The sequence below is a fragment of the Ahaetulla prasina genome, chromosome 5 (assembly GCF_028640845.1).
Source record: "Ahaetulla prasina isolate Xishuangbanna chromosome 5, ASM2864084v1, whole genome shotgun sequence".
In the NCBI taxonomy this organism is placed as follows: domain Eukaryota; kingdom Metazoa; phylum Chordata; class Lepidosauria; order Squamata; family Colubridae; genus Ahaetulla; species Ahaetulla prasina.
In genome coordinates, this window is record NC_080543.1 from 136408758 (window position 1) to 136479761 (window position 71004).

The 71004-nt window shown below is 44.8% G+C and overlaps 2 protein-coding genes across 3 annotated transcripts in view; both read left to right on the plus strand.

Moving 5' to 3' along the window:
- Nucleotides 1–419: 419 nt before the first annotated feature.
- TNFSF11 (TNF superfamily member 11) lies at nt 420–29452 on the plus strand. Of its 2 annotated transcripts, XM_058184722.1 has the most exons (5): nt 420–668; nt 8655–8822; nt 24288–24336; nt 24421–24519; nt 28823–29452. In XM_058184722.1, the coding sequence occupies exons 1-5, from the start codon at nt 429–431 to the stop codon at nt 29242–29244; spliced, it is 978 nt and encodes a 325-aa protein (XP_058040705.1). In that variant the 5' UTR covers nt 420–428; the 3' UTR covers nt 29245–29452. The 2 variants fall into 2 exon arrangements, 1 of the variants encoding a protein (XP_058040705.1); XR_009155300.1 differs by lacking the exons at nt 420–668; nt 8655–8822; nt 28823–29452 and adding an exon at nt 10032–10147 and having other exon boundaries at nt 24421–24520.
- Nucleotides 29453–68433: 38981 nt separating this feature from the next.
- The window catches only part of FAM216B (family with sequence similarity 216 member B), a 53284-nt gene continuing 50713 nt past the window's right edge, over nt 68434–71004 (plus strand). The window contains exon 1 of the mRNA XM_058184721.1: nt 68434–68514. The gene's annotated coding sequence lies outside the window, so the exon portion shown is untranslated. The remainder of the gene's footprint in view (nt 68515–71004) is intronic.

The window sequence follows — 71004 nt, forward strand, 5'->3', positions numbered from 1 at the left end:
TTCTCTCTCTTCTCTTTCTTTCTTCCTTCCTTCCTTCCTTCCTTCCTTCCTTCCTTCCTTCCTTCCTTCCTTCCTTCCTTCCTTCCTTCCTTCCTTCTCTCTCTCTCTCTTTTCCCTTCTCTTCCCTTCCCTATCTTTCTTCTTCTCTCCCCTAGGTTCGCCTGGATCTTTCCCAGTCATTTCATCAGCTACCTCGGGGTGCGCGTGTTTGTCTCCCTGCGGTACCAACTGCGGCCGGAGGCGCCCCTTCCCTCGCCTCGGGCGCCGGGGAAAGGCGGAGTCGTCCGGGGGTGGTGGTGGGAGGTTGGATGGGTGGGGGAAGCCAAGCCCCCGGGCGGCGGGGCCGGGCCGAGTTGATAAAGGGCCGGCCCGGGGCGCGACGTCCGCTCAGCCTGGGCAGCGCCGGAGGTCCCCGGGAGCGCTCGGAGATGCGGCGCGCCAGCCGAGACTATTCCAAGTACCTGCGGGGCGCCGAGGAGCTGGGGACCAGCGGCGCCGTTGCGCACGAGGGCGGCTCTGCCCCCTCGCCCTCGTTGCAGCCGGCCGGGCTCGCCTCCGGCCCGTCCGCCTCCCCGTCCGCCTCCCGAGCCCTCCTGGCCGCCCTGGTCCTGCTGGGGCTCGGCCAGGTCATCTGCAGCCTGGCGCTCTTCCTCTACTTCAAAGCGCAGGTGAGGCGGGGATGATGGAGACGGGCGCGGACGGAGCCTTCAAAGGCTGGGATTTGGGAGGGAGGGAGGGATCCCGGCGCCGGTGCTTGGAGGGGGTCGCCGTCCCTTTTTCCCTTGCCCCAAGTGGATCTCTCCGGGAGGATCTCCTCGCCTTCCCCCAGATCTGTTCAAACCGGGGGCCGGGGGCAGCCGAGCTCGTCCACCGGCTTGCCGGACTTCGCCTCTTCTTTTCCAAAGTGCTGGAAAGTTTCGCCTCTTTCGCGAAGTTCTTTGCAGATGTTGCGTCCGTTGTGTGCGGAATTCTTTTTCCCCTTCCTTGCGGATTTTCGCGTCTCTTTTGCCAAGCGGTGTCCTCGCAGATTTCACACCGATTAGAATAGAATTAACAGAGTTGGAAGGGATCCTTGGAGGTCCTCTAGTCCAACCCCCACCCCCGCCCGGGCTCCGGCAGGAAACCCTATCTCATTTCAGACAAATGAGTGCTAAAATCTTGTTGAAAACTTCCGGTGTTGGAGAATTCACAACTTCAGGAGGCAAGTTGTTCCACTGGTTAATTTGTTCTAACTGTCGGGAAATGTCTTCTTAGTTCGAGGTTGCTTTTCTCCTTGATTAAGTTTCGCCAAGTTCTCTTTTTTTCCTGGAAGATTTCGCAGAGTTCTCCTCTTCGCTTTGCAAATTTTGCGTCCGCTGGGGCCAGATTGGTGTTCCCCGGTTGGCCCAGATGCAGTGGTGGGATTCAAATAATTTAACAACCGGTTCTCTGCCCTAATGATTTCTTCCAACAACCAGTTCACCAAACTGCTCAGAAAGTTAACAACCGGTTCTCCCGAAGTGGTGCGAACTGGCTGAATCCCACCACTGCCCAGATGGGTATTGTTTCCTGAACCCTTCAAGATTCCCCACTTGGTTCTAACTTCCTTAGGGATGCAAAGCTCCGGGAATGATCGGAAGAGGTGGGGGATGCAAGGATGGTGGGGGGATGGGTGTCCGAGACCAGCCAGGGACCAATGAACCAGGTGAAGGAGAGTTACTACTAGTTGGCAGAGTTGGTGTGGCATGCAGCCTTCACTTTGTCTGCTTTCTTTCGGATGCCAACAGGGGCAGCCACCACCACCCCTGCCCCCCCCCCCGCAGAAAGTGTCACAGCCAGCTAAGTTTAGTAAACGGGGCGTCCTCCCCCCCCCTCACCACTTCCCTCCAGTTAGGAAGACACTGGAAAGAAAGAAAAAAGTGGAAGTTTAGATTGGGTGAAGTTAAGGGGCCTGGCTGAAATGAAGTGGACGCTCCTGTTTAAGTTGCTGAGGTGTGCGGTGGGACAACTGGACGATGGGACCGGGGATTTTTTGTGTGTGCGACCTTGTGGGTAGCTGAGTGTTGATAGTGACAGGGTGAATTCAGTCGGGAGGTGTGAGTATTTTCTATTCGGTTTGAAATCAAAGTGAAAGTGAGCATATTTTCACCCTTGCTCCTCTCTCTTCCTCTCCTTCCCTCCTTCCCTTCCTCTCCCTCCCTGTCCCTCTCTCCCCCTCCTTTCCTCTCCTTCTCTCTCCTTCTCCCTCTCCCTCTTCTCCTTCTCCTCTCCCTCCCTCTCTCCTCCTCTCCTCCCTCTCTCCCTCCCTCCCTCTCTCCTCTCTCTCTCTCTCCTCTCCCTCTCTCCTCTCTCTCTCTCCCCTCCTTTCCTCTCCCTCCCTCTCTCCTCCCTCTCTCCTCCTTCCTTCTCCTCTCCTCCCTCTCCCTCTTTCCCTTCTTTCCTCTCCTTCTTCCTCTCTCCCTCTCTCCTCTCTCCCCTCCTTTCCTCTCCCTCCCTCTCTCCCCTCCTTTCCTCTCCTTCTCCTCTCCCTCTCTCTCTCTCTCTCTCTCTCTCTCTCTCTGTAGGGCAGATCAGTTTTATATCTCGATTAGGAGGGTTTAGCCTTGTTTTGCTTGCCCAGTGCAACCGGGAGGAAGGGATTTTAAGGCAGACGCCACGGGGAAGAAGAGAGTCCGGAGGAGCCCTGGATAACCTAATGGGTGTTTAGGGAGACAAAAAAAGCTGGCTTTGAAACCATGCATGTCCAACTCGGGGTCTGGATGACACGCCAAGGCTGTGGGTGTTTTGAGAAGCAAAGCCGCCTCTCCCTGGGATTTTAAAGAGGAGGGAGGGAGGTCATTCTCCCCACCCCAGACAAGATCCCAGTTCTGGTCAGGGCTGCCAAGCCAACTATTGTCATCGCTAACTCCCAAAAAGCTTGTCCAGTGTGGTTGAGCTACCTGATAGTTAGTTCCTCACAGGCTGTTCCCACGTGACTGAAAGCCCATTGCTCAGGCGACCTATATTGATGGCTGCATAAAGACGTTTGTGGCCTGGCGTCTCTTCAAAGTTTTTTTTTTCCTTCCCCCTAAATTTGGCAAAAGGATACATAACGTTTTTCTTTTCCTCCGTCAAGGGATTAGAGAGATGCCTTCCTCTCTCATTTTGGGGAGAGCTCGGCTCCATCCTAGCAAACGAAGAGCCGTTTATTGTGGGCAACGCAATAGAGAAGATACGCTGGATTGGAATTGCTGCAGGGGAGAGAGAACTGTGGGGATGGACGGAGGAACCTCCATTGCGGTTTAAGATTTGGGGTTGCGAAAAAGCCTTGCCTTTTGTTTTGTTTTGTTTTGTTTTGTTTTGTTTTGTTGGAAATTACCCTGTTGCATTGCTTGAGATGGCTTTCTTGCCTTTCAAACAAAAAAAAAACCTCCGAACCTTAAAAGGAAGTTGAAAGTTAATGTTTGCTGATTTCGCCGCCCCCCCCCCTCTTCGCCTCCAACAGAGAGCTGTTCTCAGCTTAGGTTTCTCTTTTTTCAGATATTTTTTGAGAAAGAAAATGAAAAGTTTCTGGGCTGGGTGAACGTTTGTGTGTTGCTGGCATGCCTGTGTGACTGTGGCAGATGAAATGACAAGTTGGCATAGGCTCTCCTGCTTGAGCAGGGGTGTGTGGGGGTTGGACTAGATGACTTCCCAAGGTCCCTTCCAACTCTGTTACTGTTACTTCGAGAGGGTTGGACTAGAAGACCTCCAAGGTCCCTTCTGACTCTGTTAGGATTAGGATAGTCCCTCCCGGCATGATAAATAGCACCGAAGCATGTTAAATATTCTACAAAGGTGGCTGTTGTTGAGTTTAAATGACTCCGAAAATTTAAAAAAAAAAATTCCCATTTTTAGGTGCTGTCTGTATGCTTAAACACAATGCTCTTCAAAATTCTCTCGCATTTTCCCATTGGAGAACATGATTTTTAAACCGATTAACAGAGTTGGAAGGGACCTTGGAGGTCATCTAGTCCAACCCCCCCCCGCCCAAGCAGGAGACCCTTACACCATTGTAGAATCACAAACCTGGAAGGGACCTTCCTTGGAGATCTTCTAGTCCAACCCCCTGTTGAAGCAGGAGACCCTTACAAGATTATACAACCATCTTCTATTTATTTCATTTTGCATTATTTTACGCTGTGGATGGTTTTCTTTCCTTTTATGATTTATATTGATATATTGACCATCAATTGTGTTGTAAATGTTGTACCTTGATGAAGGTATCTTTTCTTTTATGTACACTGAGAGCATATGCACCAAGACAAATTCCTTGTGTGTCCAATCACACTTGGCCAATAAAAATTCTATTCTATTCTATTCTATTCTATTTTTCTTTCTATTCTTCTCTTTCTCTCTCTTTTTTTATTTTGCTAGCAGCAGCGAAAAGCCAGCATAGTTCCGTTCTGTGTATTTACGGCAGGGCTAAATGCAGAGTATTTGGTTGAGACCTGGTTGTCCCCATTTCGTTAAAAACAAGGAACTGGAAAAAATAAAAAAAGAAAGGCTCAGAATCTGACTGAGGCATTAACGTGGCCGCATCTTTTTAACTTTCCCCGGTGAAATTAAGAAGCGGAGAGACAAAGGTCGATTCTCGAAGTTGAAGTCAACTTTGGGTGATCATCAAAGTTGGGAAGACTAATTGTAGGGTACAATTGCCAAAATAAAGCATGCTTGGAGGGCACCAGCTAAGCAACTCCAGACTGAATCAAAGGAGCATTTGTCTGAATCGGAGGTTGCACATGGTTTTCATGGCCTTAGCTTCGATTCTTGCCTTAGTAAGATCCCACCTAGAATCCTGTATGCAGTTTTGGTCACCACACTATAAAAAAAGATGTTGAGACTCTAGAAAGTGTGCAGAGAAGAGGAAGAAGGATGATTAGGGGACCGGAGGCTAAAACATACAATGAATGGTTGAAAGAACTGGGCATGGCTAGTCTGGTGAAGAGAAGGACCAGGGGAGACATGAGAGCAGTCTTAATATTTGAGGGAGGGAGGGAAAGAAAGAGGAAGGAAGGAAGGAAAAAAAAGGTGAGGGACAGAGGAAGGAAGAAGGAAGGAAGGAAGGAAGGAAGGAGGGAGGGAGGGAGGAAGAAAGGAAAGAAGGAAGGGAGAGAGGAAGGAAGGAAGGAAGGGGAAGGGAGAGAGGAAGGAAGGAAGGAAGAGAGAGAGGAAGGAAGAAGGGGGAGGGACAGAGGAAGGAAGGAAGGAAGGGAGAGAGGAAGGAAGGAAGGAAGGAAGGGGGAGGGACAGAGGAAGGAAGGAAGAAAGGGAGTGAGGAAGGGAGGAAGAAGGGAGGGAGGGAGGAAGGAGAGAGGAAGGAAAGAAGGAGGGAGGGAGGAAGGAAGAAATGAGGGAAGGGAGAGAAGAAGGAAGGAAGGAAGGCAGGAAGGCAGGAAGGAGGAGGAGGAGGAGGAAGGAAGAAGGAAGAGAGAGAGAAAGAGGAGGAGGAGGAAGAGGAGGAGGAGAGGAAGGAAGGAAGGAAGGAAGGAAGGAAGGAAGGAAGGAAGGAAGGAAGGAAGGAAGGAAGGAAGGAAGGAAGTCCCCATTTTTGAGCTTACATGATAGGAGAATGAGACAGAGGATGAGAAGGAAAAATGGATCAGTGGTGAAGAGGCAGAATGACAGAACAACCAAGTTGGATGGGACCTTGGAGGTCTTCTAGTCCTACCCCCTGCTCAAGAAGGAAGCCCTATAAGATTTCAGTCAAGCAGCTCCCAGTCTCTTCTTAAAAACTCCTGTGATGGAGCACCCACATGTTCTGGTGGCAAGCTGTTCCACTGGTTAGTTGTCCTCACTGTTAGGAAATTTCTCCTTAGTTCCAGGTTGCTTCTCTCCTTGATCAGTTTCCACCCGTTGCTTCTTGTTCTACCCTCAGGTGCTTTGGAGAATAGTTTGACTCCCTCTTCTTTGGGGCAGCCCCCGAGATATTGGAACACTGCTATCCTGTCACCCCTGGTCCTTCTTTTCATGGGTTGTCATGCTATAGAACAGGGGTCTCCAACCTTGGCCGCTTGAAGACTTGTGGACTTCAACTCCCAGATTTCCTTAACCAGCAAAGCTGGCTGAGGAATTCTGGGAGTTGGAGTCCACAAGTCTTCAAGTGGCCAAGGTTGGAGACCCCTTTTCTATAGAACAGCGGTTCTCAACCTGTGGGTAGCGATCCCGTTGGGGGTCGAATGACGATTTGCCAGGGGTCGCCTAAGACCATCGGAAATATGGGAAGTATACTTGTGAGTCGAAGAATCGCGCTCCAATGGTTGACTCCACAAGCCAGCTGCAGGCTCTTCAAATCGTTAGCCGAATTCAGCTTCAGGCGTGATCAATTGAAAAAGAGAGAAATCTTTGCTTTGATGTCTCCCTCTCAAGCCAGCTGCAATCACTCCCAATCGCTAGCCTAATCTGGCTTCAGGCGCGGTAAACTTAATAGGGGAGGAGTCTCCGCTTTAATGCCTCCGCCCTCAAGGCAATCGCAAGCAGTTCAGATCGCTAGCCAATACGGCTTCAGGCGCGATAAATTCAAAAAAACAGTTTGCCACTTTTTTTCCCCTTCTGCGGTTGGGGTCGCCACATCATGGGGAATTGTATTAAAGGGGGTCGCAGCACTATAAAGGTTGAGAACCACTGCTATAGAAGAAGCCTGGGAGATGAATTTGGAACCCTTGATGGATTAAATTGTATAAATTGTCTCTCTGAAATTGCAGAAAAGCCAAAGGAAACTGGAAAGACGCTGGGAAGGTTATCCAACATTTTGAAAGAGAAAGCACTGAGTCTGGCTGGGTTGTTTTTTTTTAAGTCCAGCAAGGGGATATCTGGACTTCTTCACATGCAGTTAACAAACACACAACTTTCCAAGAAGTGAGGCAGCTGTGGTAAAACCCAAGGCCACAAGGGCCTTGGCTTTTGTCTAGAGGCTTTATCGGTGAACTTGAAACCAGCAGAAAGTTCAACATTCAAAACGGGAGAAGAGCTTCAGTTGCCAGATGGGATGGGATGGATATACGGAACGTCCTGTGGGATTTTCCATTGAAATATTGTTAGCATTCAAAGAAAACCTGGCAGATGGAAGCGCCTCCCCCCCCACCCGCCCCCACCTCCCGGGTGAAACTGTCTGATCTCAGAAAGGCAACCAAGGTCAGGCCTGGTTTATACCTGGGTGGAAAAGACAAGCAAGAAATCAGAATAGTTTAAGCTAAACTGGGAAGATAAAAAAATATCCTGGAAGAAGACAACTTACTTACTTACTTCTTTCAATCCTCCCTCCCTCCCTCCTTTCCTTCCTTCTTTCCTCCCTCCCTCCTTCCTTCTCTTCTCCTTCCTTCTCCTTCTTTTCTTTCTTCCTTCCTTCTTTCCTTCCTTCCTTCCTCCTTTCCTTCCTTCCTCTCTCCCTCTTTCCTTCCTTGTTCCCTCCCTCCTTCCCTCCCTCCCTTCCCCCTCCTTCTTTCATCCTTCCTTCTTCTCCTCCCTCCCTCCCTCTCGCCCTCCTTCCTTCTTTCTTCTCCTTCCTTCCTCCCTCCCTCCCTCTCTCCCTCCCTCCTTCCTTCTCTTCTCCTTCCTTCCTCCTCCTCCTCCTCTCCCTCACTCCTTCCTTCTTTCATCCTTCCTTCTCCTTCCTTCCTTCCTCCCTCCCTCCCTCCTTTCCTTCCTTCCTCTCTCCCTTTCCTTCCTTCTTCCCCCCTTCCCTCCCTCCCTCCCCCTCCTTCTTTCATCCTTCCTTCTTCTCCTCCCTCCCTCCTGCCCTCCTTCTTTCTTTCTTTCATCCTTCCTTCCTGCCTTCCTTCCTTTCTCTGTCCCCCACTTCTTTTTTCCTTCTTTCCTCTCTTTTTCCCTCTCTCCCCCTCCCTCCCTTCCTCCTTCCTTTCTCTCTATCTCTCTCCCTCCCTCCCTCTGTTACGAGAGCCTCATGGAGGCTATAAATACAACCAGTCAGTCAACAAAGCCACCTACCAAAAGCTTAACACCACCGCCACTCTCACCACTTCTGACCCAAATCTTACCAGAGATCGATTAGCCAAATCAAACGTACTGCTCGTACACATGGTATTTTCCTCAAATGTAAATAGTCCTAGTGTGGTCTCCCTAGAGAATTCAAAGGAAACCCATTAGATAATTTCATGTAGGATGGTGCCGTGGTTTTTGTAGTCCTAGTTATCTGGAACAATTGATCTGTTAGAAATGTGGTTCTGGTTCCGATCACTTCCAGGATCCGTCTTTCTTTAGATATTTGAAAGAGAAAAATAGGGAGCGAGCACTGTTAATAGCTAAAGATAGACCTATTGTTGAGCAGGAAAGACCAAGCTACATGAGAAGGTCCAATTATGATTGATTGCTAAACAGCCAATGGACAGGAATCTTCTCGACTAATGGTTAACACCTGGTTGGAGCTATATGAGGGCCAGTAGCTCTGAAGTGGGGCCAGATTTAGACTGCTTGTGGCTACGTAGAGATACCAAGCTTTGTTCTCTTTTAACTCCAGCCCAGGTTCTGCCATTTCTTCTTTTACATCTATTCATGATTAATAACTCTGAAAGAAAGATTTGGGGTTTGCGGTTGTTGTTGTTGTTGTTGTTTTGCTGGGTTAAGTGTTGCTCTATATCTTTGGGGTTCAACGAGTATGACTTGAAAGCACTTAGCTGTTTTTGAATCATTTGTTCCAGATGGACCCACACCGAATTTCTGAAGAAGATACCAACTGTTTAAGGTCCTTCCTGAGACTTCAGGGGAATGTGGATCTGCCAGAAGCCACCTTGGCCAACCAAGAGACAAGGCTGTTGTCTGAATCGTGTCGAAGGATGAAGCAGGCTCTTCAGAGAGCAATGCAAAAGGTTAGTCTACTCCAGGTTGGAAGTTGGTGGAACTTTCAGGATTGCCTCAGATCAGGGGTCTCAAACCTGAGTAACTTCAAGGCTTGTGGACTTCAACTCCCAGAGTTCCTCAGCCAGCTTTGCTGCCTTAGACCCTTTCCGCATCATACCGAAGCCTCACATTGGAAGTAAAATATAAAGAACGCTCGTCTTTCAAGTGTGGCCTTGTGAACTAAACTAATCTATGGAGAATGACAAACCCTATTCTTCCTTCAAAACAAGGGACTAGAAGGCCTCCAAGGTCCCCTCGAGCTCTTAGTACTGTCATTAAGAGAAGTCCTTTCATCGTTTCATTGAAAGCACAACTACAACAGATTACAGAATAACAGAGTTGGAAGGGACCTTGGAGGTCATCTAGTCCATCCCCCTTCTCAAGCAGCAGACCCTATACCAGAGGTCAGCAACCTGTGGCTCTGGAGCCGCATGTGGCTCTTTCACCCCTCTGCTGCGGCTCCCTGTCACTCAAAATATGCATCACAACCATAACTATCACTATCCTGCCGGCATACGATTTATTGAGCTTTTCAACCCCTTGGTAGGCCAACTATGGATAAATCTAAGAAAAGTTAAGTTTCAGAAGAAAACAGAACATTTAATTCAACTACATATGCTAGTTTTGTGGCCGCTCAAGAAATAGTCAAGCACGGGAAAGGTTTTGTGACTCCTGGTGTTTTCTTTTCTGTTGGAAACGGGTCCAAATGGCTCTTTGAGTGTTTAAGGTTGCTGACCCCTAGCCTATACCATTTCTGACAAATGGCAGTCCAGTTTCTTCTTGAAAGCCTCCAATTATGATTGATTGCTAAACAGCCAATGGACAGGAATCTTCTCGACTAATGGTTAACACCTGGTTGGAGCTATATGACAGCCAGTAGCTCTGAAGTGGGGCCAGATTTAGACTGCTTGTGGCTACGTAGGGATACCAAGCTTTGTTCTCTTTTAACTCCAGCCCAGGTTCTGCCATTTCTTCTTCTACATCTATTCATGATTAATAACTCTGAAAGAAAGATTTGGGGTTTGCGGTTGTTGTTTTTTTGCTGGGCTAAGTGTCGCTCTATATCTTTGGGGTTCAACAAGTATGACTTGAAAGCGCTTAGCTGTTTTTGAATCATTTGTTCCAGATGGACCCACACCGAATTTCTGAAGAAGATACCAACTGTTTAAGGTCCTTCCTGAGACTTCAGGGGAATGTGGATCTGCCAGAAGCCACCTTGGCCAACCATGAGACAAGGCTGTTGTCTGAATCGTGTCGAAGGATGAAGCAGGCTCTTCAGAGAGCAATGCAAAAGGTTAGTCTACTCCAGGTTGGAAGTTGGTGGAACTTTCAGGATTGCCTCAGATCAGGGGTCTCAAACCTGAGTAACTTCAAGGCTTGTGGACTTCAACTCCCAGAGTTCCTCAGCCAGCTTTGCTGCCTTAGACCCTTTCCGCATCATACCGAAGCCTCACATTGGAAGTAAAATATAAAGAACGCTCGTCTTTCAAGTGTGGCCTTGTGAACTAAACTAATCTATGGAGAATGACAAACCCTATTCTTCCTTCAAAACAAGGGACTAGAAGGCCTCCAAGGTCCCTTCCAGCTCTTAGTACTGTCATTAAGAGAAGTCCTTTCATCGTTTTCTTGAAAGCACAACTACAACAGATTACAGAATAACGGAAGGATCTTGTAGGTCATTTAGTCCATCCCACTCCTCAAGCAGGAGAGCCTATACCAGAGGTCAGCAACCATGCGGCTCTGGAGCCGCATGTGGCTCTTTCACCCCTCTGCTGCGGCTCCCTGTCACTCAAAATATGCATCACAACCGCCAATGTTCGACACCTGCCGGCATACGATTTATTGAGCTTTTCAACCCCTTGGTAGGCCAACTATGGATAAATCTAAGAAAAGTTAAGTTTCAGAAGAAAACAGAACATTTAATTCAACTACATATGCTAGTTTTGTGGCCGCTCAAGAAATAGTCAAGCACGGGAAAGGTTTTGTGACTCCTGGTGTTTTCTTTTCTGTTGGAAACGGGTCCAAATGGCTCTTTGAGTGTTTAAGGTTGCTGACCCCTAGCCTATACCATTTCTGACAAATGGCAGTCCAGTTTCTTCTTGAAAGCCTCCAATGATGAAGCTCCCACAACTTCTAAAGGCAACTTCTCTTCCATGGGTTGATTGTTCTCACGGTCAAAGAAAATTCTTCCTTATTACCAGGTTGAATCTCCCCTTGTTCAGTTTCCATTCATCGTTCCTTGTCTGGCCTTCTGGGGCTTTGGAGAATAAGAACAAGAACATCATACAAGTTGGGAAGATTTCAAGACAGGATTGCTTGAAAGGAGACATTCTCTGCAGGTTCTCTCAACTCTTTGAGGCCCCAAAATCAAAAGTTTGATGCCTCCTCAGCATTACAAACCACATCCATTTTAGAAACACCTGACCAGATTGGCAGAAGGAAACTTGGCATCTGTCTCTTAAACCAGAGCATCCTGTTTCGAGTGCGATTCTCACTGGGTTTCTAATGAGTTTCCTCGAGAAGAACAAGGTGGGGTTACAGGAAGTGTAGCAACTCAACTGTCTTCCTTCTAATATATATTCCCAAAGAAGATACCTCTTTAAGAAGATACACTCAATAGTAGTCACTGTGAGAGGGATTTTGGAGGTCTTCTAATCCAACCCCCTGCTCAAGCAGGTGACCCTATGCCAGGGGTCGGCAACCTGAGGCTCTGGAGCCGCATGTGGCTCTTTCACCCCTCTGCTGCGGCTCCCTGTCACTCAAAATATGCATCACAACCACCACCATCAAAATATGCATCACAACCATAACTATCACTATCCTATGCCGGCATACGATTTATTGAGCTTTTCAACCCCCGGTAGGCCAACTATGGATAAATCCAATTAAAGTTAAGTTTCAGAAGAAAACAGAACATTTAATTCAACTACATGTTAGTTTTGTGGCCGCTCAAGAAATAGTCAGGCATGGGAAGGGTTTTGTGGCTCCCAGTGTTTTCTTTTCTGTGGGAAATGGGTCCAAATGGCTCTTTGAGTGTTTAAGGTTGCTGACGCCTAGCCTATACCATTTCTGACAAATGGCAGTCCAGTTTCTTCTAGAAAGCCTCCAATGATGAAGCTCCCACAACTTCTGAAGGCAACTTCTCTTCCATGGGTTGATGGTTCTCACGGTCAAGAGAAAATTCCTCCTTATTACCAGGTTGAATCTCCCCTTGTTCAGTTTCCATTCATCGTTCCTTGTCTGGCCTTCTGGGGCTTTGGAGAATAAGAACAAGAACATCATACAAGTTGGGAAGATTTCAAGACAGGATTGCTTGAAAGGAGACATTCTCTGCAGGTTCTCTCAACTCTTTGAGGCCCCAAAATCAAAAGTTTGATACCTCCTCAGCATTACAAACCACATCCATTTTAGAAACACCTGACCAGATTGGCAGAAGGAAACTTGGCATCTGTCTCTTAAACCAGAGCATCCTGTTTCGAGTGCGATTCTCACCGGGTTTCTAATGAGTTTCCTCGAGAAGAACGAGGTGGGGTTACAGGAAGTGTAGCAACTCAACTGTCTTCCTTCTAATATATATTCCCAAAGAAGATACCTCTTTAAGAAGATACACTCAATAGTAGTCACTGTGAGAGGGATCTTGGAGTCCTAGTGGACAATCACTTAAATACGAGCCAGCTGTGTGCAGCAGCTGCCAAAAAAGCCAACATAGTTCTGGGCTGCATAAACAGAGGGATAGAATCAAGATCACGTGAATTGTTAATACCACTTTATAAGGCCACACTTGGAATACAGCATCCAGTTTTGGTTCGCCATGATGTAGAAAAGATGTGGAGACTCTAGAAAGAGTCCAGAGAAGAGCAACAAAGATGAATAGGGGACTGGAGGCTAAAACATATGAAGAACAGTTGCAGGAACTGGGTATGCCTAGTTTAATAAAAAGAAGGACCAGGAGAGACATGATAGCAGTCTTCCAATATCTCAGGGGCTGCCCCAAAGAAGAGGGAGTCAAGCTATTCTCCAAAGCACCTGAGGGCAGGACAAGAAACAATGGATGGAAACTAATCAAGGAAAGAAGGAACTTAGAACTAAGGAGAAATTTCCTGACAGTTAGAACAATTAACCAGTGGAACAACTTTCCACTAGAAGTTGTGAATGCTCCAATACTAAATTTTATTTATTGGAGGACCAATCATGACAAGTACAGGTAGTCCTTGACTTGTGACCATAATTGACGCACACACCCCTTGAATTTATGTGGCTAAGTGAGAAATTTGTTAGGTGAGCTTTGCTCCGCTTTACGACATTTCTTGCCACGATTCTAAATTCTTAAATTAGTCACATGGTTGTTAAGTGAATCTGGCTTCCCCATTGGCTTGGCAGGTCAGAAGGTCGGGGACACTGCGACCCCTCTGAATTTAGGGGCCATGGGGATGTTGTAACAGTCTTAAGTGTGAAGAACGGTCGTAAGACCCCTTTTTTCAGTGCCATCATAACTTTGAACGGTCACTAAATGAACTGTGGTAAGTCGCGGAGTAGTTATCCAACTTTATTTAGCCCTTTTTCAACATTGGCCACTCGGGTTCACCGCTGATCCTGAACAACTGGCCATGGTACTGTCGTGTCCCACCCCCCACTCCGACGCACGAGTCAAGGAAGTCCGTGGCAAACTTGGCAACCAAGCCTCTGCAGCTTGCCAAGTCTCTTCGAGATTTCTCAGGGCAGGCAGGAGTCCAAGTTGTGACTTCAGCGATAGGGTCCGATATCAGCAAACCAGATAAGACTTTGCTTGACTCAAGGTTGGAAGGCCAAAAGCAGGTCCTTTATATAGGCTGTGGGGTGTGGCTCCATGACTCAGCATTTATCCAGGCCTGCCCCACCCCTCCTTCTGCTGGCGTTGCCTCTCAGATCTCTGGAAGCGAGGGTCCTCCCACGCTGAATTGTCTTCAGCTGGATCTGCTGGCAGCTTCTGAGAAAGGGAGGGGTCAGAGGGAGTAGGGTCGAGTAATTCCAGCACCTTTGACGGCTGAGCCAAAGGAACACACACTCTATGAGTGAGGTTTATCCAGCTTGTCCTCCCACTCTTGGCATCCTCTCCAGGCATGGGGCCAGGGCCGGGGGCTGGAGGCATGACAAGCTGTTCATCTTCATTATCAGACTCGGAGTCTGATAAAAGACCCGGTTGGAGATGGGAGGGGCCCGGCTGAGGAGAGGAGGGAGGACGAGTCACAACAGGTACGCTGAATTCACAAGGAGCCATCGTCACCAAATACGGGGCAGGCAATACATCGACTCAATGGTCTAAGACCATTTGTTCTCTTAGGCATCACTCCTTCTTGAGCTCTATTTAAATCTAATTATGATCTAATCTACGGGTGCATTGGCAGCGGAGCAGACCCTTATGTAGGAATCCGTTGGCTCATTTCCCTTTTTGTTGCTGGCTAGGAAAGAAAAAATCTGGCAAGGGTGTTTTAATTGAACTGATGATTAAGGGCCTGGGGACAAAAACATATGAAGAATGGTTACAGGATTTGGGTTTAGCCATTCTAGAGAAAAGAAGGACTATTTTTTTATTTATTTATTATTCGAATTTATATACCGCCCTATCTCCCAAAGGACTCAGGGCGGTTTACAGGCATATAAAACATCAAAATCAATAAATTAAAATAATCCTTAAAAAACTTATTCTAGCGCCCGAATTATTAAAAATAGAAATATAAATATCAAATATAAATATTAAAATCAATTTAAAACCCCTCTAAATTTAAAAATCTAAGCCAGTCCTGCACAGATGAATAAATGTGTCTTGAGCTCGCGACGGAAGGTTCGAAGGTCAGGAAGTTGACGGAGTCCTGGGGGGAGTTCATTCCAGAGGGTGGGAGCCCCCACAGAGAAGGCCCTTCCCTGGGCGCCGCCAACCGACACTGCCTAGCTGACGGCACCCTGAGGAGTCCCTCTGTGAGAGCGCACGGGTCGGTGAGAGGTATCGGCGGTCCCAGATAACCCGCCCTATGCCATGGAGCGCTTTAAAGGTGGTCTAAAACCTTGAAGCGCACCCGAAGGCCACAGGTAGCCAGTGCAGCCTGCGCAGGATGGTTATGCGGGAGCCACGAGGGCTCCTCTATCACCCGCGCAGCCGCATTCTGAACTAACTGCAGCCTCCGGATGCCCTTCAAGGAAGCCCCATGTAGAGAGCGCTGCAGTAATCCAGGCGAGACGTCACAAGGGCGTGAGTGACCGTGCAAAGGGCCTCCCGGTCCAGAAAGGCGAACTGGCGCACCAGGCGAACCTGGTAGAACGCTCTCCTGGAGACGGCCGTCAAATGATCTTCTAGAGACAGCCGCTCATCCAGGAGGACGCTGTTGCGCACCCTCTCCATCGGGCCAATGACTCGCCACCGATGGTCAGCATGGATTTAGCTGACTGTACCGGGATGCCGCATCCACAGCCACTCTGTCTTGGAGGGATTGAGCTTGAGCCTGTTTCTCCCATCCAGACCAGACGGCCTCCAGGCACCGGGACAGCACTTCGATAGCTTCGCTTGGGGTGGTCCGTGTGAAAAGTACAGCTGGGTGTCATCCGCACAGCTGGTACCTCACACCGAACCCACTGATGATCTCACCCAGCGGCTTCATGTAGATGTTGAACAGAAGGCGAGAGGATCGATCCTGCGGCACCCCACAAGTGAGGGGCCTCGGGCCGACCTCTGCCCCTGTCAACACCGACGCGACCGGTCGGAGATAGGAGGAGAACCACCGTAAACGGTGCCTCCCACTCCCAATCCCTCCAACCGCGCAGCAGGATACCATGGTCGATGGTATCAAAAGCCGCTGAGAGGTCTAATAGGACCAGGGCAGAGGAACAACCCCTATCCCTGGCCCTCCAGAGATCATCCACCAACGCGACCAAAGCCGCCTCTGTTGTAACCGGCCGGAAACCGGACTGAACGGGTCTAGATAGACAGTTTCATCCAGGTGTAAGGAAACTGATATGCCACCATATCTCAACAACCTTCGCCAGCTTAAGGTTGGAGACCGGACGATAATTACCTAAAACAGCCGGGTCCAGGGAAGGCTTCTTGAGGAGGGCCTCACCACCGCCTCTTTCAAGGCGGCCGGAAAGACACCTCCACCAAAGAAGCGCCAGAATCGCCTGAGCCAGCCTCGGGTCACCTCCTGCGTGGCCAGCACCAACCAGGAGGGGCACGGGTCCAGTAAACATGTGGTGGCATTCAGCCTCCCCAACAACCTGTCCATGTCCTCGGGAGCAACAGGGTCAAACTCATCCCATAAAATGTCACCAAGACCACCACATGATAGCAATGTTGCAATATTTGAGGGGCTGCCACAAAGAAGAAGGGGTCAACTTATTCTCCAAAGCACCAGAAGGCAGGAATAAGAAACAACGGATGGAAACTAATCACTGTTCCATTGGTTGATTGTTGTCACTGTCAGAAAATTCCTCCTTATTTTTGGTTGAATCTCTCCTTGATCAGTTTCCATCCATTATTTCTTGTCTGGCCTTTGGGTGTTTTGGAAAATAGCTTGACCCCTCCTCTCTCTCATTCTCCCTCTCCTGCCCTCCCTCCTCCTCCTTCCTTCTCTTCACTAGTCTAGAATAAACTTCTTGAAAGCCTCCAGTGATGAAGCTCCCACAACTTCTGAAGGCAACTTCTGTTCCATTGGTTGATTGTTGATTTCTTGGTTGAATCTCTCCTTGATCATTTTCCATCCATTATTTCTTGTGTGGCTCTCGGGTGTTTTGGAGAATAGGCTGATCCCCTCTTCTCTGTGACAGCCCTCAAATATTGGCACACTGCTATCATGTCTTTCTGGTCCTTCCTTCCTTCTTCTCCTCCTCCTCCCTCCCACTCTTGGCATCCTCTCCAGGCATGGGGCCAGGGCCGGGGGCTGGAGGCATGACAAGCTGTTCATCTTCATTATCAGACTCGGAGTCTGATAAAAGACCCGGTTGGAGATGGGAGGGGCCCAGCTGAGGAGAGGAGGGAGGACGAGTCACAACAGGTACGCTGAATTCACAAGGAGCCATCGTCACCAAATACGGGGCAGGCAATACGTGGACTCAATGGTCTTTAAGACCATTTGCTCTCTTAGGCATCACTCCTTCTTGAGCTCTATTTAAATCTAATTATGATTTAATCTACGGGTGCATTGGCAGCGGAGCAGACCCTTATGTAGGAATCCGTTGGCTCATTTCCCTTTTTGTTGCTGGCTAGGAAGAAAAAAATCTGGCAAGTATGTTTTAATTGAACTGATGATTAAGGGCCTGGGGACAAAAACATATGAAGAATGGTTACAGGATTTGGGTTTAGCCATTCTAGAGAAAAGAAGGACTAGGGGAGACATGATAGCAATGTTGCAATATTTGAGGGGCTGCCACAAAGAAGAAGGGGTCAACTTATTCTCCAAAGCACCAGAAGGCAGGAATAAGAAACAACGGATGGAAACTAATCACTGTTCAATTGGTTGATTTGTTGATTTCTTGGTTGAATCTCTCCTTGATCAGTTTCCATCCATTATTTCTTGTCTGGCCTTTGGGTGTTTTGGAGAATAGGCTGATCCCCCTCTTCTCTGTGACAGCCCCTCAAATATTGGAAGAGTGTGATTATGTCTCCCCTGGTCTTTCTCTTCACTAGTCTAGAATAAACTTCTTGAAAGCCTCCAGTGATGAAGCTCCCACAACTTCTGAAGGCAACTTCTGTTCCATTGGTTGATTGTTGTCACTGTCAGAAAATTCCTCCTTATTTCTTGGTTGAATCTCTCCTTGATCATTTTCCATCCATTATTTCTTGTGTGGCTCTCGGGTGTTTTGGAAAATAGCTTGACCCCCTCCTTTCTGTGACAACCCCTCAAATATTGGCACACTGCTATCATGTCTTTCTGGTCCTTCCCTTCCCTTCCTTTCTTTTCTCTTCTCTTCCCTTCCTTTCCTTTCTTTTCTCTTCTCTTCTCTTCTCTTCTCTTCTCTTCTCTAAACTAAACTAAACTAAACTAAACTAAACTAAACTAAACTAAACTAAACTAAACTAAACTTACCCAATTCCAGCAACCATTCTTCATATGCTTTAGCCTCCAGTCCCCTTTGTTGCTCTTCTCTGCACTCTTTCTAGAGTCTCAACATCTTTTTGATAGTGTGGTGACCAAAAGTGGATGCAGAACTCTAGGTGTGGTCTTACTAAGGCTTTATATAATGCTATTAGTATTTATAGAGTGGTATTAAGAAGAGACTGGACAGCCACTAGTATTGGGTCTCCAGCTTGAGCATAACGTTAGACTAGAAGATTTCCAAGGCCCCTTCCAACTCTGTTGGTTTGTTGTGTTCTGTGAGATGGGCAGTTGGTCTTATTTTCAGCAGTGTTGACACCTGTTGTTGATAGACAGACAATTCCCTTAACAGGACGTAGAACAATAGCATGGAAATGAGCAGCGTTACAGTGTGATTAGGGAATTTCAGTTACTTGGAAAATAATTTGGGAGAAGCAGTCTCGGTGACAATGAGGCGAAGAAATGAAAAAAAAAAAGCAATTAAATGGAGAAGTAGAACTTGAAGGCCATTAACTGAAGATGCTCTGGAGTCTTCTGAAGAAAGTCAAAGTTCAAAGCTAGTAGCCAATTCTCAAATGGATTTGTGGAGCCACCTGGCCTTGGCCAATTACAATGAAATGTAGACCAGCAACCACACAGGTAGACTCTTAAGTTCTCCGCTCACGTCAAGGAGTCTTATTTCCACTCAAGCTTGACCAACAGTGTTTCCTTCTCAGTTCTTGGCAAATGGGAGTAAAATCCCCAGCTTATCAAATTGATTCGCGCAATGTCAACACAATGGTGTTTTTCTTTCCTGCTGGCTTGGTGACTTTTTTCATGTCTGCAAGACCTCAGAAGGCTTTTCGCAAACCACATTCATCCCAGGGAAGGCATCTATCCCTTTGGCAGGAGACACACCATGGGATACGTTGGTCGGTCGAGGGAGCCTTTTTTCCATTTGCCTTGGCAGCCGTCCCAGGAGTTGACAGCTGAGGGGGAGCTTGGTCAGGCTTAGACTTGTCTCTGCCCTTGGCAACCGAACACTTCACCTCCGGTGGAACCTCCAGAGGGCCTCTCCTCAGGAGACACTTGCGTTGACTGCTTAAGGAGGCTTGACGTTGAAGCTCTGGGGGTATTTATAGAATCTGACCATGAATGTCTAGTCTCGTGGGCTTCACTGGTGACTTAAGCGAGGTTGTGAAGGAGATATGTGACACCAAGGGCCATTTGCGATCTTTCCTTCCTTCCTTCCTTCCTTCCTTCCTTCCTTCCTTCCTTCCTTCCTTCCTTCCTTCCTTCTTTCTTTCTTTCTTTCTTTCTTTCTTTCCTTCTTTCTCTCTCTCTCTCTCTCCCTCCCTTCCTACCTGCCTCCCCCTTCCTTCCTTCCTTCCTTTCCTCCTCATCCTCCTTCTCCTCCTCCTCCTGTTCTTCTTCTTCTTCTTCTTCTTCTTCTTCTTCTTCTTCTTCTTCTTCTTCTTCTTCTTCTTCTTCTTCTTCTTCTTCTTCTTCTTCTTCTTCTTCTTCTTCTTCTTCTTCTCCTCCTTCTCCTCCTCCTCCTCCTCCTCCTCCTCCTCCTCCTCCTCCTCCTCCTCCTCTTTTCTCTCTTGTTCTTGTTCTTCTTATTGTTCTTCTCCTCCTCCTCCTCCTCTTCTCTCTCTCCATCTCCCTCTCCCTCTCTCTCCCCCCCTCTCTCTAATATCAAATACATCTTGGAATCATAGAATGAGGGAAAGAATTAAGGCCATCACACCCAACCTTGCTTAATGCCACCATTCAAATGAAATCTATCAGGTTCCCCAATAATAACACTGTGAAGTTATTCCTTGCAAACCATTTTTATTTCTTTATTTTCACTCCAAGACCAAACCAGAAACATCAAACATACCCGACAGGCATAAAGATTATGTGACTGCCCAAACCAACAAAAAGTTTGGAAGAAGGTGCCAATGGATAGTACACTAAAGCTATAGACAGACCTGTTATCATTAGCCTTGATACATCTAAAAATTTGCCCAGCTAAAAGCAAAGCAGCGATCTTGTGAAGAAAATTAAAATTTCCAGTAACTGGTGTTCTGAATGCTAATTGCCATAGCAGAGAAGGTGAAAAACCTTGTGAGAATATGAGATGTGGATTCTCCTAGAATTTAGTCCCACTGTTTACTGTCTTGCATTTTCAAGCGCTAGAGAACACATGTTCACCCTTTCCTATATGACATCTCCTTACTTCTACATTGCTTCTCTCCTTGATGAGTTTGCATCCATTGCTTCTTGTCCTGCCTTCAGGTGCTTTGGAGAATAGCTTGACTCCCACTTTTTTGTGGCGGACCCTCAGACACTGGAAGACTGCTATCATGTCCTGCTAGTCTGTCTTTTCTCTAGATCAGAGGCGTCCAAACTTGGCTCCTTGAAGAGTGGTGGACTTGAACTCCCAGAATTTCCCAGACAGCATGAGCTATAAATATGAGCAAGTTGCTGGCTGGGGAATTCTGGGAGTTGAAGTCCACCACTCTTCAAGGGGCCAAGTTTGGACATCTCTGCTCTAGACCGGAGGTCTCCAACCTTGGTCCCTTTAAGACTTGTGGACTTCAACTCCCAGAGTCCCTCAGCCAGCAAAGCTGGCTGAGGAACACTGGGAGTTGAAGTCCACAAGTCTTAAAGGGACCAAGGTTGGAGACCCCTGGTCTAGACCAACCATCTCCTGAAGATTAATTGCACTCAGAACTATGAGGAAACTGACAGATGCAAGGTTGTCCTTTCCAGTTTTATTCCTATTTCATATATATTGGAAGTTCAGTACGATAGGGATTTTGCGACCCTTTGATGGAGTTTATTCCCTGGTCGTATTTTTCGTCATTGACTGAAATGCCGGCATTTATTTTTGTAGCTCCTTTGCAATTCGTGGGGCCACTTTCCGTGGCTTGCCAGTGCAAGTGTTAAAAGATTGATGCTTTCTCTACAGTTTCCTTCCTGGCTGACAGAGCTAGAAAACAATCGATTTCCTGCAAGATAATGATTTTTGATCTTCTTCTTAGTATTCACCTCATCATTGGCTCCCAGCATTCTCTCTGGGTTAGACTTCTTTGATAATAAGGGATGAAAAACCTCACACCCACATTTATTTGGAAGATCAAGATTGAGTCTTTAATCTCACTCCCCAAATTGTCACTGCTCTCTTTATGGTTTGGGGTGCAGCAGACCTATGTCTCTGAGAAGTTCTCTTCTAGGAAATGTCCCTCATTAATTAGAGTCTAAATCCCAAGGGGTCTGTCCTGAGATCTGGACATCTTCCCTGCTTAGAATAGAATAGAATAGAATAGAATAGAATAGAATAGAATAGAATTCTTTATTGGGCAAGTGTGATTGGACACACAAGGAATTTGTCTTGGTGCATATGCTCTCAGTGTACATAAAAGAAAAGATACCTTCATCAAGGTACAACATTTACAACACAATTGGTGGTCAATATATCAATATAAATCATAAGGATTGCCAGCAACAAAGTTACAGTCATACAGTCATAAGTGGAAAGAGATGGGTGATGGGAACGATGAGAAGATTAATAGTAGTGCAGATTTAGTAAATAGTTTGACAGTGTTGAGGGAATTATTTGTTTAGCAGAGTGATGGCCTTCGGGAAAAAACTGTTCTTGTGTCTAGTTGTTCTGTTGTGCAGTGCTCTATAGCGTCGTTTTGAGGGTAGGAGTTGAAACAGTTTATGTCCTGGATGTGAGGGATCTGTATATATTTTCACGGCCCTCTTCTTGATTCGTGCAGTATACAGGTCCTCAATGGAAGGCAGGTTGGTAGCAATTATTTTTTCTGCAGTTCTAATGATCCTCTGAAGTCTGTGTCTGTCTTGTTGGGTTGCAGAACCAAACCGGACAGTTATAGAGGTGCAAATGACAGGCTCAATAATTCCTGTGTAGAACCGGATCAGCAGCTCTTTGGACAGTTTGAACTTTCTGAGTTGGTGCAGAAAGAACATTCTTTGTTGTGCTTTTTTGATGACATTTTGGATGTTAGCTGTCCATTTTAGATCTTGCGATATGGTAGAACCTAGAAATTTGAAGACCTCTGCTGTTGATACTGTGTTGTGTAGTATAGTGAGAGGTGGAATTATGGAAGGGTTTCTCCTAAAGTCTACCACCATTTCTCCGAATTTGAGTGTGTTCAGTTCCAGATTGTTCCGGTCGCACCACGAGGCTACCTCCCGTTTATAATGTTTTGAAACCAGAAGTGAAAAATGCCTGGACACATAGATGTAATTTCAATGGGAAGTTTTTGGATCTAACGTGTAGATCTCTGCTAAAGAGCCGTTGCGGCACAGTGGTTAGAATGCGGTATTGCAGGCTGATTCTGCCGACTGCCAGCAGTTTGATCCTGACCGGTTCAAGGTTGACTCAGCCTTCCATCCTTTTGAGGTCTGTAAAATGAGGACCCAGTTTGTTGGGGCCCCCTGAGATGCTGACTCTGTAAACCGCTTAGAGAGGTCAGTAAAGCACTGTGAAGCGGTATATAACTCTAAGTGCTGTTTCTAGTGCTATTGCAAAAATTTGGTGCCATGCTAGATAATTTCTCAACTCAGGGTAGGAAAAGTCATGTGGATTTCTGGCTGTGCTGCACATTGAGGGAAGTGATTCTGCCATCATTTTCCTCAAAAGCATTTTAATCATCAGAGCTGCTCATAACTGCAGAAGTTCTGAGGGAAGATAAAGAAAACATTGGGCGCTATCTAACAAAATGAAATTCAACAGTGAAAAAAGTAAGGTTCTACATTTAGGCAAAAAACCCAAAATGCACCGGTACCGTATATGTGGTACCTTGCTCAATAGTAGTACCTGTGAGAGGGATCTTGAAGTCCTAGTGGACAACCATTTAGATATGAGCCAGCAGTGTGCAGCAGCTGCCAAAAAAGCCAACACTGTTCTAGGCTACATAAAGAGAGGGATAGAATCAAGATCACGTGAAGTGTTAGTGCCACTTTATAATGCCTTGGTAAGGCCACACTTGGAATATTGCATCCAGTTTTGGTCGCCACGATGTAAAAAAGATGTTGAGACTCTAGAAAGAGTGCAGAGAAGAGCAACAAAGATGATTAGGGGACTGGAGGCTAAAACATATGAAGAACGGTTGCAGGAACTGGGTAGGTCTAGTTTAATGAAAAGAAGGACTAGGGGAGACATGATAGCAGTGTTCCAATATCTCAGGGGTTGCCACAAAGAAGAGGGAGTCAAACTATTCTCCAAAGCACCTGAGGGTAGAACAAGAAGCAATGGGTGGAAACTGATCAAGGAAAGAAGCAACTTAGAACTAAGGAGAAATTTCCTGACAGAACAATTAATAAGTGGAACAACTTGCCTGCAGAAGTTGTGAATGCTCCAACACTGGAAATTTTTAAGAAAATGTTGGATAACCATCTGACTGAGATGGTGTAGGGTTTCCTGCCTGGGCAGGGGGTTGGACTAGAAGGCCTCCAAGGTCCCTTCCAACTCTGTTGTTATATTATATTATATTATAAAACCTTAGGATTTCAAAATCAAGACAGAATGTGATTTGCTGCTAGGCATGAATTCAGCAACAATATTTTTGCCATTCAATGGTGCCACTGAAGATGCATAAGCAATTTTGCCTTTCCAGATGTTTGAGTCCTCAGTTCCCAGCAGTTCAACTAGTATTATGGCATTAAGGGAATGGTCAGGCACAAAAGATCAGGTCCACACAGATTCCAGTCTAAAGAAAATAAGACTTAGGGATGACGTGATAGCAGTACTCCAGTATTTGAGGGCTTGCCACAAAGAAGGGGGGGGGGGTTTCAAATTATTCTCCAAAGTACCGGAAGGCAGGACAAGGAACAATGGATGGAAACTCATCAAGCAGAGAAGCAATTAAGGAATTAAGGAAAAACTTCTTAACCAATTAAAACAATTAACCAATGGAACATCTTGCCTTCAGCAGTTTTGGGTGCTCTGTCACTGGAGATTTTTAAGAAGAGACTGGACAGTCACTTGTCTAAAAGAGGATAGGGTCTCCTGCTTGAGCAGAGGATGGACTAGAAGACCTCCAAGGACTCTTCCGGCTCTAGTCTGATTTCCAGCTCTAGTCTGAGGTTCAATTAAACTGATTTATTGCTACTCATGCCTATATATAGGAACCTTGGAAACTCACAGTTAGCACCTGTTTGGAGTTAGTTAGTTAAGAATCTACGGAATTCTAGGGAGTTGGACTAACTTTGCTTGTGACTATGCAGGGATTCTAGGCTATTCCCTCTTTTGACTCCACCTCTGGATTCTACCAATTCTTCTCCTACAATCATAGCACTAAATATCTGGAAAGCAACAGTCTTAGCTACAATCCCACTCTACTGTATTAAATGCCTTTTTTTTTTCCTTTCTAGGAGGTCCAGCGTCTGAGCACTGGGAAAGACCAATCAAGATTGGAGAAATGTAAGTGTCATTTTCTTGTCAGGAACCTTTAGCTTAAGGAAGATTTCACTTTCTGATTTTCACATGTTTTTTTCCACCCAACAGCCACAATGGGAGCTTCTTGGTCAGATTCACCCAAGAAAAGCAAACCTGAAAAAGCACCATTTGCTCATCTTATAATTGATAGCCACAATATTCCATCTGGTAAGTTCACTTTCAAACATTTACCATGTTCTCGTATAGTTTGAAGTGCAAAGCAAGCAGGGTGGATTTGATTTAATTCAAGTCAATTTAAATCACGATTTAAATCGTAATTTAAATCACTAATAAAAAGGCTTGATTTAAATATAAAGAACGGTTGCAGGAACTCAGTATGTCTAGTTTAATGAAAAGAAGGATTAAAGCAACTTAGAACTAAGGAGAAATTTCTGACAGTGAGAACAATTAATCAGTGGAACAGCTATTCTCCAAAGTACCGGAAGGCAGGACAAGGAACAATGGATGGAAACTCATCAAGCAGAGAAGCAACCTGGAATTAAGGAAAAACTTCTTAACCAATTAAAACAATTAACCAATGGAACATCTTGCCTTCAGCAGTTTTGGGTGCTCTATCACTAGAGATTTTTAAGAAGAGACTGGACAGTCACTTGTCTAAAAGAGGATAGGGTCTCCTGCTTGAGCAGGGGATGGACTAGAAGGCCTCCAAGGACTCTTCCGGCTCTATTCTGATTTCCAGCTCTAGTCTGAGGTTCAATTAAACTGATTTATTGCTACTCATGCCTATATACAGGAACCTTGGAAACTCACAGTTAGCACCTGTTTGGAGTTAGTTAGTTAAGAATCTACGGAATTCTAGGGAGTTGGACTAACTTTGCTTGTGACTATGCAGGGATTCTAGGCTATTCCCTCTTTTGACTCCACCTCTGGATTCTACCAATTCTTCTCCTACAATCATAGCACTAAATATCTGGAAAGCAACAGCCTTAGCTACAATCCCACTCTACTGTATTAAATGCCTTTTCCCCCCCCCTTTCTAGGAGGTCCAGCGTCTGAGCACTGGGAAAGACCAATCAAGATTGGAGAAATGTAAGTGTCATTTTCTTGTCAGGAACCTTTAGCTTAAGGAAGATTTCACTTTCTGATTTTCACATGGTTTTTTCCACCCAACAGCCACAATGGGAGCTTCTTGGTCAGATTCACCCAAGAAAAGCAAACCTGAAAAAGCACCATTTGCTCATCTTATAATTGATAGCCACAATATTCCATCTGGTAAGTTCACTTTCAAACATTTACCATGTTCTCGTATAGTTTGAAGTGCAAAGCAAGCAGGGTGGATTTGATTTAATTCAAGTCAATTTAAATCACGATTTAAATCGTAATTTAAATCACTAATAAAAAGGCTTGATTTAAATATAAAGAACGGTTGCAGGAACTCAGTATGTCTAGTTTAATGAAAAGAAGGATTAAAGCAACTTAGAACTAAGGAGAAATTTCCTGACAGTGAGAACAATTAATCAGTGGAACAGCTATTCTCCAAAGCACCTGAGGGCAGAACAAGAAGCAATGGGTGGAAACTGATCAAGGAGAGAAGCAACCTAGAACTAAGGAGAAATGTTCCTTAGAACATTCAATAAGTGGAACGACTTGCCTGCAGAAGTTGTGAATGCTCTAACACTGGAAATTTTTAAGGAAATGTTGGATAACCATTTGTCTGAAATGATGTAGAGTTTCCTGCCTGGGCAGGGGGTTAGACTAGAAGACCTCTAAGGTCCCTTCCAACTCTGTTATTGTTATTGTTATTGTTATTATTATTATTATTATTATTATTATTATTATTATTATTATTAAATAAACTCAATTTAAATCATAATTTTTGAAGAGCAGCTGTCATCTCCGTTCTGCAGCGGCTCCTCCTCTAACCCGCTGTTGACTCACCGACAGTCCCAATATTGCATAATATACAGCCTCAGGCTACATAACTAAGCTCCATTTCATGCTGAATAAACTAAATCATTAATGGATATTAAATAGAAGACTACCTTTAGATAGAATTTTACTCCAAAAGCATTTTAGTAAAATAAATTTGATTTAAAAAGGTCCAATTTAAATTAAAAAAATCCAATTTAAATAAAAATATATATATTTTTAAATCACTGATTTTTATCCACCCTGAAAGCAAGATATTTTGCTGATTAACTGCCAGTGAGGTCTGAAACGGGCAACTCCATACGTATTTTCAATTACAATTTTATTTTCATTTTTAAAGAATTTTACTTTGTGTATTCTACACACCGTACTTTAAAATATTCTTGTGTAAATATTTTAAAACAACGGAAGGAGCAAGTGACACTCTACAGAAAATCAGGCACAAATATGGAAATATGGTTGGATAAACTACAAATCTGAAGGGCCGATAAACTGAGGTAGAATAGAATAGAATAGAATAGAATTTTATTGGCCAAGTGTGATTGGATACACAAGGAATTTGTCTTGGTGCATATGCTCTCAGTGTACATAAAAGAAAAGATACGTTCATCAAGGTACAACATTTACAACACAATTGATGATCAATATATCAATATAAATCATAAGGATTGCCAGCAACAAGTTATAGTCATACAGTCATAAGTGGAAAGAGATTGGTGATGGGAACTATGAAACGATTAATAGTAGTGCAGATTCAGTAAATAGTCTGACAGTGTTGAGGGAATTATTTGTTTAGCAGAGTGATGGCCTTCGGGAAAAAACTGTTCTTGTGTCTAGTACTAGTCCAGTACATCATTGAAAAATCTACAAAAATGAAATTAGAACAACATGATAATTAACAGGACAGGAGCCCCACTGATTTGATGTAAAGTTGGATGTCATTTGCAATCCCGTGGGCAAACCACCATCTGAAAGCATGGTTTGAAATGGCTTGAAACATGGTGGTTTCTCAATGAATTATGGCTTAGCTTGTGCCAGGAGGAAACGCTGTAGCCCAGACAGCAGTCTGATCAATGAGATTGGAGCCTGAAAGAGGGGCAGGGTGGCAAAACCCTCCATAATTTTGGGGACAGTAAAACTTTCAGGTTTGCAAGATTCTGTTGATGTAACCTTAGGAGAAAGGTCAACCTGAAGGCAAGACAAGAAGCAATGGATGGGAACTAATCCAGGAGAGAAGCAATCTGGAATTAAGGAGAAACTTCCTAACAGTGAGGACAATTAACCTGTGGAATGGCTTGCCTTCAGAAGTTGTGAATGCTCCAACACTGGAGATTTTCAAGAAGAGATTGGATGGCCACTTGTCTGACATGGTCTAAGGTCTTCCTGCTTGAGCAGTGGGCTGGATTAGATGACCTCCAAGGTCCCTTCCAGCTCCATTTTATTCTAAAGAGATTGGATAACCGTTTGTCTTGGAATGGCATAGGGTCTCCTGGTTGAGCAGCGGTTGGACTGGAAGACCTCCAAGGTCCATTCCAGCGCTAATCTATTCTAAGACATTGGATAACTGTTTGTCTGGAATAGCATAGGGTCATGATGGCGAAGCTATGGCATACGTGCCACAGGTGGCACATGTAGCCTTATCAGTGGGCACATGAGCTCAGCTCCAGTGTGTATGCGCATACCGGCTACCTGATTTTCGGGCTTTCTGGGCCCACCAGAAGAAGGGAAACAGGCTGTTTCCTGCCTCCAGAGGGCCTCGGGGGGTGGGTGGATGGAGAAGGGCCGTTTTTTGCTCTCCTCAGCCTCCAGAGCCTTTCTAGGAGTCTGGGGAGGGCGAAAACGGGCCTTCCCCCCACGGAGGCCCTCTAGAGGCCCAAAACGGCCCGTTCCCCTCCCCCGCTCCTGGCACACGATGGCAAAAAGGTTAGCCATCACTGGCATAGGGACTCCAGGTTGAGCAGGAGTTGGACTAGAAGATCTCCAAGGCCCCTTCCAGCTCTAATCTATTCTAAGAGATTGGATAACCATTTCTCTTGGAATTGCATAGGGACTCCTGGTTGAGCAGGGGTTGGACTGGAAGACCTCCAAGGCCCCTTCCAGCTCTAATCCGATTGATCTATCTATCAACCAGCCACTAAGCGAGGATGTCAGGCCTGGAAACCATACTAGACTTTAGGTTTCCAGACGCTGCCACATTTTTCCCCTGAGGGGAAGAAGGGGGGCTGAGGGGTATGGTAACATTCTTCAGGCGGTCAAGGTCGGATGGTGTTCACATCTGCAGGAAGAGTGGCGAGAAGATATTCGAATGAACTGGGAGAACGTGGGACCATGTGACCATCAAAGGGGTCAGGGGGGTGGGACTCTTGGGGTTTGTATAACTGGGAAAAGAATCTGGAAGTTCAGTTTTGGAATTTCACTCATCGTGTGCCAGTTTCCTCATGCTAGTAAAGAACTCTTAAAGACAATGGCTTCTGAGTTTTCTTTATGCAGAAGAGGTTTTTCTGGAACCTTGACATTTCTAATCCCCTCCCCCAGGAGGAAGCAAATATTTTATTATTCTTCTTTAATCTTTTCTTCTTAGGCACTGGAAAAGTCAACCTTACGTGTTGGCATCATGACAAAGGCTGGGCCAACGTACTGAATATGACCTTCAGCGACGGCAGACTGATAGCCAATCACGATGGCTTTTACTATCTGTACGCCAACGTGTGCTTCAGGCACCACGAAACGTTGGGCAACCTGACTGGTCAGACGTTGCAGCTGATGGTGTATGTGATCAAGACGGACGCCAAGCGGCGAAACTCGGTCGTCCTGATGAAAGGCGGAAGTACCAAAAATTGGTCCGGCGAATCCGAGTTTCATTTTTTCTCGGTAAACGTCGGCGGGTTCTTCAAACTGAAGTCGGGAGAGATGGTGAACATCCAAATCTCCTATCCTTCCTTGCTGGACCACTCCCCGGAGGGAACTTATTTTGGCGCTTTTAAAATCAGAGATATCGATTGAATATTGATTTTTTTAGAAAAATTGGGAAAAATGTATTTATTCAGCTGGGTTGAGATGAATTGGAGAGTTGGGTTACAGCTCGTGGGGTCCAGCTGTCTACAGGTAGACCTTGACTTACGACCACCGTTGATCCCAACATTTGTATTGCTAAGCGAGACAATTGTTAAGTGAGCTTTGTCCTATTTTACAACTTCTCTCGCCAGTTTGGTTAAGGTAGAGTTTCTCAATTGTGACAACTTGAAGAGGTATGGACTTCAATTCACAGGATTCCCCAGCCAGCTGTGCTGGCTGGGGAATTCTGGGAATTGAAGTCCATACCTCTTCAAATTGTCACAATTGAGAAACATTGGGTTAAGGGAATCATGGTGCTGGTTCAGTTAGCAACATTGGATTTTGCTGGTCAGAAGGTCGCAAAAGGGGCTCACGTAATCCTCAGGACACTGCAACCGTCATAAATATGAGTCAGTTGCCGAGCACCTGAATTTGAATCATGTGAACATGGCGGCCGTAAGTGTGAAAATCGGGCCTAAGTCCCTTTTGCTGTTGCCATTTTAACTTCAAGCGGTCATTAAATCAGCTGTTATAAATCTAATTCTATAAATTCTATTTCCTGGGCAGCTTTATTGACTGCTCGTTTTCAAAAAAACGATCCTAAGGTTAGGATGGTCCAGTTAAAAACTTTCATTTAAAGTTTTTTTGGGGGGTAATTTGTCCTGTGCTCTTCAATCCTATGTCCATCTGGAATGGCATTTAAACCATGGCTTATAAAAACCCTTTGAAAAGCTAGCCAGCTTTGGTGTCATACAGGAAATCAAGAGTCGGATCCAGAAGACATGTGCAGCATGTAGCTGCTGTTGAAATCAGGAAAAAAATAAATAAAATAAGTTCCTTCTGATTTTAACTAGAAAACTAACTTCTTGAAAAGCTAAAAACGTTTGATTGGTTTGGGTGAATATTTTCAAACAAATTCGCTGGGAATTGGATTGTTCGTTTGGATCGGCTCCTTGTGTATTTTTGCACGGTACGGAGAGTCCTCGACGTATGACCACAATCAAACCCAAAATGTATATTGTTAGGTGAGACATTTGTTAAGCGAATTTTGCCCCATTTTACGACTTTTTTTGCCACGGTTGGTAAGCGGATCATTGCCGTTGTTAAGTTAGTAACATGATTGTTAAGTTGCCAAGCGTCTGAATTTTGATCACGCGACCACAGGGATGGTCATAAGTGCAAAACATATCCATAAGTCATTTTTTCCCCAGCACCGTTGTAACTTTGAATGGTCCCTAAGCGGACTGTTGTAAGTCAAGGACTACCTGTAAATTTTTTTGACCCGGTTTTGAGGGAACTCTCAGAAGTGTGCCTTACAAATTTTGTTTTATGTGGTACTCAGTAAAGCAACTTATGCACTGATACAACTTTTCCCTACATTTTGTAATTAAAACATTGAGGGGCAAAAGGATAAAAAAAAGGATAAATCAGTTTAAGGAACGATTTTTAGAATTTGTAATAGGGAACTGTCCCTTCCTGAATGATCAAATTATATTTTCCCATTTTCTGCCGGCAGAATTGCATCTTAAGTGTCTTATATTTTTGCCTTCTTCTGTTTCTCTTATTCGTCCCTTCTTCTGGGACCACGTAGAATCTTTTATTGTAGATTTTGGGCACTGAATTTGTCTCCTATAGTTGGCCATCTGGGACACAATTCTACGGACTTCAGTATAAAAGGTGCTTTTCCCTTCTTTGTGATATGTTGTCAGTGGCGAAAGAACCAGGGTGGCTTTGTTTGCTGCATGAAAGGATGGTGACTCTGAGATTTGATGGACAGGTAAAAATGTGGCTTAATGTCGTGTCCCACTCCTCCGCTGACGGCCGGGTCAGGGAAATCCGAATCAGGCGTGCCTCTGCAGCTCTGCCAAAGTCCTAGCAAAGTCCTCAGGGCAGGCAGGAGACCAGAAAGTGACTTCAGCAAGATATGTTTAGACTTTGCCTGACTCAGAGAATGCCAGAAAGCAGATCCTTTATATAGGCCATGGGGTGTGGCTCCATGACTCAGCACTTATCCAGGCCTGCCCCTCCCTTCCTTCTGCTGCCGCCGCCTATCAATTCTCTTGAAGCGAGGATCGCTCCAGGCTCCAGCTGTTGGTAATTGACCTTCCTCAGGCTCACATGCTGTGGGGGAGGGGGAGGGGGAGGGGTCTAGTTGCTCCATTTGCCTAGGCATGGGGCCAGGGCTGGGGGCTGGAGGCGCTTCTTCTTCCTCAGCCTGTCTGGGCATGGAGCCAGTGCTGGGGCTGGGAGGCATGCTAGGACATTCCTCAGCGTTCGGAAGCAGATAAGATGGGCCCGGCTGCAGGGAAAGCGGACGAGGCACAACAGCTTAGATCTCTGAGATCTGTTTCTTCGGTGGAATGTCCGTTCCATTGCTGTCTATAGGAACTCAGTTGAACAAATTTAGTCCGGAGTCAGGGAAATGCCTATGGAGAGACTCAGTCATCAAATGTTTTGCTTCTCATCCAAGCAGCAGCTCCTTCTCCTTCTCCTTCTCCTTCTCCTTCTCCTTCTCCTTCTCCTTCTCCTCCCCCTCCCCTTCCTCTTCCTCCTCCTCCTCCTTCATCTCCATCTCCATCTCCATATTCTTCTTCATATTCTTCTTCTTCTCATTTTTTCTTCTTCTTCCTCCTCCTCCTCTTCTTTTCCTCTTCCTCCTCCTTCCCCTTTCTCCTCCCCCTTTCTCCTCCTCCTTCCCCCTTTCTCCTCCTCTTCCCCTCCTCCTTTTCCTCCTCCTCTTCCTTCTTCTTCTTCCTCTTCCTCTTCTTCCTCTTCCTCCTCTTCCTTCTTCCTCTTCCTCCTCTTCCTTTTCCTCTTCCTCCTCCTTGAAAAAGCACCTTCGGGACAATCATGACCTGGATAACTGAGAATCTCCGTAGACCGTTAGCATTTTAGTTATTAGTTGAGCAATGTTTTCAGCTTTGGCATGATTTGTGAAACTGTCCATTAAGAGCTGGCCATTTATTCTGTGGAGGTCAATTGTCCACAAGGAAAAAAAAAACTACGTTAAGCTTTGGAAAGCGGCAACCATTTAATCAATTTTCAGGGTTGTCTTGTCACGTCAGCCTTTGCAAAGACCTGTTTCTCTCCCCGACCCTGGCCCTTCAAAAAGGCAAAAAGGATATTTTTATATTCTGTAAGATCAAGGTTATATTGTAGATGTAAGATTTTATGTGAAAAGCCTTGTAATTTATGTTTGTCCTAAAGTATTTGATACAAAATATTTAAAACTCTTGAGTGTGTATATGTGTATATATGTATATATGGTTGGAAATGTTTGTACAGAAATGGATTTTACTGGTGCACTTTGTAAAAGCCCATGAGGGAAGAACTGCAGCTAAAATGATCGTTTGCTACCAGCAAATGTGACCTGTTTCTTGGCGTTGTATTAATTTTAATCGCTTTTGGTCGACCTGATCAGTATTATCAAAAAAGTCCAGGATTGCACATCACAATCTGATAATCTGTGGATAGTTTTCGGTATCTTGCACATTTGACTTTTAACTCCAGGAATTTCTGCCAAGGTTTTCACAGAAAAAGAATAGGGGGGAAAAATCAGTAAAAATCAGTATTTTGAAAGGAAGTTATGGCAATAACTATACTCCTCCATTTATGACTATGATTGAGCCTGAAATTACGGTCGTAAATTACTGCGTTGTTAAACAAGGCACCCCCTACAATTCTGGCTCTCCCTGTTGTAGTTGTTATGCGGAGCCACAGCCCTGGGTTACTGAACAAACGGTCGTAGGTTGAGAACGATCTGGGTAATGGAAAAATCAGCAACAGACCCAACAGAACAGTTAAAAGTATTTATGCAATTATTCAACAGACATTTTACCGTACTATACTTGCTACAAATCTGTAAATGTTCTGAATTATATTTTGGCGTTCGTTTGTTTTGAAAACAATGTTGGTTTTTTTACAGTAAATAAATGCATAACGCCACATGTTACGATGATTTTATAATGTACAATAAGCCCTGCTTTGGATTGTTATAACATTTTAAAACAAATAAAGTACATTTCTAAGAAGCGGGAGTTTGTGGTTTGCTATTCTTCTTCCCACTTCCTTTCTCTGCCAAGACAGTTTTGAACAGCGCTGTTAAAATCACTGTGCAGGTGCAGCGGATAATAAAATAATTGGACTGATGAACTGAGGGGTGAATCGCAAAATGAAAGAGAAAACTGGAGGAATCTGAAAGAGCCCAAACCCAGCATTTTAGTATTTCTATTTTCTACTCACTTGCAGGCTGAGATTCAACCAAAATATCTTATAATTTAGTTTATTTCAGGGGTGGGCTTCAAAAATTTTAGCAAGGGGTTCTCTGCCTGGTTGCTGGGTGGGCGTGGCCATGATGGGCGTGGCCTAGTCAGCCTCCTGCACCATCGGGAGGCACTTTTGCCCTCCCTGGGCTCCGGAGGCTTTTCTCAAGCCTCCGGAAGGACATTTTAGAAAATACACTTTTCCCAAATGGTTTCCACAATTTTGGCCAGTACTGTAAGCTATAAAATGTCCCTTCTTTACTTTTACATTTCCAACATTCATGTGAAAAACTTTTATACTTTCTTGACAACTTTTCTGGTGTTAAATAACAACGATGAGATTCAAACAAAATATATTGAAATATCCGGAAATGAAATTCCATCTTGCCGCTTTTTGGAACTCACCCACAGAGTGTGAATTTCATCTTTTGGAGAGCAAAGTCTATGCTTGGAAAAAATATATCAAAAAGACACGCATCATAATTAGGACTTTTAAAAAATATCTATATTTCAGTACCGATAGCCCTTGACTTATAACCAGAGTTGAGCCCAAAATTTCTGTTGCTAAGTGAGATGGAGTTTCGCCCTGTTTTATGACCTTTGTTGCCACAGCTATTAAGTGAATCCCTGCAGGTCTTAAATCAGCTTAAGTCGGCTTGTTAAGACACTGAAACCGTCGTAAGTACGTGCCAGTTGCCAGGTGCTCAAATTGGGATCACGTGACCATGGGGATGCTGCAACAGTCGTAAGTTTGAAAAATGTCACTTTAATGCCATTGTAACTTTGAACGACTACTAAATGAACTGCCGTAATTCATAAGCTCTTTGGGGATTGAATGATCCATTCACCCATGGCATTGGGCCGGGTTACTTACGGGACCGCCTACTGCGACCGAATACCTCCCACCGTCCCGTGCGCTCTCACAGAGAGGGTCTCCTCAGGGTGCCGTCAGCGAGGCAATGTCGTCTGGCGACGCCCAGGGGAAGAGCCTTCTCTGTGGGGGCTCCCACCCTCTGGAACGATCTACCCCCCGGACTTCGTCAGCTCTCGGACCTACGGACCTTCCGCCGCGGGCTTAAAACATACCTATTTAATTGTGCAGGACTGAGCTAGTTTTTAAATTTTAGGTTTTAAACTGGGTTTTATTTTTTATATTTTTAACTTTTAATTTGACGGGCGTTAGAATAAGTTTTTTAAATGTTTTTATATTGTATCTATATTGTATTTATTTGTTTTTAATGCCTGTAAACCGCCCTGAGTCCCTTGGGAGATAGGGCGGTATATAAATACGATTAATAAATAAATAAATAAATAAATATAGGAATTAGAGGTGTAGAACAGGGGTCTTCAACCTTGGCAACTTTAAGACTTGTGGACTTCAACTCCCAGAGTTCCTCAGCCAGCTCTGGCAGTTCAACTTCCTCTGGCAGTTGAAGTCCACAAGTCTTAAAGTTGCCAAGGTTGAAGACCCCTGGTGTAGATAGTTGAGATACGATATTCATGATTTGGATATGCAGAGAAACATTTTTATATTTGATATTTTAATATATTTTTTATAAGAAGAACCAAAAGTATTATATGCATCTGCTCTTGAAAAATATTTGGAAGTTTCATTTGGTAGCCCGCATGGTTTTCTGCAAGCCTAGATTGGCAGATGGATAGATATTTTGTTCCATCTGAAGATGTTTTCTGAATTGAACTAGATTTTAATCAAAGGATGGCTCTAACTCTGAACAACCAGGTTCAGGAAGTTCTTTCCTTAGTTCCTGGAAATGAACGTCGTGGGTGGATCTCTCAATGATGTCTTGGTGCCTCTTTCTTATCTGGTTGCTTTTTTCTAATGAGATGTTTGATGTGTGTTTTTGTAACAATTTCTGTTCATGATTACATGCTCTGTGCAATCTTGAGGTTTCCAGTCTGTCACTGCAAAGAAGTCTTAATGGAGGATGATTGAATGAGAAGTTTATAGTTGCAAAAGGTAAACTTCTCTAGAAGTTTCAAATTCTAGAGTTTTCAAATTCTGTCTATCATCTCATCATTGCCATCTACTATCTGTCATATCCATCCATCCATCCTTCCATCCATCCATCCTTCCACCCACCCACCCTTCCACCCACTCATCCATCCATCTATCCATGCATCCTTCCACCCACCCACCCACCCACCCATCCATCCATCCATCCAATCCATCCATCCATCCATCCATCCATCCATCCATCATCCATCCATCCATCCTTCCATCCTCTCATCCATCCATCCATCCATCCATCCACCCATCCATCCACCCATCCACCCATCCACCCACCCACCCACCCACCCATTCATCCATCCATCCATCCATCCATCCATCCTTCCACCCACTCATCCATCCATCCATCCATCCTTCCACCCACTCATCCATCCATCCATCTATCCATCCATCCATCCATCCATCCATCCATCCATCCATCCATCCATCCATCCATCAATCCATACATCCATCCTTCCACCCACTCATCCATCCATCCATCCACCCACCCACCTTCCACCCACTCATCCATTGGTCCATCCTCCCTCCTCCTCCCTCCACCCATCCATCCATTCATCCATCCTTCCACCCACCCACTCATCCACCCATCCATCCATCCATCCAATCCATCCATCCATCCACCCACTCATCCATCTCCATCCATCCTCCCTCCTCCCTCCACCCATCCATCCATCCATCCATCCATCCATCCATCCATCCATCCATCCTTCCACTCTTCCACCCACTCATCCATCCATCCATCCATCCACTCTTCCACCCACTCATCCATCCATCCATCCATCCATCCTTCCTTCCACCCACTCATCCATCTGTCCATCCTCCTCCTCCTCCTCCTCCTCCTCCCTCCACCCATCCATCCATTCATCCATCCTTCCACCCACCCACCCACCCACCTTCCACCCACCCATCATCCATCCATCCATCCATCCATCCAATCCATCCATCCATCCATCCTTCCACCCACTCATCCATCGGTCCATCCCTCCCTCCCTCCCTCCCTCCACCCATCCATCCATTCATCCATCCTTCCACCCACCCACCCACCTTCCACCCACCCACTCATCCATCCATCCATTCACCTATGCATGCAAGCATGCATCCATCCACCCGTCCATCCATGGATTATTCATGATTGACAGGTACTCCTCGATTTATGACCACAATGGAGCCCCAAATTTCTGGTGCTAAGTGAGACATTTGTTCAGTGAGGGTTGTCCCATTTTATGATCTTTCCTGCCACGGCCGTTAAGTGAATCACTGCAGTTGCTAAATTAGTAACATGGTTGTTAAGTGAAACTGGCTTCCCCATTGATTTTGCTTGTCAGAAGGATGCAAAAGGGGATCACGTGACCCCGGGACACTGCATCCGTCATAAGTATGAACCACTTCCCAAGCAGATTTTGATCATGTGATCGTGGAGATGCCTCAAAGATCCTATATGTGAAAAATGGTCATAAGTCGCTTTTTTCAGTGCTGTTGTAAGTATTTATTTATTTATTTATTTATTTATTTATTTATTTGATTTTTATACCGCCCTTCTCCCGAAGGACTCAAGTCCTTCCTTCCTTCCTTCCTTCCTTCCTTCCTTCCTTCCTTCCTTCCTTCCTTCCTTCCTTCCTTCCTTCCTTCTTCGCTCCCTCCCTTTCTTCCTTCTTGTCTACTTTCTTCCTTCCTCTTATTTACATCTATTTCTTTCCTTCCTTTCCTCCTTCCCTCCCTCCCACACTCCTTCCCTTTTACCTTTCTTCTTTTCTCCCTTTCTTTCTTCTTCTCTATCCTTTTCCTTCCTCTTATTTTTCCTTCCTTCCTTCTTCGCTCCCTCCCTTTCTTCCTTCTTGTCTACTTTCTTCCTTCCTCTTATTTACATCTATTTCTTTCCTTCCTTCCCTCCTTCCCTCCCTCTCATACTCCCTCTCTTTTCCCTTTCTTCTTTTTTCCCTTTCTTCCTTCTTCTCTATCCTTTTCCTTTCTCTTATTTTTTCTTCCTCCCTCCCTCCCTCCCTTTCTTCCTTCTTGTCTACTACCTTCCTTCCTCCTCTTATTTACATCTATTTTTTCCTTCCTTCATTCCCTCCCTCCCACACTCCCTCCCTTTTCCTTTTTTCCTCCCTTTCTTCCTTCTTCTCTATCCTTTTCCTCCCTTCCTTCCTTCCTCCCTCCCTCCCTCCCTCCCTCCCTTCCTGAATGTTATAAATACCCGCTCGTTATGCAATTTTAAACCTCTGCCCTTTTGCCCTGAGAAAAATCCCAACATAGATCTGCTATTGCTAATATTATCTTTAGGTTGCTTCGCCGTTCCACCGTTCAGGGTTTTCTTCTCCAAGACTGCAACGCTGTTCCCCCCCCCACACCCAGCTTAAGAACGGATGCATTTTGCTTCACGAGATTTCAGGACAAAGACGGGCATCAACAGCAATCCTCCGGAGACTTCTGAAATGAAAATTCCATTAGCGATCCTTCCTGTTTTATACCTAACACATACAGCGTGATCTAATATTTGAAAATTACAGTGCTTGAGACCACCTTCCTTGGGGAGATTCTGCGGGCTTTAATGAAGGCAAAATATAAGGTACGGCGTGATTTCCAAATGGGGTCAGTTCCCTGAAACAGGCGGGTCAATTTCACAATGAGGGGTCAACACCCAAGAATGCAACACCTTTTAAAATTGCTGATGTGCAGGACTTGCTGTTAAACATTTCCAAACTCATTATAGAGTTCTACAAAGTATTTGGCTTTCTTGTAGTGTCCCAACCCAAAACCATGCCAAACCTGTAAATATCACTAATGAACGATGTGCTTAAATTCACAGCTTCGGTGAACTACTTTATTGTAGGAAATTTTGTGGTAGATTCTTAATCCTTCATGAGAGGTTTATTCAAGCTGTGTTCCGATATTTGAAGGGCTGCCACAAAGAGGAAGGGGGTCAACCTATTCTCTAAAGCAAGGGTCTCCAACCTTGGCAACTTTAAGACTTGTGGACTTCAACTCTACTTTAAGACTTGAAGTCCACAAGTCTTAAAGTTGCCAAGGTTGGAGACCCTTGCTCTAAAGCACCTGAAGGCAGAATGAGAAGCAACGGGTGGAAACTAATCAAGGAGAGAAGCAACCTAGAACTAAGAAGAAACTTCCTAACAATGAGAACAACCAACCAGTGGAACAGCTTGCCACCAGAAGCTGTGAATGCTCCAACACTGGAAGTTTTTAAGAAAAGAATGGACAACTATTTGTCTGAAATGATCTAGGGTTTCCTACTTGAGCAAGGGGTTGGACTAGAAGACCCTCAAGGTCCCTTCCAACTCTTGTCATACTTATCATTCTGTTATTATAAGTTGGTTCGGAAGAAAGTCATTTACTATTTCTCACAGAGCCATTCTTAACGTAATAATAAACGATTCTGCGGAGGGCAACAGCCTAGAACTAAAGAGGAACAGTTAGAACAATTAACCAGTGGAACGGCTTGCCTCCAGAAGATGTGAATGCTCCATCACTGAAGTTTTTTTTTTGTAAGACTTGGATAGTCATTTGTCCAAACTGTTATAGGGTCTCCTGCTTGAGCAGGTGGTTTATTTATTTATTTATTTATTTATTTATTTATTTATTTATTTATTTATTTTGTCACAACAATATATGTAACTATCATACAGAAAGGTTATATAGTATATAAAGGTATAGAAGAAAAGAAAAACAATAGGACAGGAACGGTAGGCACGTTTGTGCGCTTATGCACGCCCCTTATGGTCCTCTTAGGAATGGGGTGAGGTCAATAGTAGAAAGTTTTTGGTTAAAGCTTTTAGGATTATGAGAAGAGACCACAGAGTCAGGTAAAGTATTCCAAGCACTGATGATTCTGTTACAGAAGTCATATTTTCTGCAATCTAGATTAAAGCGGTTGACATTAAGTTTAAATCTATTGGTTGCTCTTGTATTATTGCAATTAAAGCTGAAGTAGTCTTTGACAGGAAGGACATTACAATAGATGAGTTAAACTTAGGTCTTGTCGAAGGCGACGGAGTTCCAAGTTTTCCAAGCCTAGGATTTTAAGTCTGGTGGGGTAAGGTATTTTGTTGTTTACAGAGGAATGGAGAACTCTTCTTGTAAAATATTTCTGGACACATTCAATTGTATTGATGTCAGAGATATGGTGAGGGTTCCAAACAGGTGAGTGGTTGGACTAGAAGACCTCCAAAGTCCCTTCACAACTCTGTTATTCTGTTATTCTACTTGCCCAAAGCTTTCATGAGGAATGTAGAAGAGACCTCACTTTCCTCCTTTGGACACCTTGCCATTTTTGAGAAGAAGGAGGACATTTCTAAAGTCTTCAACTACCCCCATGAAAGACACCAGCAGCATCTGCTCCAAGGCTAGATTTAATGATAAGCTACGTTCAAAGGGATTTCCAAGTTGGCTGGATCTAACGTGCATGGTGGGTAATTCTACAATGGGTCTTGGAAGATGCTTGTCATAAAGTGGTTTTCTGCATGAAGTGAGGGCTTCTGGGGCACCTGCAAACTGCTCAACAGGGAAGTCCAAGTCCATGACTTGAATAAGTTTTTTAACTTTGATTTTATTGTATTGTATCTATGAATGTTATTTTTATCTGGCTGTAAACCGCCCTGAGTCCTTCGGGAGAAGGGCGGTATACAAATTAAATAATAATAATAATATTAATAATTATTAATAATATTATTATTATTATGACTGGGGCTGAACGCTAAGAGACATCTTCTCCTGCCGCACTGCCCGAAGCAATTGGAAGCCAACACTGGAGCTTGACAGAAGTAAAGATGGCTTCTTCATTTCAGAAGAAGCAAATTGTCCTGGCTGGAATTGCTTAGCGAAAATAAAATTCTTCGGAATAGCCAGACCAGTTTCACATCGGTGGCCAGGAGGCTGAGCAACGGAATTTGAAGAGACCTTGGAGGTTTTCTAATACAGGGGTCTCCAACCTTGGTCCCTTTAAGACTTGTGGACCTCAACTCCCAGAGTTCCTCAGCCAGCTTTGCTGGCTGAGGGACTCTGGGGGTTGAAGTCCACAAGTCTTAAAGGGACCAAGGTTGGAGACCCCTGTTCTAATACAACCCCCTGCTTAGGTAGGAAACCCTATTTACCCTCTCAGACAAATGGGTTTCCAATCTCTTCTTGAAAACTTCCAGTGATGGAGCATCCACAACTTCTGGTAGCAAGTCGTTCCACTGGTTAATTGTTCCGTCAGGAAATTCCTCCTCAGTTTTAGGATGTCTCTCTCCTTGGCTAGTTTCCATCCATGGTTTCTTTTGTTGCCTTCAGGCGCTTTGGAGAATACGTCGACTCCCTCTTCTTTTGTGGCAGCCCCTTAGATATTGAAAGACTGCTATCATGTCACTCCAGTCAGTGGTGAAATTCAATTTTTTTTACAACCGGTTTTGTGGGCGTGGCTTGGTGGGTGTGGTGTGGCTTGGTGGGCGTGGCTTGGTGGGCGTGGCAGGGGAAGGATGCTGCAAAATCTCCATTCCCATCCCATTCCAGGAGAAGGATACTGCAAAATCTCCATTCCCGCCCCACTCCTGGGGAAGGATACTGTGAAATCCCCATTCCCTCCCCACTCCTGAGAGAAGGATATTGCAAAATCTCCATTCCCACCCCACTCCAGGGGAAGGATACTGCGAAATCCCCACTCCCTCCCCACTCCTGGGAGAAGGATATTGAAAAATCCCCATTTCCACCCTACTTCTGGGGGAAGGATACTGCAAAATCCCCATTCCCACCCCACTCTGGGGCCAGCCAGAGGTGGTATTTGCCGGTTCTCTGAACTACTCAAAATTTCCGCTACCGGTTCTCCAGAACCTGTCAGAACCTGTTTTGATTTCACCCCTGCCCCTAGTCCTTTTTTTCATTAAATTGGACATACCCTGCAACCTCTCTTCATATGTTTTAGCTCCCAGGCCCTTAATTATCTTTGTTGTTGTCCTCTGCATTATTTTTTAGAATCTTAGCATTTTTTGAAAATATCATGGCAATCCTGGCTGTTGACAGTCATTTCCTATATTTTTTTCCCCTTCCAGGCAGAACCCGGGCTGCAAAAGTTCTTCAATTTTCCAAGGAATAAGCCCCATTGAATTCCGTGACATTTACAAACCAATGTGCACATTTTAGATGCTGTTATTAGAATATATCAGGTTTGGGGCAAGATAGAATTATTACATTTTGCTTAGTTTGATCTTCACGCATGTCTTGACATTGAACTCACGTTCCTGGACCGTGACATAAAATTGAAAGAGTATCTGAACCAGGTTTTACTAGTGAAATGTTTCTAATTTCCACCCTTTAAGTCTTAACCTTTGAAACTGCTGCCGAAGACGACAAGGCCTTTACTCTAGCTGAATTTATTTTTGAGCAATGCGGCTGATCCTTTTAGTTCCACGTAATGCTTTCAAATTCTAACATAAGGCACCGTCAGCGGGTTAAATACAGAATAATTCAAAAGCAGAGAAAAGAGGACTAATCAAAGCTGCACGCCCTCCTGGCTGGGGAATTCTGGGAGTTGAAGTCCACAATCTTCAAGCTGCCAAGGCGGAATACCATGATATTACAGCAGGAATCTGCAACCGTGGTCACTTTAAGACATATGGACTTCAACTCCCAGAATTCTTAAGCCAGCCATGCTGCTTATACTGCCTGAGGAATTCTGGGAGTTGAAGTCCATAAGTCTTTTATTTTATTTATTTATTTTGTCAAGCATGTATTTTATGACAGATACAAGTGCAAATATAATTATACTACATGTAAAGGATACAAATAAAAGAAAACATTAGGACAGGGACAGGAGGCACTCTGGTGCGCTTATGCACGCCCCTTACAGACCTCTTAGGAATGGGGTGAGGTCAACAGTAGACAGTCTAAGGTTAAAGTTTTGGGGATTTGGGGAAGAAACCACAGAGTCAGGTAGTGCATTCCAGGCATTGACCACTCTGTTACTGAAGTCGTATTTTCTGCAGTCTAGTTTGGATCGGTTTACCATGAGTTTGAATCTATTGTGTGCTCCTGTATTGTTTTGGTTGAAGTTGAAGTATTCATTGGCTGGTAGGACATTGTAGCAGATGATTTTAGGTACTATGCTTAGGTCAGACCAAAGACGGTGAAGTTCTAAGTTGTCTAAGCCCAAAATTTCAAATCTGGTGGCATAAGTTATTTTGTTGCGAGCAGAGGAGTGGAGGACACTTCCTGTGAAATATCTCTGGACTTGTTCAACTGTATTAATGTCAGATGTGCAGTGTGGATTCCAGACAGATGAGCTGTATTCAAGAATTGGTCTGGAAAAAGTTTTGTATGCCCTAGTTTGCAGTTCAATATTACCGAAGAGGAAGCTACACAAGATTAGGTTTACAACTCTTAATGCCTTTTTGGCGATGCTGCTACAGTGAGCTCTGGTACTTGGATCCTTTAAGATGAGTACTCCAAGGTCTTTGACAGAGTGAAGGTCGTCTGTTAGGTCGTATCCATCCAGCTTGTATTTTGTGTTCTGATTCTTTTTGCCAATGTGTAAGACAGAGCATTTGTTGGTTGAGATTTGGAGTTGCCAATTGTTTGACCCTTCAAGACATAGTCAAGGTCTTTTTGTAGAGTAGCAGCATTGTCAGTGGTGTTGAATAGTTTTACATCATTTGCAGTTGCTTATAATATGATCACAAAGGTCACTTATATAAAGTATAGAGAGTGTGAGTCCTAAAACGCTATCTTGGGGAACACCGCTGTTAACAAGTGCAGGGTTAGATAAGGCATTCCCTATTTTGACTACTTGCTGCCTGTTTGATAAGAACGCAGCTATCCACTTATGCAGGAATCCTGAAATGCCATAAGGTTTTAGTTTTAGAAGTAGCTTGTTGTGTACCACTGAATCAAAGGCTTTACAGAAGTCTATATAAATTGCATCTATTGATTTACCCTGGTAAATTAAGGTAACATTACCTTAATGTTGTGAAGGTTGGAGACCTCTGTATTAGGAGACACGATCTTCTTAAAACAAACCCATCTTGATGATGGAGCCAAGGAGGTAGTAGTCTCCTTTTACCAATGCATTCAAGTAGAAGGTGATTTGTCTTGGGAGACTTCAATCTTCAATCAAACTCTTGAACTTTGCAAGAGTTGAGTAGCCTCAACATCCCTTTCCAACTGCAGCATTTGGGGAGTCATACTATTAAGCTAAGAGTCCAGTTCAAAATTTGGAAATCAGGCTTGGAAAACACAACTGAGCAGATAACAGAGTTGGAAGAGACCCTGGAAATCTTCCAATAATAAAGATAATGTATATTTAATTATTCATGCATTAACCACAGCTAGAATTTTATTTGCACAACATTGGAAAAGTGGAGAGATTCCTATTGAAGAGAAGGTGATAAGGAAAATATTAGATTATGCAGAAATGAATAGATTAACGTTAGCAATTAAAGAGAAAGAGAAAACTATGATATTGGAAGTATTTTATCAATGGTTGGAGCATAAAATTGGAATTTGGAAATGAAGGAGGCCAAAAATAAGTAGAAAATATATTAAGAAAGAGTTATAAATAATATGAAAATAGTTAGTATATGTATGAAGAGAATAATGATATTTGATAATATGGTATTATTACCGAAAGATGTTAAGAAGAAAACGGGGAATTTTACAATATATAAATGTGTAAAGTACTTAACCTAATGTAAAATTAATGCTAATGTGAATGTGAAAGAGGTGATAAATGAGGAAGGATGTAGCACAGAGATATATGTACCCAGACGACACGCTGTAATAAGGAAAGATGGAATGTTTTAGCTTTGTTTTTTTAAAAAATATATATATAAAAAGCAGGAGACCCTCTAAAATTTCAGACAGGTGGCTGTCCAGTCTCTTCTTAAAAACCTCTAGTGATGAAGCACCCATAACTTCTGGAGGAAACTGTTGTGACCCAGGCCCAGGTAGGTATTATTAAACGCAATCAGTTCGAAAACAAACAGACTTTATTAGAACAGCTGAGAATTAACTCATTCTCAGCGTAGTTCAACTCAATTAAAGGAAATTCTTCATAACAGAATTCTTCAGTCTTATCACCAACCTTGGTCTAATTAGGCAAACTGCCAAAGGCTTTTCTTGGCAAAAGTTCAAAAGCAGAAGACCCCGACAAGAAATAAATGCAGCAAGACAAGAAACAAGTCTATCAACGTTGTTTTCCGACAAAGAACCCAAGAGCCGTTGCTGGTCTTTTAAGCCTTATGGGAGGGGCCAATCATCTCTTGGCCCTAATCCCGAGTCGTCCTCTTCGCTTGAGCTGCTCTTGCCTTCTGGCAGCTCTTCTCATGCGTGCATTAGGAACAGGCTCCTCCTGTTCCTCTGCCTCTCTATTGTCAGCCTCTGGAGGCTCCGGAGTCCGCACATCACTCCCCGATGGCCCTGGCCCCATCTCTGCCTCTGACGCAGAGCCCTCATCCGGGCCTTCCCTGGCCTCCAGGACTGGGCCATGTTCTTCTTCAGCTTCATCACTGTCCAACTCCGCTGCCAGCTCTGCAACAGAAAGTTGTTTCACTGGTTAATTTTTCTCACTATCAGGAAATTACTCCTTAGTTCTAAGTTGCATCTCTCCTTGATTAGCTTCCATCCATTGCTTCTTGTCCTGCCGTCTGGTGCTTTGGAGAATAGGTTGACCCCCTCCTTCTTTGTGGCAGCCCCTCAAATACTGGAAGACTGCTATCATGGCTCCCTTGGTCCTTCTTTTCACTAGACTAGCCAAACCCAATTCCTGCAACCGTTCTATCGAAGTGCTGTCCCGGTGTTTGGAAGCCGTACGGGTCTGGATGGGGAGAAACAGGCTCAAGCTCAATCCCTCCAAGACGGAGTGGCTGTGGATGCCGGCATCCCGGTACAGGCAGCTGAGTCCGCGGCTGACTGTCGGGAGCGAGTCATTGGCCCCGATGGAGAGGGTGCGCAATCTGGGCGTTCTCCTGGATGAACGGCTGTCTTTTGAAGACCACCTGACGGCCGTCTCCAGGAGAGCTTTCCACCAGGTTCGCCTGGTGCGCCAGTTGCGCCCCTTTCTAGACCGGGATGCCTTGTGCACAGTCACTCACGCCCTTGTGACGTCTCGTCTGGATTACTGCAATGCTCTCTACATGGGGCTCCCCTTGAGGGGCATCCGGAGGCTGCAGTTAGTCCAGAATGCAGCTGCGCGGGTGATAGAGGGAGCCCCTCGTGGCTCCCGAGTGACACCTATCCTGCGCAGGCTGCACTGGCTACCTGTGGCCTTCCGGGTGCGCTTCAAGGTGTTGGTGAACGTCTTTAAAGCACTCCATGGCATAGGGCCGGGTTATCTACGGGACCGCCTACTGCTACCGAATACCTCTCACCGACCCGTGTGCTCTCACAGAGAGGGACTCCTCAGGGTGCCGTCGGCGCGACAGTGTCGTCTGGCGACACCCAGGGGAAGGGCCTTCTCTGTGGGGGCTCCCGCCCTCTGGAACGAACTCCCCCCAGGACTTCGTCAACTTCCGGACCTCCGAACCTTTTGCCGCGAGCTTAAAACGCACTTATTCATCTGCGCGGGACTGGGTTAGTTTTTAAGTTTATGGGTTTTTTAATGGGTTTTAGTCTCAAATTTTAATTGTGGCCAATTTTAATAAGTTTTTTAATTGTATTTTAATTGTATTTATATTGTATTGTCTATTTTACTTGGCTGTGAACCGCCCTGAGTCCTTCGGGAGAAGGGCGGTATACAAATTTAATAAATAAATAAATAAAAAATATGTTTTTGTCTGCAGGCTCTTAATCATCTTAGTAGTCTTTTTCTCTGCACTCTTTCTAGAGTTTCAACATCAACATCAAATTTTTATATCATGACAGTCAAAACTGAGGCTTCTCCCTCCCTTCCCCCCTTCCTCCAAAATCAGAGGCCAGTCTATGCAATCCTGCTCTAATGAAGAGCATTTCTGTGCAGCGCGAACCCTCTGCGGTTTTCCAAGGGTGCCTCACCACAGACCCCAACTCAGCCCAACGATCGTTGGCACCGAGCCGAAGAATCCGCCATTAGCTCTTGTGCAGAAATGGCCACAGAGGGAGACAACGTAATTATACAGTGGGCAGAGGCAGGGCGTGATTCAGCCGCTGGTGACCTTTGTAGGGGAATTTTTGGAAGCACGTGGCTCCTTTCGGACCTGTTTTTAGTTTATGCTGTGGTAGCTCTCCTTCTGACGTGAAGTAGTAGCAGCCAGCGTTCTCCCTTCAGTTCATTTCATTTCAGTTGTGTGTGTGATTCTATTCTATTTATTCTATTCTATTCTATTCTATTCTGTTCTGTTCTGTTCTGTTCTGTTCTGTTCTGTTCTGTTTCGTTCCGTTCTATATTCCCTTCTCTTCTATTTCTTATTCTCTTCTCTTCTCTTCTATCTTCTCTTCTCTTCTCTTCTCTTCTCTTCTCTTCTCTTCTCTTCTCTTCTCTTCTCTTCTCTTCTGCATTCTATTCTGTTCTGTTCTGTTCTGTTCTATTCCATTCCTTTCTATATTCTATTTTATTTCTTATTCTCTTTTCTTCTATGTTCTCTTCTCCTCTCTTCTGCTCTCTTCTATTCTATTCTTTCTATATTTTCCATTCCATTCCATTCTGCATTCTATTCTATTTTGTTCTGTTCTGTTCCATTCCATTCTGTTCCGTTCCATTCCGTTCCATTCCATTCCATTCCATTCTATTCTATACTTTCTATATTTTCTATTCTATTCTATTCTATTCTATTCTATTCTATTCTATTCTATTCTATTCTATTCTATTCTATTCTATTCTCTCCCCTCCCCTCCCCTCCCCTCCCCTCCTCTTATCTCCTCTCCTCCTCTCCTCTTCATTTAGCTGGAAGGGGGGGGTGTCTCTCCACCTTTGAGGTTATCTCCACACCTTCCCTGTTCCATCGCCTTGGTTCATTAGGTGCTGCTCGTGGTCCCTCTCCATGCTTGACGTCGGACACATCAAACTGAAGAATGGTGCCATCCTGCTCACAGGTAGGTTGATAAGCAAGCTGTTCTGTTTTGTCTTTCCGGCAAGATGGGCAGACAAGGCATCTGATAAAATCCTGCCGATATTGGCCAGGTCCATGTGGAATTTAAGAATTCTCCAAGAGATGGCACTGTTTCTTTGCGCTCTGCGTTGAAGACTCTGGCCATACAGTGCTGTTACTTTCTTTATGAAACTCCAGTTATGTTCAAGATTGAAAAAGCACAGAGCTTCCTCTTCTCTCTCTCTCTCTCTCCTTCTCTCTCTCTCTGTCTCTCTTGACTCTCTGACTCTCTCTCTCTGTGTGTGTGTCTCTCTCTCTGTTTCTTTCTCATCAGAGATGAGATGTCTCACTCTGTCTCTGTCTCTCTGTCTTTGTCTGTCTCTCCATCTCTCCATTTCTCCATCTGTCTCTGTCTCTGTCTTTGTCTCCTCTCTCTCTCCCTCTGTCTCCATTTCTCTCTGACTCTGTCTGTCTGTCTGTCTGTCTGTCTGTCTGTCTGTCTGTCTCTTTCTCCCACTCTCTCTCTCTCTTTGTCTCTCTCTGTTTCTGTGTCTCTGTGTTTCTGTCTTTCATCCCTCTTTCTCTTCAATCAAAATGCATGTGACAGAATGATGCTAATCACTGATGGCTATCAATAGGCTTCTGAATGCAATACAGCATGCTGGTTTTGACTTACAAATTTCTCCCTGCCTGATCATCTCAGTATCCTCAACATTACTGCCCCAATCAGAATAAATTTGTCCAGATCCTTCAGCTGTCATCACCGTTGCTATCTCATGTATTTAATGAGGTCAACAGGGTGGAAGCTAGGAGAGTATGCTTTCCCTTCCCTTTTCCTCTTCCTCTTCCTCTTCCTCTTCCTTCCCTTCCCTTCCCTTCCCTTTCTTCCCTTCCCTTCCCTTCCCTTTCCTTCCCTTCCTCCTCCTTTCCTTTCCTTTCCTTTCCTTTCCTTTCCTTTCCTTTCCTTTCCTTTCCTTTCCTTTCTCCTTCCCTTCCATTTCCTTCCCTTCCCTTCCCCTCCCCTCTCCAAAATCTGCTAATTTATTTAGCAATGCTTTCCTATGAGCTACACCTTTAGTGGAATGGTGCCCAGAACATTGCCTGAATTTGTCTGCCAAATACGTCTATTAAATCCAATTTATATTTGTAGAACAATTTTGCATACCTGTCTTAAATTTGGCTTGAGTATCGTGCCAAATATTTGCTAAACTCCAAGGGTTGGAGGAGTGGTAAGTTTGATCATCAGATGATAAATTGCACAGGTGGTTCATATGAACAGTGGCATGGTTATTACAAAAGCTTCAATTGGTCCAGAACGCCTCAATATGCCCATATGACTCCTCTGCTTCACAAGCTCCACTGATTGCTACTTTGCTTGGTCGGTTGAAGAGGGGAGGTCAACCTATTCTCCAAAGCACCTGAGGGCAAGACAAGAAGCAACGGATGGAAACTCATCAAGGAAAGAAGCAACCTGGAGTTCAGGAGAAACTTCCGAACAGTGAGAACAATTAACCAGTGGAGCAGAAGTTGCCTCCAGAAGTTGTGGGTGCTCCCTCACTGGAGGTTTTCAAGAAGAGATTGGTCACCCATTTTTCTGAAAGGGTATAGGGCTTGAGCAAGGGGTTGGACTAGAGGATCTCCAAGGTCCCTTCCAACTCTGTTGTTCCATTGTGTTCTGTTCTTCTGCTTCCAGAGGTGATTCAAGGTGATTATCTATAAAGCCTTTCATAGCATAGGAGCTGATTACTTGAGGGACGGCAAGGTGTCCATAAGATCTGCCTGGCCAATTCAATCCTTCAGAGTTGGCTCACTCTAAGTACCTTTAACTGAACAATCTGTGAGGACTCCAGAATCTCTATCTTCTCTGTAGCAAGTCCCCGCCTTCTGGAATGAAGTTCCCCTTGAGATCCAGATTGAGGTCCTGTCTGCAGTTCTTTAGAAGAGCTGTGAAGACCTTTGAAGAGTCTTTGGTATGCTCTGAGGTTGGTGGCTTTCTTGCAGATGTTTCATTACCCAAACATCATCAGTGCTAGTAATCTAGTAGCACTGATGATGTTACCTAGTTTGGGTAATGAGACGTCTGCAAGAAAACAACCAAGCTCAGAGAGCACCAAGGACTCCACAGTTCTCCTCCTCCTCCTCCTCCTCCTCCTCTTCTTCTTCTTCCTCCTCCTCCTCCTCTCTGCAAACCCCACTCTCTTCTAGCACTGATGATGTTACCTAGTTGGAAAATGAAATGTCTTCAAGAAAACCACCAAGCTCAGAGAGCGTTAAGGACCCCTCATTTCAACTCTCAGCTACAAATATTCTCCTTTATTGTAAAGACCTTTATCCAGACCTTTGGTGTGAGAAAGTGAATCCTTCTTTGGAGTGTGTACATTTATTTCCTTTTTGTTCCTTTCCTTTGGTTACCTCCCCACCTTCTATTTCTTTATTTGTGTGTATTGTTTTCCTTGAGTGGCATGGTGGTCTAGAGGTGGAGCTCTCGACTTACAATCAGGAGGCTGTGAGTTCGATCTTAACTAGCGGCAGATATTTCTCTCTCCTGGTGCAATGAGAAATTGTCTGCTGCGAACACCACATAGGCGTCAGGAAGGGCATCCGGCCAGCAAATGCTCAGCTCCATTCAGTCACCACAACACCTCCCTGTTGCAAGGAGTTACAGGGTTTTTAAAAGGGGAAAAAATATTGTTTTCCTTGTTTGAATGCTTTTCTTATGAGCCATCCAGGGTAGAAGAATGGTGGCATGCACATTTAGTAAATAAATAATCCAGGAGAACTGAAGCAAGATTGATAACATGCAAATTGCTATCACAAAAGCTTGATCTGGAAGAACAGCAATGGCACCTACCATCTGTTCTGACCTAGGCTTCCTGAGACAGTAAAAAGCACACGATTAATCCCAAAAAACCTTTTTATTTCAACGGCTGTGAATTCTGTTCTTTCACAGCCCGTAATGAGTCACAAGTAGTTTGTAAAGAGTCCAACAGAAGTCTGCCACAGTCCTTCGGGATAAGGCTGATAAGCACCCATTGTTCTGTTTCCCTCCCCCCAATACTCCCAGCAAAGAGTCAGTCAAAGGCCTCCTTTTCTAATTTATTCACATAGATAAATGTCCTGGCCACGTCTACCCATGGGCCTGCCAAGTTTCTGGAGATAACGAGGAAATTATAGATAAGGCCAGAATTACTCACGAATATATTCTTCCCTCCATTGATACAGTTTGCCCGCACAAATTCATTGCTTTGTCCAAGACAAAAAACCAGGAAGTCCCGCCTCCTATTTATAGTCTCTGCAGATGTCACTGCATGACAATCATTCCTTGGCTTTATCCCAACGCTGCTTCTGCTGCGCGCGCCGGTCACGTCTGCGCAGTCTTGCATCACTCCAAAACTGTTCTTGGGGCGTTGCCAAATCAGAAGAAGGCTCAAGAGAATCAGGCCTTGCCGGCCCCTCCTCCTCCCTTTGAGTGGGTGCCAGGGAGGGAGAGGGCCCAAGAGAAGCATGGCTTGCCAGATCTTCTCCCTCACTTTCTGAATCATCCGAGTCTAGGAGTCCGGGTCCAGGAACCCATCACAACACCCATCTTTATCTCCCTTGACACACTGCCAAAGACATAATTGGCAATTAGCTTTGCAAGGCCACACGGAGCACAAAGTCAAAATGGAGCTTCAGAATTTAAACCGACCAGCATGAACAAAGTTGCTTCCTGCAAAGGCTCACGTGCCTTTGCTTCTCCTTTATGTCTTATGGGAGGGGCCAATCATCTCCAAGCCTTACTCCTGAGTCGTCCCTTTTGTTTTATTTATTTATTTATTTAAATTTTTATACCGCCCTTCTCCCGAAGGACTCAGGGCGGTTCACAGCCAAATAAAACAACAATAAATAAATATAGAATAAGATCAATAATTAAAAAACTTATTAAATATGGCCCCAATTTAAAATGTATTTAAAACAATAAAACCCACTTTAAAATTAAAACCGAATAATAAAACTTCTAAAAATTCTATGCCAGTCCTGCGCGGAAAAATAAATACGTCTTCAACTCGCGGCTGAAGGTCCGAAGGTCAGGAAGTTGACGAAGGCCTGGGGGAAGTTCGTTCCAGAGGGTGGGAGCCCCCACAGAGAAGGCCCTTCCCCTGGGGGCCGCCAGCCGACATTGCTTGGCTGACGGCACCCTGAGAAGTCCCTCTCTGTGAGAGCGCATGGGTCGGTGGGAGGCAAACGGCGGCAGTAGGCGGTCCCGTAAGTAACAGTTTTAACTGTTCTTGCTTTCTGGCAGCTCTGTGCATGCACACACTGGGAACAGGCTCCCTCTGTTCCTCTGCCTCGCTGATGTCCAACTCTGGAGGCAGCACATAACTCCCAGATGGCCCTGGCTACCTCCCTGCCTCCGACGCAGAGCCGTCATCTGAGCCTTCCCCAGATTCCAGGACTGGCCCATGTTCCTCCCAAGCATCCTCACTGTCTGACTCTGCTGCCAGCTCTGCAGGCCGCCGGCGGACCACAGCACCACCTGAGACATTCATGTCTCTTGCCTGTATTTTCAGATGCTGTAACCAGAAAGCTGCAGCGATGAAAATGTTTGGCTCAGAAACCGGCCTCAATTCCCCAGTCAGTTCAGGTCAAATCAATTATGAACAGACAGTTCCGCTGAAATAAGAACTTACAAAACATACGGTGTGAACATCTCACACTTCCCAGTGCATTTGTTCGGCTGGTGTTAGGTGGACTTAATTACCTGAAGGTGCGACCTTCGTTGTTGGAGAAGAGAGAATGAGAAAGAGGGAAGTGTTAGTCCACAGCTCTCGATAAAGCCGGAGGTAAAAAGTATTCAGCTGAAATTAAGCCATAAGTCATAAATTAACACGAGCCAGGAGGGGACAGGAAAAAAACCCCTAAAATGCAGGTGGAGTAGAAGAAGGTAAACATGAAAGGATCTATTTCACCATCTTTGTTAGGAGAATGGAACGGGAATGGTGATTTCAGTAGACATGTTTGTCCAAGAGAAACTCACAATATTCTTTCCAAAATGTTATCAGAAAACAAAGCAGATCAGGATGTCAGGGTTCCAGGTAAACTCCCCCAATGAAAGAAGACTCCGAAGCTTGAAGTACCTCAAAGTTCCATTTTATTAGAGATGTCATATTGGCACATCTGGGAAAACCCGAATCTGAAAGCTCCTGGCGTTTTGCCCACCCAAAAGAAAGTCCAAGTCCCTGCCCAGCACCCACATGTCCATCACATGGTCCAATCGAGCACCATCCCAACTGGAGAGGCCTCCCAGTCACATCCCTCCAGGTGCAGGGCAAGATGTCCTTGACTCCCAGAGAAAAGAATGTTATTATGACTACATATCATCCCGGCTCCGTACCTCCACCCCCTCCCAGTTTCCTACAGCAGTAAATATGGCAGGGCTGAAGACCCAATGCGAAAGATGGCTTCCAGGCCTGACACAGGCTCGAATTTGGTAGAGTGGAAGAAGGCAAAAGAAGAAAGTTTGGGTTTGAAAAGGGGCCAGATCTATCCAGGATTTGCAGAGAGAGACAAAAGGAACAACCACCACCACTCCGATCTCTGTGGCTGGTACAGTTTGGCAGCAGCTCAGATTCAGATTCTAAGCCTCAGTCCCTCCTTCCTTCTTATGAACCAAGGTGGAGTAGCCAAGACATGCAGGCATCTCCTGGTTTGTTCAAAAGAGGTCAAAATGTTAATTTTGAGAGTGCTACAAAAAGGAGGAGGAAGAGGAGGAGGGAAAGAGGAGGAAGAGGAAGCGGGGCAGGAGGAGGAAGAGGAGGAAGACTAAGATGGTGAAGAAGAGGAAGAAGAGGAGGAGGAGGAAGAGGAGAAGGAGAAGAACAGGAAGAAGAAGGAGGGAAAGAGGAGGAAGAGGAAGCAGGGCGGTGGGCGGAGGAGGAAGAGGAGGAAGACAAAGATGGTGAAGAAGATGAAGAAGAAGGGGAGGAGGAAGAGGAGAAGAAGAAGAACAGGAAGAAGAAGGAGGGAAAGAGGAGGAAGAGGAAGCGGGGCGGTGGGAGGAGGAGGAAGAGGAGGAAGACAAAGATGGTGAAGAAGATGAAGAAGAGGGGGAGGAGGAAGAGGAGAAGGAGAAGAACAGGAAGAAGAAGGAGGGAAAGAGGGGGAAGAGGAGGCGGGGTGGTGGGAGGAGGAGGAAGAGGAGGAAGACAAAGATGGTGAAGAGGAGGAAGAAGAGGAGGAGGAGGAAGAGGAGGAGGAGAAGAACAGGAAGAAGAAGGAGGGAAAGAGGAGGAAGAGGAAGCAGGGCAGTGGGCAGAGGAGGAAGAGGAGGAAGACAAAGATGGTGAAGAAGATGAAGAAGAAGGGGAGGAGGAAGAGGAGAAGGAGAAGAACAGGAAGAAGAAGGAGGGAAAGAGGAGGAAGAGGAAGCGGGGTGGTGGAAGGAGGAGGAAGAGGAGGAAGACAAGGAGGGTGAAGAAGATAAAGAAGAGGGGGAGGAGGAAGAGGAGAAGGAGAAGAACAGGAAGAAGAAGGAGGGAAAGAGGAGGAAGAGGAAGGGGGGTGGTGGAAGGAGGAGGAAGAGGAGGAAGACAAAGATGGTGAAGAAGAGGAAGAAGAAGAGGAGGAGGAAGAGGAGAAGGAGAAGAACAGGAAGAAGAAGGAGGAAAGAGGAGGAAGAGGAAGCGGGATGGTAGGAGGAGGAAGAGCAGGAGGACAAAGATGGTGAAGAAGAGGAAGAAGAGGAGGAGGAGGAAGAGGAGGAGGAAGAAGAGGAAGAAGAGGAGGAGAGGAGGAAGAGGAAGAGGAAGCGGGGTGGTGGGAGGAGGAAGAGGAGAAAGACAAAGATGGTGAAGAGGAGGAGGAGGAGGAGGAGGAGGAGGAGAAGAACAGGAAGAAGAAGGAGGGAAAGAGGAGGAAGAGGAAGCGGGGTGGTGGGAGGAGGAGGAAGAGGAGGAAGACAAAGATGGTGAAGAGGAGGAAGAGGAGGAGGAGGAAGAGGAGGAGGAGAAGAACAGGAAGAAGAAGGAGGAAGAGGAGGAAGAGGAAGCAGGGCAGTGGGCAGAGGAGGAAGAGGAGGAAGACAAAGATGGTGAAGAAGATGAAGAAGAAGGAGGAGGAAGAGGAGAAGAGAAGAACAGGAAGAAGAAGGAGGAAGAGGAGGAAGAGGAAGCGGGCGGTGGGAGGAGGAGGAAGAGGAGGAAGACAAAGATGGTGAAGAAGATGAAGAAGATGGGGAGGAGGAAGAGGAAGAGGAGAAGGAGAAGAACAGGAAGAAGAAGGAGGGAAAGAGGAGGAAGAGGAAGCGGGGTGGTGGAAGGAGGAGGAAGAGGAGGAAGACAAAGATGGTGAAGAAGAGGAAGAAGAAGAGGAGGAGGAAGAGGAGAAGGAGAAGAACAGGAAGAAGAAGGAGGGAAAGAGGAGGAAGAGGAGGCGGGATGGTAGGAGGAGGAAGAGCAGGAGGACAAAGATGGTGAAGAAGAGGAAGAAGAGGAGGAGGAGGAAGAGGAGAAGGAGAAGAACAGGAAGAAGAAGGAGGGAAAGAGGAGGAAGAGGAAGCGGGGTGGTGGGAGGAGGAAGAGGAGAAAGACAAAGATGGTGAAGAGGAGGAAGAAGAGGAGGAGGAGAAGGAGAAGAACAGGAAGAAGAAGGAGGGAAAGAGGAGGAAGAGGAAGTGGGGTGGTGGGAGGAAGAGGAAGAGGAGGAGGACAAAGATGGTGAAGAAGATGAAGAAGAAGGGCAGGAGGAAGAGGAGAAGGAGAAGAACAGGAAGAAGAAGGAAGGAAAGAGGAGGAAGAGGAAGCAGGGCGATGGGCGGAGGAGGAAGAGGAGGAAGACAAAGATGGTGAAGAAGAAGAAGAGGAGGAGGAGGAGGAGGAGGAGAAGAAGGAGAAGAAGAAGGACAGGAAGAAGGAGGAGGAGGAGAAGGAGGAGAAGGAGAGGGAGAGGGAGAAGAAGAAGGACAGGAAGAAGGAGGAGGAGGAGGAGAGGGAGGGGGAGGAGACCTGCTTATAAATCTTTCTTTCCTTTCTTTAAGCAGCAGCTCTGATTCCACTTAAGGTAAGCCAGAGAAATAGTAATCCGGTTTTATTCTCCAACCGTTGCCATTTTCTGGCTTTGCTTCAAGCCTGAAAGCCGTAAACATTTGATTGTGTCTCCAGTCTGCAAATGATAAAAGTACCGTACAGTATAAATGGGCAGCCCCATTTTGTGACTCAAAGTGGTATGGCAGTGAGAGATCTACATTATATTTGACAGAAGGTGAACCTGGCTAAGTCTTCTTTTGTACTCGGCTGTTTATCCTTGCATCCTAAAGCTGCCAAGCATTTTCATTTTACACCCAGCATTTTCATTTTGCCATTATTACATTTTGCTTGGTTCTTCTGAGCTGTGTAGATGAAAGTGATGACGGTTGTTTATTAGAAAAGCGATTTCTTTTTTGAAGGAAAGCATTCGATACATCCAGTGATTGAATTCATATATTACCTGCATCCATAGTAGCAATATTTTATTTATTTATTTATTTATTTATTTTATTAGATTTTTATACCGCCCTTCTCCCGAAGGACTCAGGGCGGTGTACAGCCGAAATAAAATACAGAGTATATACAATTAAAAGAAATTAAAAGAAACTATTAATAAATGGCCGATAATTTAAAAATTTACAAATATTTAAAATCTCTAAAACCCCAATTTAAAATCAATTATATATGCCAGTCCTGCTTGAATAAATAAGTATGTTTTAGCTCACGACGAAGGTCCAAGATCAGGCCCTTCACGTAAGCCAGAGGGGAGTCCGTCCCAGAGCGCCGGTGCCCCCACAGAGAAGCCCCTACCCCTGGGAGCCGCCAGCCGACATTGTTTGGCGGACGGCACCCTGAGAAGGCCCTCTCTGTGAGAGCGTACGGGTCGATGGGAGGCATACGGTAACAGCAGGCGGTCCCGTAAGTACCCGGGTCCTAAGCCATGGAGCGCTTTAAAGGTGGTAACCAGGATCTTGAAGCGCACCCGGAAGACCACAGGGAGCCAGTGCAAACTACGGGGCAGTGGTGTTACGTGGGAGCCTCGAACGGTTCCCGTTACCACTCGCAGCTGCATTCTGGACTAACTGCAGCCTCCGGTGCACCTCAAGGGCAGCCCCATGTAGAGAGCATTGCAATAATCCAGCCGAGGCGTAACCAGGCGTGAGTGACCGTGCATAAGGCATCCCGGTCAAGGAAGGGACGCAACTGGCGAACCAAGCGAACTTGGTAAAAAGCCCTCCTGGTGACGGCCGCCAGATGTTCCTCAAAGGACAGCCGGCCATCCAGGAGGACGCCCAAGTTGCGAACCACCTCCCTTGGGGCCACTAACTGCTTCAACAGTCAGCTGCGGTGCAGCTGACTGTACCGGGTGCCGGAATCCACAGCCACTCCGTCTTGGAGGATTGAGCTTGAGTCTGTTCCTCCCCATCCAGACCCGTACGGCTTCCAGGCACCGGGACAGCACTTCGACCGCTTCGTTGGGGTGGTCCGGGGTGGAAAAGTACAGCTGAGTGTCATCAGCGTACAGATGATAACTCACCCCGAACCCACTGATGACCTCGCCCAGCGGCTTCATGTAGATGTTGAACAGGGTAGGCGAGAGAATCGACCCTGGGGTACCCCACAAGTGAGGCCCCTCGGGGCGACCTCTGCCCCCTGTCAACACCGACTGCGACCGGTCAGAGATAGGAGGAGACCCACCGATAAACGGTGCCCCCCACTCCCAATCTCTCCAACCGGCGCAGCAGGATACCATGGTCGATGGTATCAAAAGCCGCTGAAAGATCTAATAGGACCAAGGCAGAGGAACAACCCCTGTCCCTGGCCCTCCAGAGGTCATCCACCAACGCGACCAAAGCCGTCTCCGTGCTATAACCGGGTCGGAAGCCGGACTGGAACGGGTCTAGATAGACAGCTTCCTCCAGGTGCCGGGGAAGCTGCCATGCAACCACACTCTCTACAACCTTCGCTAAAAAGCGAAGGTTGGAGACTGGGCGATAATTTCCCAAAATAGCTGGGTCCAGGGAAGGCTTCTTCAGGAGAGGTCTCACCACCGCCTCCTTCAAGGCGGTGGGGAAAACCCCTTCAGCCAAAGAAGCATTTATAATCCCCTGGAACCAGCCTCGTGTCACTTCCTGAGCAGCCAGTACTAACCAGGAAGGACACGGGTCCAGTAAACACGTAGTCGCATGCAACCTCCCCAGCAACCTGTCCACGTCCTCGGGAGCCACAGAATCAAACTCATCCCACATAACCTCAACAAGACGAGTCTCTGTCACCTCGGCTGAATCATCGCAATCATGGTCCAAGCCATCACGAAGCTGAACGATTTTATCGTATAGATAACCGTTAAACTCCTCGGCTCGACCCTGCAGGGGGTCATCCCGCCCCTCTTGTTGAAGGAGGGAACGGGTCACCCGAAACAGGGCGGCCGGGCGGTTATCTGCCGACGCAATGAGGGTGGAAACGTAGGAGCGTTTCGCCTCCCTCATTGCCACTAGGTAGGTCCTGGTAAAGGACCTCACTAGTGTCCGATCAGCCTCGGACCTGCTGGACCTCCAAACACTCTCTAGGCGTCTTCTCCGGCGTTTCATCTCTCTCAGCTCCCCGGAGAACCAGGGAGCCAATTGAGATCTACGCCGGGTCAGAGGCCGCAAAGGCACGACACGGTCCAAAGGCCCAGCCGCGGCCCGATCCCAAGCCGCAACCAGTTCTTCAGTCGTGCCATGGGTAAGATCCTCAGGAAACGGCCCAAGCTCCGTCAGAAACCTCTCCGGGTCCATCAGGCGCCTGGGACGGAACCAACGCATTGGCTCCGTCTCCCTGCGGTGGTGAGCAGCGGTTCGAAAGTCTAGGCGAAGGAGAAAATGATCTGACCATGACAATGGTTCTTTCACTATATCTCCTAATTCCAGATCATTAACCCACTGACCAGAGATAAAAATCAAGTCTAGCGCGCCTCCCCCGATGTGTGTAGGGCCATCAGTTACTTGAATCAGGTCCAAGGCCGTCATGGAGGCCTGGAACTCCTGAACCACTGTTGATGACAAGCTGGCCGATGGCAAGTTGAAATCTCCCAAGACCAAAAGTCTGGGGATCTCAACCGCCATGCCAGCAAGCACCTCCAGTAGCTCAGGTAGGGCTGTAGTCACGCAGCAAGGAGCCAGGTACGTGATCAACAACCCCATCTGATTACGATGGCCCCACTTCACAAGGAGGGATTCACAGCCAGCTATCTGAGGAACAGTGGACTCCCTTGGCTCCAGGCTTTCTCTAATCACAACCGCCACCCCGCCACCCCTACCCTGGGCCCTCGGCTGATGGAATGCACAGAAACCCGGCGGGCACAGTTCTACCAGGGGTACACCCCCTTCTGTGCCCAACCAGGTCTCTGTAATGCCCATAAAGTCCGCGGACTCCCTCTGAATCAGATCGCAAATCAGGGGAGCCTTATTAACTACGGACCGGGCATTACAGAGCATCAGCCGTAGGCCCGAGCTCTGAGGATCTTGACCATCCGGGGAACGAGTAGGGACTGGGGGGCCGGAGCATATGATCGCCTTTAAACATCGACCACGTGCTCCCAAAGAACGATACGGCCCCCTGCCTCCGCCATATCTGCCCCTCCCCCTTACCGTACAGATGGAATAATACTCTCTGCTCTGTTCAAACCCCTCCCCCCTGTCTTCGGACCAGCTAAAATAGTGTCGTGAGCACGCGCTAGGACTGGACATACCCTCCCCGACGGGTTTCCCCCATCACCCGCCCTTGCCCTCCCCCTTTAAAAATTCCCTATTTAAAAATCCCCAAAGGCTCTTCCTCGACGCATGCCACCTCTGTGGGTCCCAAAACCCGTCATTGAGGCCGGCCCTTGGTAGTGCAGAGGGCCATTCCTGCGAGGCGGGGGCACCTCGCAGGCAGAGGAGTTCATGTGCGGAGTATCGCATGTTGAGTTCATGTGCGGAGTATCGCATGTTTGTCTGAATATTACATTCAGACAAACACAATCCCAAGGGCTTGGTCTGCACTTCAAGCTAAGCCATGAAAATTTAATCAAGATTAAAAGCTGCCCATCTAGGCCATGTCCTTCAAATGCAGCAGTTCTTGTGTGAACATGGCCTTTAAACCAAAACAAACACAACAAACAGAAACACGTCAAAATAATTCTGATTCTGTACCAAAAACTTCCCGGATTCTGTAATATGCCTATTTTTGCAAATTAAATAGTTTTTACAGGTTGGTTCTAACTGTGCACTGATTAATATATTAAAATAGTATAAGGCACCACTAGAAATCTGACTTTCTATATTTCTTTGGATATTTTCTTCGAACCTGTGTGCTGAATCACAGGAATAAAATTCTGCTTATACTGAAGCATAGAATACTTAAAACTAAGATCGCTGGCATTCTTACTATGCTAATAGTAGCCGTGGAAAATGACCTGTAACTAGGTTCAATGTGCCTAAGGCTGCAGAAAATTCGATGACCATTGGATGGCAGCCAAGAGGTACAAAAAAAATTCTCACTGTCTTCCGCCATCTGGTGGCTGCTTTGATTTTGGAAGTCTGGAATTTTTATTTGATTTATACCTCTCCTTTCATTTAGGAGCTGCAACAACCGAGAGTGACTAAATTGTGGAAATAAACGAGCACAAAATAGATACAAACTCAAGGTAAACTGCTCCAAACTCAATTGCAGAAAATACAACTTCAGCAACAGAGTGGTCAATGCCTGGAATGCATTACCTGACTGTTGTTACTGTCGTGTCCCACTCCTCCGCTGACGACCAGGTCAGGGAAATCCGAATCAGCCGTGCCTCTGCAGCTCTGCCAAAGTCCTAGCAAAGTTCTCAAGGCAGGCAGGAGACCAGAAAGTAACTTCAGCAAGATAAGGTAGACTTTGCCTGACTCAGAGAATGCCAGAAAGCAGATCCTTTATATAGGCCATGGGGTGTGGCTCCATGACTCAGCACTTATCCAGGCCTGCCCCTCCCTTCCTTCTGTCACCGCCGCCTATCAATTCTTCTGAAGCGAGGGTCACTCCAGTCTGCAGCTGTTGGTAATTGACCTTCCTCAGGCTCACATGCTGTGGGGGAGGGGGAGGGGTCTAGTTGCTCCGTTTGCCTGGGCATGGAGCCAGAGCTGGGGGCTGGAGGTACTTCTTCCTCCTCAGCCTGTCTGGGCATGGAGCCAGGGCTGGGGCCGGGAGGCATACTAGGACATTCCTCAGCGTTCGGAAGCAGATAAGAAGGCCCCGGCTGCGGTGAAAGTGGGCGAGACACAACAGTTACATCCTCAAACCCTCATAGTTTCAACCTTAAACTGTCTACTGTTGACCTCACCCCATTCCTACGAGGTCTGTAAGGTGTGTGCATAAGCGCACCAGCGTGCCTTCCATCCCTGTCCTAGTGTCCCCATTTATTTGTACCAATTTTCTGTATTAATATTCATGTTTATCCTTATTCCTGTTATTTTGAACCTGTTTGACAATATAGTTGTCAACTAACTAACTAACTAACTAAATAAATAAACATAACTAAACAAATTTTCCTGGTGGAGGGTGGATTAGTATCCACAGGCTTAGTTCAACTTTAAGTCCTGTACCGGTACAACCTTCAAGATGGGTAGACTTCAATTCCCAGAATTCCTCAGGCGACATGGGGAATTCTGGGAGTTGAAGTCTACACATCTTCTAGTTGACACATTTGAGAAACACCACACGACACAATACTTCTGGGATTATCCTGGACCAAAACTAGTGAACAGTCTCCTCCTGATATTGGATACATTCCAGTGTAATCTACCCTAAAATGCTTTAATATCTGTTTTATCAAAGAAATGTTAGACTGCCCTCTTCCTTACTTGCTCCTTTAACAATGTACTTTCTAATCTCTCCAAATTGCTTTTCAATAATAGTAATAATATTAATAATCGCCTCTTAATAGGCTGGGTATTAGTTCTTAATTCTGGCGGTGCTTAAAGATCACCATTTAGCTTTCCATTAAATTATTGCATTTGCCTTAATTACTTGGCTAATTTTAATCTAGCGGGAATCAGAGGCAGAAAAAAAATTGTGGTTGTTACATTACATCCATAATAACCATTTACAAGGGCAGTAAAAATAACTCTGACAGCCACAGGATCACCTTTCCTTAAAACTCCCTCCGTCTAAGAAGCGATTATAAAGTTGCAGCTTTTACAATCATTAAATAGAAGACCCTTCTAAAGATTTTTTTGGGGAAAAAAACAGGTGTACTGAAGTAGAATTGGCTATTTATACAGAAATTATCTTAAAGGAGCATTGTTGTTATAGAGGTCACTACAACCAAATGTGTAACCATAAAATCCTTTATGGCGATATCGGGTTTTAATCATGTTGTTTATTGAGGGGATGGCAATTTTGCCCAGAGCAAAGAGCTGCTTATCTCCTTCCCCAATTTAATATTTTTCAAGATGAGATTAAGGAAACCTTAACTCTGAAAAGGAAATTCGCACCAGTGTTTTCCCACTCTAGGGGCATGGTATATATAGGTAGTCCTTGACTTACAAAAGTGGCAGGTTTTGGGTCTGGTTAATCAAAAGAAAGGAAGAATTAGGGGTGACATGATAGCAGTGTTCCAGTACTTGAGGGGCTGCCACTAAGAAGAGGGAGTCAAGCTGTTCTCCAAAGCACCAGAAGAAGGCAAGACAAGAAACAATGGATGGAAGCAACCTGGAATTAAGGAGAAACTTCCTAACAGTGAGGACAATTAACTGGTGGAACAGTTTGCCTCCAGAAATCGTGGGTGATCCATCATTGGAGGTTTTTAAGAAGAGGCTGGACAGTCATTTGACTGAAATAGTATAGGTTCTTCTGCTTGAGCAGGGATCTGGACTAGAAGATCTTCAGATTCTATTCTATTCTATTCTATTCTATTCTATTCTATTCTATTCTATTCTATTCTATTCTATTCTATTCTATTCTATTCTATTCTATTCTATTCTATTCTGTAGTTGTATTGTATTGTATTGTATTGCATTGCATTGTATTGTATTGTATTGTATTCTATTCTATTCTATTCTATTCTATTCTATTCTATTCTATTCTATTCTATTCTGTAGTTGTGTTGTATTGTATTGTATTGTATTCTATTCTGTAGTTGTATTGTATTGTATTGTATTGTATTGTATTGTATTCTGTTCTATTCTATTCTATTCTATTCTGTAGTTGTGTTGTATTGTATTGTATTGTATTATTCTATTGTATTCTGTAGTTGTATTGTATTGTATTATTCCTATTCTATTCTATTCTATTCTATTCTATTCTATTCTATTCTGTAGTATTGTATTGTATTCTATTATTCTATTGTATTCTGTAGTTGTATTGTATTGTATTGTATTGTATTCTATTCTATTCTATTCTATTCTTCTATTCTGTAGTTGTATTTCATTCTATTCTATTCTATTCCTATTCTATTCTATTCTATTCTATTCTATTCTATTCTATTCTATTCTATTCTATTCTATTCTATTCTGTAGTTGTGTTGTATTGTATTGTATTCTATTCTATTCTGTAGTTGTATTGTATTGTATTGTATTGTATTGTATTGTATTCTATTGTATTCTGTTCTATTCTATTCTATTCTGTAGTTGTGTTGTATTGTATTGTATTGTATTGTATTGTATTATTCTATTGTATTTTGTAGTTGTATTGTATTGTATTGTATTATTCCTATTCTATTCTATTCTATTCTATTCTATTCTATTCTATTCTATTCTATTCTATTCTATTCTATTCTGTAGTATTGTATTCTATTCTATTATTCTATTGTATTCTGTAGTTGTATTGTATTGTATTGTATTGTATTTATTCTATTCTTCTATTCTGTAGTTGTGTTGTGTTGTGTTGTGTTGTGTTGTGTTGTATTGTATTGTATTGTATTCTATTCTATTCTATTCTATTCTATTCTATTCTGTAGTATTGTATTGTATTCTATTATTCTATTGTATTCTGTAGTTGTATTGTATTGTATTGTATTGTATTCTATTCTATTCTATTCTATTCTTCTATTCTGTAGTTGTATTTCATTCTATTCTATTCTATTCCTATTCTATTCTATTCTATTCTATTCTATTCTATTCTATTCTATTCTATTCTATTCTGTAGTTGTGTTGTATTGTATTGTATTCTATTCTATTCTGTAGTTGTATTGTATTGTATTGTATTGTATTGTATTCTATTGTATTCTGTTCTATTCTATTCTATTCTGTAGTTGTGTTGTATTGTATTGTATTGTATTGTATTGTATTATTCTATTGTATTTTGTAGTTGTATTGTATTGTATTGTATTATTCCTATTCTATTCTATTCTATTCTATTCTATTCTATTCTATTCTATTCTATTCTATTCTATTCTATTCTGTAGTATTGTATTCTATTCTATTATTCTATTGTATTCTGTAGTTGTATTGTATTGTATTGTATTGTATTTATTCTATTCTTCTATTCTGTAGTTGTGTTGTGTTGTGTTGTGTTGTGTTGTGTTGTATTGTATTGTATTGTATTCTATTCTATTCTATTCTATTCTTCTATTCTGTAGTTGTGTTGTATTGTATTGTATTCTATTATTCTATTGTATTCTGTAGTTGTATTGCATTGCATTGCATCCTATCCTATCCTATCCTATTCAACAATTCATATGGTTCAAAATAACCTGAAACTGAAACTGAAGCCCTGCTGCATCTGCCTGGTCATCTGATCGAAACTCATGAAGATTCTGCAATGGTCGTAAGTCACTTTTTTCAGTGCCGATATAACTTCGAACGGTCACTATAAGTGAACTGTTGTAAGTCGAGGACTACCTGTAGAAAAAAAATGTAATAAATATTTTATTAAACAAAGATAAAATTGATCTATTCCAAGCATAACTCCAACACAATCAGATCCGATCAGTATCAGGAAGACTTAATACAGGAGAGGAGAACTAGAAGATAAATTTGATCCAAGAGCTGATTTTAAGCTGTTTCACTTAGTTTATTAATAACATTCGTAAGTTATATTTTCAACTCTGATAGAAAGCTTCCTAATCTGCCACATTTCAGCGTTTCATATTGTAATGTAGCAAGCCCTTCTAATATAATTTCCGTCATCTATTTTAAATTAAGTTTTGATAAATTAAAAATTAGTTCTAAAATGGCTTGCCTCGCTTGTCATTAATGTTCTCCTGCAGTGATATAATTTACTTCGCTGCATTTCATACTGGGCTCACCCTATTTTCATTAAATAATTGTTTGAAAAAACCCTCATTATTCTTAGTTGGGGACACCAAGGTATTTTCGTTCACAAATGCCACCAAAGGTTTGTAATTCGAAAATAATGTATTTAGTTCGTTAAACATTTGTTTTGAATGCAATGCAAGGGCTGGAAAATTATACATCCATGTAATGGTTTTGCAGCCTTATTACCAAGAAGAATTAAGTTTTCAAGATGACGCGTTGGTGACAATTAATAATATCCTCTGTTGAATTAATGCAGTTATGGCGAAATCTATCTTCCAGATAACGAAGGGGAAGAGGATAAATGAGTAAGATCGTATGCAACTTTTGAAGGAAATTAAAATTTCAGCTGATGAGTTGCTCATCATGAAGATTTGTGCCTCGTGGCAACAACCAGGTCTATCAAAACCTGGATCTATTTGCTTACTCATCTGTTAATTTTCCCCTTGTTTTTATTTCCCAGAAATGAAAACCTCAAGGAAAGAGAGAGGGGGGGGGGAGGGAGGGAAGGAGGGAGGGAGGGAGGGAGGGAGAGAAGGAGAGAAGATAGCAATAGTGGAAGAACTTATTACACATCCCAAGATAGATAGATGGCTGCCAATCCATACAGTGGGTTAAAGAATTGCAGCCAGCTCCACCCTTTTGTGCCAATTCAACATCTCTTTGAGGTTCTTTTCAAAGTCCAAATCATTTCCATAACGGTGGTTTTCAAGGCTGAAAGAAATGAATGGGAAAGTGAACTGGTGCTTGTCTTCAGCATGGAAAAAAATGGAGCAGACGTTTTGGGATACGCTTGAGCTCCATCGTGTTTATCTAAGTTCGCTTACCAGGAAACCTGATTCACAAAGTTCTCAAGAACTTTAGCGTCTTTGCTAAGTAGTAGGCTGCTAGTTGGATTCGGGCTGGATTAGGTTTCTGACCGCAGAAGTGCCATGCATGAGTTTTCTTTCGGCGACCTCTTGACCAGTGTTGGATGGGAAGAAACTTTTCTCCATCTGCACTGCATATGAAGAAGACTCCTGTTGCTTCCAGTAGCTGATTCTGTTGTGACCCAGGCCCAAGTAGGTAGTAGGAAACTCAGTCAGTGTAAAAACAAACAAACCTTATTCGAACAGCTGAGAATTACTTCATTCTCAGCGTAGTTCAACTAAATTAAAGCAAATTCCTCCCAACACAAATTCCTCAGTCCTATCACCAACCTTGGTCCAATTAGGCAAACTGCCAAAGGCCTTTCTTGGCAAAAGTTCAGAAGACACAGATACGAAACAAATGCAACAAGACAAAGCTATCAACGTTGTTTTCCGGCAAAGCCCAAATGCCATTGCTGGTCTTTTAAGCCTTATGGGAGAAGTCAATCATCTCTTGGCCTTATTCCTGAGTCGTCCTCTTTGCTTGAGCTGCTCTTGCCTTCTGGCAGCTCTTCTCATTCGTGCATTAGGAACAGGCTCCTCCTGTTCCTCTGCTTCACTACTATCAGTCTCTGGAGGCTCCAGAGTCTGCACATCACTCCTGGATGGCCCTGGCCCCACCTCTGCCTCCGACACAGAGCCCTTATCTGGGCCTTCTCCAGCCTCCAGGACTGGCCCATGTTCTTCTTCAGCCTCATAGCTGTCCGACTCTCTTGCCAGCTCCACAGGCTGCTGGCAGACCCCAACAGATTCCTACAAGGGACTTTTGAGTATCTAAGAAAGCCTGTTCGGGTTCTTGGAACTGCTGAAGGAATTCTCAGGAAGGAAACAAAATAATTAAGCCGATTCATCTCATTCCTCTTCTAGAAAAGGGAACGGGATTGGTTCACCAAGTTTTTTTTCCAGAGGAATAACAGAACACAGAGTTGGAAGAGACCTTGGAGGTCTTCTAGCCTTACCCCCGGCTCAAACAGGAGACCCTATACCAGTGTTGGCGAACCTTTTCGGCATCGAGTGTTAAAATGGGGGCTCTCATGCAGGAAACAGGAAGAGCAGCCGTCCGGTGTGCTTGTGCGCACACGCCTGCTGGAAACTGGAAGTTTATCTTCCCAGCACACGCACGCGCACCAGGTGGCTGCTTTTCTGGTTTCCCACAATCCCGCATGCCTGAAGAACAGCTGGCCAGTGTACTGGAACCTGGAAGACCAACGGGCTACGGCTCACGTGCCTGGAGAGATGGCTCTGGCTGCCACTTCCGGCACGGTTTCCATAGGTTCGGCATCATGGCCCTAGACCATTTCAGAGAAATGGCTGTCTGATCTCTTCTTAAAAATCTCCAGTGCTCCAGTGTTGGAGCATTCACAACTTCTGGAGAGAAACCATTCCATTAATTAACTGTGCTCACTGATGTAGAATGTGAGAATTACTGGCATGTAGTATCAGATAGCAAGATATGACCCCAAAGTGCTTTTTCAAAAGGCATTTGGACTTTGTTTTCCTTGAAGATGTTTCACTTCTCAGTCAAGAAGCAGGAGAGGAAGAACAGAACAGAACAGAACAGAACAAAACAGATCAGAACAGAATAGAAAATATGGAATGGAATGAAATGGAGCTGGAAGGGACCTTGGAGGACTTCTAGTCCAACTCTTGCTCAAGCAGGAGATTCTATATTATTTTAGGAGGAGGAGGAGGAGAAGGCAGGAAGAAGGAGGAGGAGGAGGAGGAAAAGAAGAAGAGGAGGAGGAGGAGGAGGAGGAGAAGGAGAAGGAGAAGGAGAAGAAGAGGAGGAGGAGGAAGGAGGAGGAGAAGGAGGAGGAGAAGAAGAGGAGGAGGAGGAAGAAGAAGGAGGAGGAGGAGAAGAAGAGGAGGAGAGGAAGGAGGAGGAGGAGGAGAAAAAGAAGAGGAAGAAGGAGGAGGAGGAGGAGGAGAAGGAGGAGGAGGAGGAGAAGAAGAAGAAGAGGAGGAGGAGAGGAAGAAGGAGGAGGAGAAGGAGAGGAGGAGAGAGGAAGGAGGAGGAGGAGGAGAAGAAGAGGAGGAGGAGAAGGAGAAGAGGAGGAGGAGGAAGAAGGAGGAGGAGGAGAAGGAGAAGAAGAAGAGGAGGAGGAGGGAAGAAGAAGGAGGAGGAGAAGGAGAAGAAGAGGAAGAGGAGGAAGAAGGAGGAGGAGGAAGGAGGAGGAGGAGAAGGAGAAGAAGAGGAGGAGGAGGAGGAAGAAGGAGGAGGAGGAAGAAGAGGAGGAGAGGAAGAAGGAGGAGGAGGAGAAGAAGAGGAGGAGGAGAAGGAGAAGAGGAGGAGGAGGAAGGAGGAGGAGGAGGAAGGAGAAGGAGAGAAGAAGAAGAAGAGGAGGAGGAGGGGGAAGAAGAAGGAGGAGGAGAAGGAGAAGGAGAAGAAGAAGGAGGAGGAGAAGGAGAAGGAGAAGAAGAAGAGGAGGAGAAGGAGGAAGAAGAAGAAGAAGAAGAAGAAGAAGAAGAAGAAGAAGAAGAAGAAGAAGAAGAAGAAGAAGAAGAAGAAGAAGAAGAAGAAGAAGAAGAAGAAGAAGAAGAAGAAGAAGAACCAGCTGCTTCTTGGATGAGGAAAAACAAAGTCCAGTTGCCTTTTGAAAAAGCACCTTTGGGACAACCATGACCTGGATGACTGAGAATCTCCATAGACATTTAACAAGATATGAGTTAGGCGTGGCATCTCCTTTCTTGCTCACGCGAGCAACTCAATGCATGCTATGAAAAGATGATCTCCGTACTTTCAGAAATAAAACTGGTAACCAGTAGGACGAACGCTGGGGTGAGTTTTTCTCTGCGTATGCCTCGCAGCCTGTCTGCACACGACATGGTATATTTATAACCTGCTGTAGGTTAGGCACCAGGGCGGGAATGCAATTAATAAAAATAATAATTAAAACCAATGAAACAACTTGTGTGTTTACGCCAGCCAGGCTCTTTAAACAATTACAACCTCAGACAAGCGATTTCCAATTTTCCCCAAAGGGTTCATTAGCCCTGCACCCTCCGCTCTCAGCCTCTGTTAGAAGATTGCAAAGTTACTTGGTTTTTATACACTGATGTGTGTGTGTCTCTCTCTCTCTCTCTCGGCTGAAGTGAGAATTGAATTCACGCTGGTACATCTATTATGTATTTGTAACTAAATAATTTTTATGCCTTACTGAAAAAAAAGAGGTTTAATTACTTTTTTTCCTCTCTCTGAATCAGTTCATTTGATCGCGGAAGTTAATTTAGTTTTTGGGTTTAATTGGAATGCAGACGAAAAGATTATTCTCCTTGTGGATACTTCTTCTCAGTTCTATGAAGCACTAAACTTTGAGATTTATTTATGAAATGTAGGTCCATTGGGAGGAATTTAAGGGTTGGCGTAGAGTCATCTAAGCTCGGGTTCAGGAAAGATGCTGTCATGGAACAGAAGTCGCCTTTGGAAATTGTGGGAGCTTCATCACTGGAGGCTTTCAAGAAGAGACTGGACTGTCAGAAATGGTGTAGGGTCTCCTGCTTGGGTGGGAGGGGGTTGGACTAGATGACCTACAAGGTCCCTCCCAGCTCTGTTAATCTGTAATCTGCAAAGGAGGGAAAGTCTTGACCTTCGTCGGCAAAGCAACAAGAACTGGGTAAGGCTAGTCTAGAGAAAAGAAGGACTAGTCGGAGGGGGGGACATGACAGCGGTATTCCAGGATTTGAAAGGTTGCATCCAGTTTTGGTCACCACATTACTAAGAAGATGTTGAGACTTTGGAAAAAGTTCAGAGAAGAGCAACTCAGATGATTAAAGGCTTGGAGACGGGTAAAATGTAAAATTTGTTACTGGGCATGGCTTGGTGTGTGGAAGGGTAATGTGACTGGGTAGGCATGGGCAACTTTTTTTTTTTCTTTTAAAAGCATTTTTTTCAGCCGAAGAGGTTGTAGAAAAAATGCTTTTAAAGGGTTCTGACGATCCCAGCTGAGCCGGGCGATCATCAGAGGTTTTTTTTACTTTTAAAAGCATTTTTTCTTCGGCCGAAAAAATGCTTTTAAAAGTTAAAAAAAAAATCCTCTGGCGATCACGCAGCTCAGCTGGGATTGTCAGAACCTTTTCAAAGCATTTTTTTTCTACAAGCTCTTCAGCCAAAAAGGCTATAAAAAAAAATGCTTTGAAAGGGTTCTGGCGATCGCAGCTGAGTTGCCTGATCGCCAGAATCCTTTAAAAGCTTTTTTTTTTACAGACTCTTCGGCCGAAGAGGTTGTAGAAAAAATGCTTTTAAAAGTTTTTTTTTTAAAAAGTTGGCCATGCCCACCCAGTCACATTACCCCCACCCCACCCCCACCAAGCCACGCTCACAGAACCGGTAGTAACAAATTTTACATTTTACCCCTGATCTGAATGGAAATGATTTTCTTCTACCTCAGGGGGATGATAGTATCTTATTGTGAGTGTTTGGGAAAAAGAACAGCCAAGCCTATAAGGGCTTAAACATTTAAATTGATTATTTTTTTAAAAAAAATTGCAGACATTGGAGGAGAGGGATGGGCTTCACACATAAGCATTCTATTCCAATTTTACCCTTATATCTTCTAAGAATGTTAAGGAAAAAAATTCTCTTACCAGAAACCGGGCACAATCAATACAGGTTTTCTGCTTGTCTCTATGCAAGCCATCGTGCTATGGAATTGCTTTGATATGATTAAAGTTTACTAACCTCCGTTTTCATTGTTTTCTTGCGCCATCTCCAAGGATCAAGATTAGAAAATGAAATTTAACTAAAGCGGCTTTATCAAACTGAATTCAATTGGACGAGTCCCTAATTGGGAATCATTCCGAAAATGCCTTCGTTAGGAAACATACCCCTTCCTTTAATTTAAATCAGTTTTGTTTTTCACACAATGGAATATATGTGTATAAATCAAGGCTACCATACAGGATGGAGTAATATTTTTTGCAATAAAAGCAGGGATAGCATATTTACAAAAGGGCCATCTTTCATGTTGCTAGAAATATTTTGTAAATGTCTCCTCTTCCTCTTCCTCCTCCTCCTCCATCTCCTCCTCCTCCTCTTCCTCCTCTTCCTCCTCCTCCTCCTCCTCCTGCTCCTCTCCTGCTCCTCCTCCTCCTCCTCTTCCTCCTCCTCCTCTTCCTCCTCTTCCTCCTCCTCTTCTCCTCCTCTTCCTCCTCCTCTTCCTCCTCTTCCTCCTCCTCTTTCTCCTCCCCTCCTCTCCTCCTCCTCCTCCTCTTCCTCCTCCTCTTCCTCCTCTTCCTCCTCCTCCTCTTCTCCTCCTCCTCCTTCCTCTCC

Excerpts from the sequence above, each read along its gene's own strand:
- TNFSF11 (XM_058184722.1), top strand. The coding sequence starts at position 429 with ATGCGGCGCGCCAGCCGAGACTATTCCAAGTACCTGCGGGGCGCCGAG. Across the intron at positions 669-8,654 it reads TCCTCTACTTCAAAGCGCAG|ATGGACCCACACCGAATTTC; the intron begins GTGAGGCGGGGA and ends CATTTGTTCCAG. Across the intron at positions 24,337-24,420 it reads CCAATCAAGATTGGAGAAAT|CCACAATGGGAGCTTCTTGG; the intron begins GTAAGTGTCATT and ends TCCACCCAACAG.